Genomic DNA, 71,108 nt, shown 5'->3' with positions numbered 1-71,108 from the left:
CTACAGCACCCAAATTTTGCACATACACACTACTAACATTAGTAGTGTGGAATATGCAAAAAAAAGGGATATGAGATGGTTTACTGTATGTAAACCATGTCTCATATCATGTCGGGTTTGGGAAGGAGATTGTTATGACCTGGTGGTTAGGAGCACCTGGAATGACCTGATAGTTAAACCTCATACAGGACGAGCTCTGGGATGTGGGAACTCTGCTGACACGCATGCAAACGCTGCGTTTTTTTGACGCACGCGTTAAACGCGTGCGTCCAAAAAACGCAGCGTTTACACGCGTTTACATGCGTTTTTGCATGCGTTTGCTTTTTTTGTGCATTTTCCAAAAAAAAAAAAAATTTAAAAAAAAGGTTACCAGACACAACCAATGGGAATAGAGAGGGCGTATATGATTGGCTCTCAATATATAGACCCTAGGGGTACAGAAATTTTCAGAGCTTGCTACTGTTTCCGGTGTCATGATGGATCTTTCAATGGAGAACTTTTATTTCAAACTGGAGTTCAGCTTCAAGATTTTCCTTGCCTGTGTTTTTGCTTGGGAGCAAGACCGAAACTGCCAAAGATGGAGAAGGAGACAGCATCGGCGTTTTTGGAGGCACCCTATCATTGAAGTGCGTGAGACCCGTGGAGCATATCACACGCTCTATGCGGAGCTGAATGCCAACCTGGAGAAATTCCAGGATTACACGAGAATGTCTCAAGAATCTTTCCGGGATTTACTGTCTCGTGTAGAAGGTTCCATACGGCGACAGGACACACGGCTCCGTAGAGCAATTCCACCCGAGGAACGTCTGTTAGTGACATTACGGTACGTTCCAAAACTAAACCAATGACAGTCCAATTTTTTGGTTATGACATTTATTTTTTGTTGTTTTTTTTAAATCTTTTTCTTATTTAAACACACCATTAAGAGCCAATTTTAAATGTTTTTTTTTGTTTCTTTTTCTTCTAGATTTCTTGCCACAGAGTTTATCTTCCCTGCACTTCCAATACCGCCTTGGAATCTCAACCCTGTCCGGAATTGTTGTGGACACCTGTCGTGCGTTATGGAATGTACTCCGTGAGGAGTTTATACCCGTACCCACCGTGGACATGTGGCGGGAAATTTCAAATACATTTTTGAACGTGTGTGATTTCCCCAACTGTTTAGGTTCGGTGGATGGAAAGCACATCCGCATTGTCAAACCTGCCAGAACCGGATCTGAGTTTTATAATTATAAAAAATATTTTTCGGTAGTGCTCATGGCAATAGCGGAAGCGGAGTGTCGCTTCATCGCCGTGGATATTGGAGGTTTTAGCCGTGGCAATGATTCCCAGACCTTCAAGAGCTCGGATATGGGCCGTCGGGTGTAAGGCAACAATTTTAATTTTCCCCCTCCACAGCCTCTCCCCAACACTCAAGGCCCACCGCTGCCATTTGTTATGGTTGGGGATGAGGCCTTCCAGATGTGTGAAAATCTCCTGAAGCCCTATTCTAGTAGGGACTTGGACCACACTAGAAGAATATTCAACTACAGACTGACCAGGGCCAGAAGAACCGTAGAGTGCAGCTTTGGCATTCTGGTTGCTAAATGGCGCATTCTTGCAACAGCCATCAATCTAAAAGTTGAAACAGTGGACGAGGTGGTCAAAGCCTGTGTGGTTCTACACAATTATATAATGGCTAAGGAGCGACCCCACATTGAACTTGATGAACCAGTTTCACACCCATTGCCTGATTTTCAGCATCACCCGATGCGGTCAACTGCAGCCGTTGGTCTTATGCGGGACCAATTTGCGGCCTATTTTGTGTCCGATATTGGACGGGTGTCATGGCAGGACAATGTTGTGTAAATGTCCTGTTGTATGTTTATGTTTACCAATTATTAAATACTGATACAAATTTTTCTAATTAATAAACTTTAGTGTTGGTTGTGTTGACCATGTCTACTATATTTTTACTCTCTAAACAAAGGTTGACCAAAGATGGGCAGTAGATATGTATATCATATTTTGTAATCCAAAACCAGGAGTAGGTAATAGTTGATGAGGTAATAATTTTTATTTTTTCATCATAATTGACCTCTGTTGCACTCCCTATTTTGCTTTACAAAGAATGATATAAAACACGGGCCGCATACTTATAATAATGGAACAAAATTTTTATTTATTTATTGGTAATCTTGTTGACGTCATTGCGTCAAGACTGTCACGCTCTCTATACCCATCAAGTCAAGTGTAAGAAATAATGAATTCATGATAAACATATACATGATCATGAATTCACAATTTCTTACACCTGGCCAGGTGAGCATAGATATGTAGCGTGTGACAACCATTGTCCCATCAGTTTGACAACCATTGTCACATAATGTGCTATATAGAATATGGTGAATATACAAGGCAGTAATCAACTAAACAGGTCAGGTGTCTATTTTGACATCTGACCGGTTCAGTTGAGTACTGAACTTGATTTCCACCATTTTCTCTTTGTACAGTGACACTACACTAGGTACAAAAATAAGAGTATGGAAATAACTACTATTTTTTTGGCCAACTCATATCTGTATACTAAAGAAACACATATTGATGTTGTCTTGTATTTTATACTACTGGAGATATGTTTTGGCCAAAAGAATAAGTGTGTGGTGTGTATTGATGTGTATTGAGAGCGGTGAAAGACACAATAAACCAAGCATAATTGTTGCAAATAAACTTTTTTTTTATTAACACAAATTTATTTTTTTGTACCGCGACGGGTTGTACCGCGCCGGCTTGGAGTTGAGTGACGTAACTGGGGGGTGTTCAGAACTGAAGCCTGGCTCACCGTGGAGGAGGCAGAGGTGGCAGGAGAAGGGGCAAGAAAACTGGAAGGGTCTGGAAGTTCGGGGATGGGGCTTAAAACATGAGGGGCTTGAGACACACTGGAAGGGTGAGACACAACAGACAATTGAGACACATCGGTAGGTGATGGGGGAGGAATAATCAGAGTTTTTTGTTTTTTATGAGTTTTGCCGGTTTTTCTTTGGGTTTTCCTGGTTGGGGGATGTCTTCTTGGGCTAGGTTGTAGAGTGTGGGCGGGAGACACGTCAGGACCCGGCTCCACAATAACACAGTCCGTCTCCATTGTGGAGCGCTCGGCAACATCTGAGTCCAACACCATTGTAGTGGGGGGGGAAAGATAAAGTCCCGCCTGGGTCCTGGTGCCTCGTTGGGGGGGGGGGGGAAACTAAAACCCTCCCAGGATCCTGGTGCCTCGTTGGGGGGGGGAACATAAAACCCTCCCAGGGTCCTGGTGCATCGTTGTGGGGGGGGGGAAACAAAGCCCATACCAGTGTCCTGCTGCATTGCTGGTGGGGGGGAACATAAAGCCGTGGCAGGGTCCTGCTGCATCGGGGTGGGTCCTGCCCGGAAAGGTATGTCTTGGTCCTGCTGCATCATGGGGGGCCCGGTGCGATACGCCATGCCTGGGTCCTGCTGCATGGGGGGGTGGGCCGTCCTATACGCCTGGCCTGGGTCCTGCTGCATGGGGGGGTGTCCTGCCCGGAAAGCAACGGCTCGGTCCTGCTGCATCGGGGGGGTTAGGGGGGCCGGTCCGATATGCCAGGCCTCGGTCCTGCTGCATCGGGGGTGGGCCGGTCCGATATGCCATGGATGGGTCCTGCTGCATCGGGAGGGGGCCGGGCCGATATGCCACGCCAGGGTCCTGCGTCATCGTGGTGTCAGCGGAGGAGGTCCAAGCCGGAGCAGCGGTTGTCACGGTGGTGGCGGTGGGATGCCCAACAGCACTCGTCATCGTGTTGGCGCTGTAGTGGAGTACACCTGTTGAGGGAATAGAGGTGGCCGTGCAGTGGTATGCAGCAGAGGTAGGAATGGTGTTTAATAGTGACAGTGACGGCACAGTTGGATATGCCGCCACATTACGACTCTGACTCTGCTGCATAGCCTGCACAAAAGCAACATTGCAGCCCTGCATCACACTCAGCTGGAGATCAGGGCTAAGGTGTTCCGACATGCCCTGTTGGATTTGATTAAAAAAATGATGAGCTGGCTTCTGGAGGTCGGCTTTCACTTGATCAACGCTTTTGGCGACATCCTGGATGCGGCAATCTAAGAGGTTATGGGACACATCTATTCTGTCACCTAAAGCCTTGATAGCTTCGTGTACAACCGAGCTCAAGTGCAAAAACTCGGGCATGAGGGACCTATCCGAAGCCCGCTGTCGCTGCCGGGATGAGCCCGCAAAAATGGGTGCAGCGAAAGAGGACTGCGAAAGGGGAAGACCTGATGGGCCAGCCCCCTGGTCTCCAGTGAGTGTGGAAGACCCACCTGGTGCTGCGCTGCTGGATGGCTGGGACGGGTCCGTGGCTGCCGGCTGAAGGACCGCTCCAGAACCTGGTGCGACAGTCGTGCAGTGTGTGCTGTGAAAAAAGAATACAGAAAATTAATACCAAAATATAGCAAGACGGTAGATCCTGTGGAATTTAAAATTACAGATTATGTCAATGCAATACAACCGGAAGCATGTGAGAAATACTTACGTTCTCATGAGAAGGACCGGTCTTAAAAAGGCCAGCACACGGTGATATTTGTAGAGCCGGTGCCTTGCTCCGGAACCACTAGCTGCACTCTTCTCTGCACGCAGGTCCTTGTTGAAGCGGTCCTTCATGGAACGCCAACCTGTTCTTATTTTCTCAACTGTGAAATAACAAAAACATATAATGGTCAGAAAAAGTACTTTTGGCCGTGCTCTCTTGACTGTGTGTGATGACAGAAACTCCAAAAAGTTTCTTTCATCACACACAGTCAAGAGAGCCCGGCCAAGGTCTCTGCTGCTTCACACTGCAGTGCAATACTTACCAAATGCATTACGGACCCGTGGCGGGGCATTCTCCCAGCCATCCCACAACGCTTGGGCCACCTCACTCCACAAACGACGTAGCGTACTATTGACGGCGTGCTGTGGATCCCGGCCGTCCCACAACGGGACTCGCTCCTGGACCAGAGTGATCAGGAGGTCATTATCAATCCGGTCGTCGTCCCGTTGTGAAACCTAAAAGTAAAAGAAAATCATATAAGTTTGCTCAATCACATTGGGAAAAAAGAAAAAAAAAGAAGATGAGAAAGGGCAGGAATATGAAAGTCAACTTTAAGAAAAGGATCATACAAGAAAAATTAAAAGAAAATCAAGGGTACAGAAAGGAAGATTCAAGAATATTACAATGAGGACAGTCTGCCTTGTATACATACCCGCTGACGTCTTCCCACCGGACCTTGACTCCGCTGCTCCGTCCCTCAGTTGAAGTGCTCTATAAAAAAAAAAAAATCAAATTGTCTCATGTGTCGATGCGACAGTCAATACTTACCAAGCTGAAGGACAAAAAACTAACCTCACTGACGTGATCCACTTCTGACTGGCGTGGCTCAAACTCCTCATCAGATGAAAACTCCGCAGAAGACATTCTGATGCATGTTGAAAAAAAAAAAAAGAAGAAATTAGGACATGTAGATCCAAAAAATTAAAAATAAATGCATTGGCTAGGATATACTCACATTGCTCTGGGTCTTGTCCACCAATGTGTCCGAGCAGGGTCTTGTCTTCTTTGGAGTCTGATGAGAAGTGACCAGAAACTTCCCCCAACCTTCCTTTTATAACCCTGCTGCTATGGGGGAGGCTTATCAGTGTCTAGACAGCCTTATCTACAGTCTATTCAACCTTTGTTAAAAAAACGCATGCACAAAAAAACGCATGCGTCCCCATTGACTCCAATGCATTTTTGGTCCAAAAAAAACCGCATGAAAACGCATGCGTTTTTTTGTGTCCAAAAAACGCCCCTCAAAAATACTACAAGTTGCATTTTGGAAAATGAACGCATGCAGTAAAAAAACGCATGCGTTTCAAAACGCGACCAAACGTGTACCACTAAAAACGCATGAGTTTTCAATGTTAAATATAGGAAAAAAAAAACGCATGCGTTTTTTGGAAAAAAAACGCTGCAGACAAAAACGCAAGTGTGAAACCACCCTTAGAGAAGCGATCACAAACCACCCAAATGACCGACATCCTTTGAGAAACAGGGAGATCTGAAATAAAATCAATGGAAATATGCGTCCAGGGCCTCTTCGGAATCGGCAACGGCAAAAGCAACCCACTGGCACGAGAACAGCAGGGCTTAGCCCGAGCACAAGTCCCACAGGACTGCACAAAAGAACGCACATCCCGTGACAAAGAAGGCCACCAAAAGGATCTAGCCACCAAATCTCTGGTACCAAAGATTCCAGGATGACCAGCCAACACTGAACAATGAATCTCAGAGATAACTCTACAAGTCCATCTATCAGGGACAAACAGTTTCTCCGTAGGACAACGGTCAGGTCTATCAGCCTGAAACTTCTGCAGCACCCGCCGCAAATCAGGGGAGATGGCAGACAAAATTACCCCTTCTTTAAGAATACCCGCCGGCTCCGGAACACCCGGAGAGTCAGGCACAAAACTCCTTGACAGGGCGTCAGCCTTCACATTCTTAGATCCCGGAAGGTATGAAACCACAAAATCAAAACGGGAGAAAAAGAGCGACCATCGAGCCTGTCTAGGATTCAACCGTTTGTCAGACTCGAGATAAGTTAAATTCTTGTGATCCGTCAAGACCACCACGCGATGTTTAGCTCCTTCAAGCCAATGTCGCCACTCCTCGAATGCCCACTTCATGGCCAACAACTCCCGATTGCCCACATCATAATTGCGCTCAGCAGGCGAGAATTTTCTAGAAAAGAAGGCACATGGTTTCATCACCGAGCCATCAGAACTTCTTTGCGACAAAACAGCCCCTGCTCCAATTTCAGAAGCATCAACCTCAACCTGAAAAGGGAGCAAAACATCTGGCTGGCACAACACAGGGGCAGAAGCAAAACGTCGCTTCAACTCCTGAAAAGCCTCTACAGCCGCAGAGGACCAATTGACCACATCAGCACCCTTCTTGGTCAAATCAGTCAACGGTTTAGCAACACTGGAAAAATTAGCGATGAAGCGACGATAAAAATTAGCAAAGCCCAGGAACTTCTGCAAGCTCTTCACAGATGTCGGCTGAGTCCAATCATAAATGGCCTGAACTTTAACAGGGTCCATCTCGATAGTAGAAGGGGAAAAAATGAAACCCAAAAATGAAACCTTCTGAACTCCAAAGAGACACTTTGACCCCTTCACAAACAAGGAATTCGCACGAAGGACCTGGAACACCATTCTGACCTGCTTCACATGAGACTCCCAATCATCCGAAAAGACCAAAATGTCATCCAAATATACAATCATGAATTTATCCAGGTACTCTCGGAAGATGTCATGCATAAAGGACTGAAACACAGATGGAGCATTAGAAAGCCCGAATGGCATAACCAGGTACTCAAAATGGCCCTCGGGCGTATTAAATGCCGTTTTCCATTCATCGCCCTGTTTAATTCGCACAAGATTATACGCACCACGCAGATCTATCTTGGTGAACCAACTAGCCCCCTTAATCCGAGCAAATAAATCAGACAGCAGCGGCAAAGGATACTGAAATTTGACTGTGATCTTATTAAGGAGGCGGTAATCAATACAAGGTCTGAAAGAACCATCCTTCTTGGCCACAAAAAAGAACCCTGCTCCCAATGGTGACGACGACGGACGAATATGACCCTTCTCCAAGGATTCCTTTATATAACTCCGCATAGCGGCGTGCTCTGGCACAGATAAATTAAACAGACGGCCCTTAGGGAACTTACTACCAGGAATCAAATTAATAGCACAGTCGCAGTCCCTATGAGGAGGTAGGGCACCGGATTTAGGCTCCTCAAATACATCCCGGTAATCTGATAAAAACTCAGGGACTTCAGAAGGAGTGGAAGGCGAAATTGACAGCAATGGAACATCACCATGTACCCCCTGACAACCCCAGCCGGACACAGACATAGATTTCCAATCCAACAGTGGATTATGGACCTGTAGCCATGGCAACCCCAAAATGACCACATCATGCAGATTATGCAACACGTAAAAGCGAATATCCTCCTGATGTGCAGGAGCCATGCACATGGTCAATTGAGTCCAGTACTGAGGCTTATTCTTGGCCAAAGGCGTAGCATCAATTCCTCTCAATGGAATAGGATACTGCAAGGGCTCCAAGAAAAAACTACAACGCCTGGCAAACTCCAGGTCCATCAAATTCAGGGCAGCGCCTGAATCCACAAATGCCATAACAGAATAGGACGACAGAGAGCAAATCAGAGTAACGGACAAAAGAAATTTAGACTGTACCGTACCAATGGTGGCAGACCTAGCGAACCGCTTAGTGCGCTTAGGACAATCGGAGATAGCATGAGTGGATTCACCACAGTAAAAACACAGCCCATTCCGACGTCTGTGTTCTTGCCGTTCAGCTCTGGTCAAAGTCCTATCACACTGCATAGGCTCAGGCCTATGCTCAGAGAACACCGCCAGATGGTGCACAGCTTTGCGCTCACGCAAATTGGGCAACAAATTTTGGGGTCCAATTTCTCCTGTTACCCTCGGGAAAATACAAAACTGGGGGCTAAACAATAATTTTTGTGGGAAAAAATTTTTGTTTTATTTTTACGGTTCTGCATTATAAACTTCTGTGAAGCACTTGGTGGGTCAAAGTGCTCACCACACCTCTAGATAAGTTCCTTAGGGGGTCTACTTTCCAAAATGGTGTCACTTGTGGGGGGTTTCAATGTCTAGGCACATCAGGGGCTCTCCAAACGCAACATGGCGTTCCATCTCAATTCCTGTCAATTTTGCATTGAAAAGTCAAACGGCGCTCCTTCCCTTCCGAGCTCTCCCATGCGCCCAAACAGTGGTTTACCCCCACATATGGGGTATCAGCGTACTCAGGACAAATTGTACAACAACTTTTGGGGTCCAATTTCTTCTCTTACCCTTGGGAAAATAAAAAATTGGGGGCGAAAAGATATTTTTTGTGAAAAAAAGTTAAATGTTCATTTTTATTTAAACATTCCAAAAATTCTTGTGAAGCACCAGAAGGGTTAATAAACTTCTTGAATATGGTTTTGAGCACCTTGAGGGGTGCAGTTTTTAGAATGGTGTCACACTTGGGTATTTTCTATCATATAGACCCCTCAAAATGACTTCAAATTAGATGTGGTCCCTAAAAAAAAAAATGGTGTTGTAAAAATGAGAAATTGCTGGTCAACTTTTAACCCTTATAACTCCCTAACAAAAAAAAATTTTGGTTCCAAAATTGTGCTGATGTAAAGTAGACATGTGGGAAATGTTACTTATTAAGTATTTTGTGTGACATATCTCTGTGATTTAATTGCATAAAAATTCAAAGTTGGAAAATTGCAAAATTTTCTTAATTTTCGCCAAATTTCCGTTTTTTTTTCACAAATAAACGCAGGTACTATCAAAGAATTTTTACCACTATCGTGAAGTACAATATCGTGAAGAAAACAATGTCAGAATTACTGGGATCCGTTGAAGCGTTCCAGAGTTATAACCTCATAAAGGGACAGTGGTCAGAATTGTAAAAATTGGCCCGGTCATTAACGTGCAAACCACCCTTGGGGGTAAAGGGGTTAAGGGCCCCTTTCCACTTGCGAGGAAAACGGACGAGTGCAATCCGATAAAAAATCGGATTGCACTCGGACCAATGTTATTCAATAGGTGACATTCCATTTGCGATTTTTTTTCTCAGCTGAAATCGGACTGAGAAAAAAATCGCAGCATGCTGCGATTTGCTGCGGGTCTCGGACGAGACTCGCCAATGCAAGTTAATGGGTGCGAGAAAAAAAACGCATGGAATACGGACCATCCGTATTCCATACGTTTTTTACAGATACCTTACCATTCTGTGGCATAGAACACTGTAAAGAGTCCTGTAAATGACTGTATAAAAATAGTTGCAGAGAAAAAAAACGGATTGCATACGGATGTCATACGGATGTAAAACGGATGGTGCGATTAAAAAATCGCATTGAACTCGCATCACAAACGCATGACAATCGCATACGTTACATCCGTTTTTTCGGTCCAGATTACGGACCGTTTTTTTTTCTCACAAGTGGAAAGGGGCCCTAAGGCCATGTTCACACAATGCGTTTTTTACTGCGGAACCGCCACGATTTTGCCGCTGCGGGTCCGCAGCTGTTTTCCATGCAGGGTACAGTACAATGTACCCTATGGAAAACAGGAACCGCTGTGCCCACATTGCGGAAATGCACTAAAAAAGCCGCGCTGAATAGCTGCGGTAAAAAAGAAGGACCATGTCACTTCTTTGTGCGGAACTGCAGCGGTTCTGCACCCATTGACCTCCATTGTGAGGGTCAAACCCGCAGTAAAACCCGCAGACGAAAAAATATCTGCGGGTTTTCTGCGGTTTGTGGTGCAGAACCGCTGCAGCAGGAAGTGGGTGGGCGGAGTGTGGCTGTCCCCCCGTGCCCCAATCCCACCCCCCCATGCTCCGATGCCACCCCCCCTGTGCTCCGACGCCCCCCCCCCCCCCGTGCCCTCATCTCCCCCCCTTATACTTACCGGGCCTCCCAGTGTCCGTCCGTCAGTCTTCTCCCTGGGCGCCGCCATCTTCCAAAATGACGGGCGCATGCGCAGTGCGCCCGCCGAATCTGCCGGCCGGCAGATTCGTTCCAGGCACATTTTGATCACTGTGATAACCTCACAGTGATCAAAATAAAAAATAAAGTAAATGACCCCCCCCCCTTTATCACCCCCATAGGTAGTAACAATAATAAAATAAAGATTTTTTTTTTCCCCCCACTACAGTTAGAACTAGGGGTAGGGTTAGGGGTAGAGGTAGGGTTAGGGGTAGGGGTAGGGTTAGGGTATTTTCAGCCATTTTAACCCTAAAAAAACTTCCTAGAAAACACACAGACTCTGCAGCGAAAACTGCATAAAAAACCGCACTAAAAAACGCATCAAAAAACGCACCAAAAACGCACCAAAAAACGCACCTGCGTTTTCTGCCAAGAGCTGCGGTTTTTAGTGCAGAAAAAACAGCAGGGAAATCAGGAACGTGTGAACATGGCCTAAGGCTGTAGGCTATGTGAAACCTGAGAAGCCTCTTGTGCTGCAGAGCTGCAGGAGATCAGATATCAGTGTTTTGGCTTCTCAGGCTCATTGCCCCTGAATGTGTCACACCTTTGACGGTTAGTATTTGCTGTTTTTATTCATCCCAATTGTTTTTTTAGCTTGTTTTATGAATAGCTAGTGCTAAATTTGTGGATTTGTCATAGAAGGTTTTGTTAGAAATATTCTCTCTCTTGCTTCAGCTTTTCTTCTGAAATGGCGAGGAGAATATTTGACTTGCCCAATGCCCTTCATGTTGAGCAAGTGCAAAATATACTGCTTGATGATGAGACAGACCCCTTACAGCTAGAAGATTTAGGGGAAGAAAGTGACATTGATTCAGAAGATGATGTGGAAGAATGTCCAGATGTGTCTGATACAGATCAAGATGGAGAGAGTGAGGAGGATGCTCAAGACATAGAAAATTATTTGGGTAAAGATAAAACAACAAAATGGATAAAAAAGCCACCCCCTATAGGTTCTCGCACACGCTCGCATAACATTTTGAGGCACCTTCCTGGTCTCATAGGAACTGCAAGGAATGCTAAAAATGAAATAGAATGCTGGAACTGTTTATTAACCGATGACATCCTGGTCACAGTTGTGACATATACAAATCAGTACATGGACACCATAAGGGACAGTTTCATTAGAAAGCAAGATGTCAACCCTATTGATGTAATTGAACTGAGGGCGTTTATTGGTTTGCTATATCTTGCAGGTGCCTATAGGGCAAACCGACAGAGATTGGAGGAGCTCTGGGGTAGAGATGGGGATGGTATTGAGAAATTTTCCTTAGTAATGAATATAAATAGATTCAAAATTATAATGCGGTGTCTTCGTTTTGACGACAGAAGTACCAGAACTGAGCGAAAAAAAATGACCGGCTTGCTGCGATGCGTGAGATATTTGAATAATTTCTGCAAACCTGTCAAAAAAGCGATTGGCTAGGTCAAAATGTCACTATTGATGAAATGCTCCCGGGATTTCGTGGTAGATGTGGCTTTCGGCAATATATCCCATCTAAACCAAACAAATATGGGCTAAACATTTTTGCCCTTGCTGACAGGATTACTTATACCTACAATATGGAAGTTTATGCGGGGAAATAGCCAGCAGGTCCATATTGTGTAAGCCAGGGGTCCCCAACTCCAGTCCTCAAGGCCCACCAACAGGTCATGTTTTCAGGATTTCCTTAGTCTTGCCCAGGTAATAATTGCAGCACCTGTGCAATGCAAAGGAAATCCTGAAAACATGACCTGTTGGTGGGCCTTGAGGACTGGAGTTGGAGACCCCTGGTGTAAGCAACACACCGAGCGAGGTGGTAAAGCGAATGGCTGAGCCTTTGTATGGTTCGGGGAGAAATATAACTGCAGATAACTGGTTTACTGATGTGGGCTTGAATGATTTTTTGAAATCCAAAAAAATATCATATGTGGGTACTGTGCGAAAAAATAAAACACAATTGCCGCCACAGTTTATCAATGTGAAAGGGAGAGAACAATACCACGGTATGTTTGGATTTAGTGTTGGCAAAGTTTTAGTGTCCTATGTCCCATGCAAGAACAAAAATGTTATTCTTGTATCCTCGCTTCATGATGCTGATGCGATCGATCCTCGGTCTGAAGCACAAAATAAGCCAGAAATGATAACGTTTTACAAGGGTGGTGTAGACACTGCAGATCAGATGTGTGCTACTTTCAGCGTGTGCAGAAATGTCAGGCGCTGGCCAATGGTCATTTTTTTTCACCATGGTAAATGTGGCCGGAATAAATTCTCAAGTTATTTACATAGGAAACCGGCTGGGATCACAGCGTAGAAGACTCGATCTAAAAACATTGGCTCATGAACTGGTCATTGCAGAGCTTCGCAGGAGAAGTGTGAAAACAATTGGAATACCCTCTAGCATGCAAATGCGGCTGAGAACATTTCGCACAGAACATGAACGCGAAGAATCACCAGCTCCCCCACCACCCAAAAGACAGAGATGCCACACCTGCACTGTAGAAACAGGACGCAGGAGACTCAAATTATGCATGAAAAAATTGCAAAAATGCTATTCGCCTGTCTCATGCAGAAATCATCTGCACATCATGCTCATTGCTCTGCAAGTGGACTTTACAGGTGACCCGCCGACATCTGATAGTGACTGATTTGGAGTACAGGACTATTTCAGCAACCTTAGAATTTATTTTGCTTATCTAAATTTTATGTTTACTAATAGTTTTTGAAGAAAACTGTCGGGTTTTTTTTTTTGCAAGTAGCAAAATGTATGCACTTTGAAACATATTACTTTTCTGGTTATTAAACATTTTTTTTCCACCTGATTATGTGTATTCTCATTTCTTACATTCCTATTAAGGTAACTGATCACTTTTAGAGCATTGAAATTTTTTAAAAAGGAAAATATAGCCAATTTTGTAGCCTGTGCCGGACAGGCGCAATGCCCCTAAACTCGTTATGAAACATATTGCCCCTGACGGAGGGATATATATATATATAGACAGTATTTATGTTTTTACGATTTTTTTGAGAACATGGATCCATTGTATGTCCGTATGTCGGTTTTGCAAGCCTGCGAGAAAATCTCGCAGTACGGATGCCATACGGATTACATACGGAGGATGCCATGCGCAAAATACGCTGACACACCCTGCCTACGGAGGAGATACGGACCACTATTTTGGGGACTTTTCTGCGTATTACGGCCGTAAATTACAGACCGTATTTTTATACGCTGAGTGTGACGCCGGCCTAACAGCTCCGCTATTTGCAGTTTGCCTGATTTCCAATATGGCCGTCTGAACCTGGCTTTACAGGGAGAACATTTGCAGCATAAGCTTCCCACATGCTAGGAGATATCCCCTTCAGACAGATGGAGAGTTTCCATTTACTGACAGCAAGAAGAGATATTGAAATCTGAGGCGACTGGATATTTATATGAACTGGTGCAAGGAAGAAGAGCAGCTGTTTCCTATGGCAACCAGACTGGGCCTGGTGCTGGTAAATGCCACAGCCGGGTGCAGCCCCTTCTCGGCTGGACTGAGGCGGCTCTCGTCCAGTACTCGGGTCCTGTTCGCTCTCCCGCAGGCGGCTGGTCTTCACAAACATGGCCGCCGCCGCCTCCATAGTGGACAGATTGGTTCTATGCTATCTTCCCTATGCTCTTCCGGGAGAAAAAACATAGGTCATCTTATTGCGCCTGGAAACTGCGGAAAGTCAATAGAGGAAGCTGCAGACCCCCTAAAGAGGAGATGGACCCCGAATACTTCCTAGGGAGCAGCAGTGGCGGAGGGGTCAGCTCTGGGACCATTATTGGGGACTGGGAGGAGAGAGGAGCGGTGAGTCTGCACTTATTCCTCCTGAGGCTCATAGGAACTGATGTGTGTGTTGCTGGGACTTGTAGTACCATAATAATACTCGGGGGAACGTGCTGGGTCAGAGTACAGCCAAAATAGCAGCACTTCTAGGGTGTGATGGGGGGCGATCGGTATAATATCCCATCAAGGTCTTCAGCTCAGAATACCCTTTAATAAGAGCATACATCCTGAAATCAGAAATGGAGTGTCCCTTTAAAGGCCCCCAACACGTTAGATACATTTTGGCTGAGCCCACCCATTTCAGCAGCTCCCTCCATGTATATTTAGTGACCCCTGACTCTTCCCAGATGGGAGGTTTTGGGGGCAGAGAGGAATCGGGTGGAGGTAAGAGATGCCTGACAGCGACGTCTCCCCCAATCCGAACCAATGTACGCTCGGCTGAACTGAGCATGCATGTGTATGGGGGAAGCCCACAGGGAACCTGATGTGGCCCCCGATATCTACACTGTCATTTCAAGCAGTTCCCCTGTCACTTGATTGTGAAGAAATCTGTTCCCCGATGCGTCAGTGACTTCTGTCCTGCTCTGTTATACGGCAGGATGAAGAGTATGGAGAGGCGGAGGACGACGCCGAGGTGCAGCAGGAATGTCTGCAGAAGCTGTCCAGTCGTGACTACATCATGGAGCCGGCCATATTCAACACCTTGAAGAGGTACATCAGAGCCGACTCCATGTTAGCTCCTTCTGGTTTTTGAGAGTAGCAGATCTAAGATTTGCGTCTACGATCATCTTCTGGGCTCGTGTACACGACCGCTTATATCGGATGAGCGCTATGGTTTTCACATACCCAAGGTATTGTATGGGGCTTACAGAACGACTGAATAGAGAAGGTGGAGATTTTTTTTTTCCCAAGAAAAGCTGATGACACTCCGATCAAAGTCTGATCAGAGTAATCCGACCCTTCGTTTTCTCCAGTGTAAACGGCCACGTGACCCTACCCCAAAGGGAAGCGGTTATCAGAAAATCACCTATTGTTTACATCAGGATTTTATGGTAAATGTGGTGTTTTTTTTAAAACATTCTGTTAGCGTTACAGCTCGCCACACTGGTGTATAACACAGCCAAGTGCTATATGATGCTTTTTCAGATGCCACTATACCCCATGTTATATTATGGGGCAGTGCAGGCCTGCAATTATTTAATTGTAATCGAGGGCGGAGAAGATGGAGTCCTCCATCTTCTCCATACCTGTGCTGCAACTCTGTGTCATACAAGAAAATCGGATGACACTCGGATCAAACTGATAGGTTTTATATATCAGCAGTTTACAACGTACGTGATCAAACAGGTTAACAATCGCAATGTATCAGTAAAAATTGGGTGCAGTACAGATGATCCCTATGTGATCCGATTATTGTTTTTTGCACCATCATAGACTTAAATGATCGAGCCTCATCCAACATGCAACAAAAGTAATGTATGCTTTGATTTATTTCACTTGGTCCATGAGGAAAACCTATGCTCTCCAACCTATGATATTCTATTGGGCTGTGTACATGTCTGATTTTATTTTTTCCTTGAATCGAGTCATCTGCAAAAAAAATATCGCAGGCATGTCCCATTTTGATACGAGGGTCAAATCAAAATTGTCAATGGGTCCATGAAAAATTGGACCTCACTCAGGTAACAGTCATACGATTTTCATGGACTGTTAGAATGGAGACTTTTTTTTTAAATTCCTCAACGTAGGAGAAAATTGGATGACACTCGGACTACAGACTGTGATCAAGGTCTGATCAGACTGATTGGTTTGTTATTCTCACATGTAGAAAAATCGGACATGTGACTGAGCCCTTACTGTTATAGTGATGTGATTTTTAAATACATCTGTGGCCATTAAACACCAAAATAATGTGTATTTTATTTGGGACTTGGTTACTATAGATTGTGTCGTGCTAATATCGGGCCGATTCCCTCGCCTGATGGAGTATACGGCAGTGTGAGCGAGCTCTGATTCTGTTTTGTGCAGGTATTTCCAGGCAGGCGGGTCTCCGGAGAACGTCATTCAGCTCCTCTCTGAGAATTACGCAGCTGTAGCACAGACCGTCAACCTGTTGGCAGAATGGCTCATCCATTCAGGTACCGGTCATTGTCACTTGGTGGAGTTGGTCCCGGTGCGGAGATGAGAATATATTGGGTTAATAATATAAATGTTAAGTCTGGGTCCAGTAGAAAAGTTGTTATGTTATTGGGACCTGCAGTAGAGTAAAGGTACCGTCACACTAAGCGACACCGACAACGATCCGGATCGCTGCAGCGTCGCTGTTTGGTCGCTGGAGAGCTGTCACACAGACCGCTCTCCAGCGACCAACGATGCCGGTAACCAGGGTAAACATCGGGTTACTAAGCGCGGGGCATCGGGTTACTGAGCGCCGGGCAGCCGGAAAGCACAGCGGTGACGTCACCGCTCTGCTTTCCGGCCGCTGTGCTCACAGTCAGAGCAGAGAAGCACAGCGCCGGGGACAGACAGCGGTAGGTAAGTATGTAGTGGTTGTTTTTTTTACTTTAACGATGGTAACCAGGGTAAACATCGGGTTACTAAGCACGGCCCTGCGCTTAGTAACCCGATGTTTACCCTGGTTACCAGCGAAGACATCGCTGAATCGGCGTCACACACGCCGATTCAGCGATGTCAGCGGGAGATCCAGCGACGAAACAAAGTTCTGGACTTTCTTCCCCGACCAGCGACATCACAGCAGGGGCCTGATCGCTGCTGCCTGTCACACTGGACAATATCACTAGCCAGGACGCTGCAACGTCACGGATCGCTAGCGATATCGTCTAGTGTGACGGTACCTTAAGGCTAGGACATGATGGCAGGGTGGGCACTATTCATCCACGGGGTATGGTGGCTGAATTGTGATGGCAGAGCGGGGGACCATTCAGTTGTGGGATGTGATGTCAGACCAGGCTACTGACTAGATGTGTTTTGGTAGAGGTTCTCTCTGATGAGACAGCCCCTTTAAGTGTCCGTGTTACTATGCGGCTTGTATGAGAAGGTCATTCTCCATATATTGTGTTACAGGAGTGGAGCCAGTACAAGTCCAGGAGACGGTGGAAAACCACTTGAAGAGTCTGTTGATTAAACACTTTGAGCCGAGAAAAGCAGATTCCATATTTACAGAGGAAGGAGAGGTAATAATTAGTGATCAGCGTACGTGATCAGATAAGGCGTTATGTGAGCATGCTCTGGTGCTAAGCAAGTGACATCGGCGAGCTCGAAAAATATGGTCGAGTCCCCGCGCCTGCATGTGTTGCAGCTGTCGAACAGACATGCAGATGCAAGGACTTGAAAATATTTTTCAAGCACGCCAAAGACACTCGGTTAGCATGGGAGCATGCTCTGATAACGCCTTGCTCCCACTTTGATTTGCAGACCCCCGCGTGGCTGGAGCAGATGATTGCACACACCACATGGAGGGACCTGTTCTACAAGCTCGCCGAGGCGCATCCAGACTGTTTGATGCTGAACTTCACAGTGAAGGTGAGTGACGGAGAATTACTGCTTCGTGTGACGCAGCTTACCGCTAACGGATAAATCCTCATCCTGCACTGTCTCCTAGCTCATCTCTGATGCCGGGTACCAAGGAGAAATCACCAGCGTCTCCACTGCTTGCCAGCAGCTGGAGGTCTTCTCCAGGGTGCTTCGTACATCACTGGCCACCATTCTTGATGGAGGAGAGGAGAACCTTGAAAAAAACCTACCTGAGTTTGCTGTATGTTCCTCTCAGCACTGCAATGCCATTCATGGCGTCTGCCTTCACTTAAGCATTCTCCTTTTTGTCTCGTCTCGTAGAAAATGGTTTGTCACGGAGAGCACACCTACTTGTTTGCACAAGCCATCATGTCTATATTGGCGCAAGAGGAGCAGGGAGGATCTGCCATGCGGAGGATTGCACAAGAGGTGCAGAGATTTGCTCATGAAAAGTAAGAATGGTTACGTAATCTTTTAATAGATTTATTTCAGATATACAGTGGCATGTAAAAGTTTGGGCACCCCTGGCCAGAATTACTGTTAGTGACGCGTTTTCAGCGCGATCGTGTTAAATTCCACTGTCAGAGATTGACAGCGGCATTTAACATGTTAGGTATATAGAAATATGAATATAAAACTTTTATTGCCCTAAAAAGGCTCGCTGCTAGCTGAATCCCCATAAGGACTGTCAATACGACCCATGAGTATTACATTATTTTACGTAGACTTTTTCTTCCCCAGGGGCCATGACGCCAGTCAGATCACTCTTGCGTTGGGCACCGCTGCCTCCTACCCTCGGGCATGCCAGGCACTTGGTGCTATGTTATCCAAAGGCGCTTTGAACCCTGCGGACATTACTGTCCTGTACAAGATGTTTACAAGCATGGACTCTCCCCCCGTGGAGCTGGTGAGGATGAGGGGCTCCTCTATTGACCAGAACACTATATGTATACGTCATGTCATCAGTGGATCAGTCCTTGGGCTTCTGGCCATCACTTACAAGATGGCTCATGCAGAATGTATTTCTGTATATTTTCTGTTACTATGCCCACACTGCCCCTTCCTTAATATATGCCGTAACTTGTCCATATTTCCTAAATCTGCTCCTCTCTCAGATCCGTGTTCCTGCGTTCCTGGATCTTTTCATGCAGTCGCTCTTCAAACCCGGAGCCAAGATAAATCAAGACCACAAGCATAAATACATCCATATATTGGCTTATGCTGCCAGTGTGGTAGAGACATGGAAAAAGGTAAGCCTTTACTTGGATAGGAGAAGCCTGATCACGGCGTACTCTGCATTTACGCTTTCCTGTGCATGAGATAAAATGGGTTGTCTAAAATTTTGAAAAAGAAAAAGCAGATGATTTAAAAAAATAGATAAATACAATTTTCTCCTGGAACAGCGCCACCCTTACTCATGGTTGTGTCTAGTATTGCAGACCTATCCTTTTGAATCAAGGTGTAAAATCGTCAGATCATCCCGTTGTCTTATTTACCGCAGAATAAAAGAGTGAATATTAATAAAGATGAATTGAAGTCCACATCCAAAGCAATCGAGACTGTCCATAATCTGTGCTGCAATGAAAACAAGGGCGCTTCGGAGCTTGTAGCCGAGCTTGGCACATTGTATCAGTGTATCAGGTAGGCTGAGATGATGCACGGCTTATGGGATGGGATTGCTGCGTTAGAATGGTGGACATGGCTACTGGTCCAAAACTGGTCAATGTTTCTTGCTTCCACCACAGGTTCCCAGTTGTAGCAATGGGTGTTTTGAAGTGGGTGGACTGGACGGTATCAGAACCTCGGTATTTCCAGCTCCAGACGGATCATACACCTGTACACCTGGCCCTGCTGGATGAGGCGAGTGCACCAAAAACCATTGGTGTATTTACACCACGGTTTCAGGATTTTACCCATGAAATTGACTATAGAAAGCAATCAGACAAACTTGCCACCACGGACTGACAATTCCAACTAATTTTATGCGATAAGGAATTGTATTTCCACATTTGAATTCTTCCATGTTTTGTCACCGTCCTTGTAGATCAGCACTTGTCACCAACTTCTACACCCACAAGTCCTGCAGCTACTTATTAAACTCTTCGAAACCGAGCACTCGCAGCTAGACGTCATGGAGCAGGTAAGAGACTGCAGGGTGGGCTGCCTGCATGGCGGCCGTGTAGACTTCAGATGCATTTCTGAAACCAAATATGTCATGAGAATATAGGGTCTTATTTAAAGGGGTGTTCTACTCGTCTGTTAGCTGAGCTCAGTGATTGGCTGCAGCAGTGATGTGCAGAAAGCAGGCGCTGTGTCCCGTGAAGCTGAGATTATGCTTTGTTTGATATTTTACAAGATAAAAACTTTTGGGGACCTCTTTTTTTTTTAAAGGGAAAGCCCCTTTAGAGGGAGTCTGTCAGCAGGATTTCACCACCCAAACCATTTAGGTGTAATGTACCGTAGCTCTCTCAAAGACCAGTCCAGCAATATATTTACTGAGAAATCCGCGTTTCGATATACCATAATTCTCCCGTCACATTTCCATAATTGAAGCCTGTCACTTCAGCTCTATTCCCTGCCCAGCACGGCCTCCTCCCGCTTGATTGATGGCTTGTTTGTCTGGAGTCTCGCACCATAAAGGCTGTCAGTCAAGCAGAAGGTGTGTGCGCTGGGTGAGGAATAGAGCTGGAGTGACAGAGGCTTCAGATCTACCATAGTCCTTCAGCCTCATTTGCATATCAGTGCAAACTCTGGACTTCTCAGTAATGGAGGAACGGACTGACCATGTAAAGGTATTGCTGGACTTGTCTTTGAAAGAGTTACATGTGGATATAAATTGTTTGGGGGTGAAATCTTACTGACACATGCACTTTTACAGGGTTTGTCATTGCTCACTTCTGCTTCCGAGACCTAAAATACAGAGAATAATTAATAGATTTTTAGAAGGAAATATTAAGCTTTCAAATATTATTGGGAGAGTTCAGCTCTGAAGGCTGCAGAATTCTGTATTCAGTTGTCATTTGTCTCTGAGTAGATGGAGCTGAAGAAGACGCTGTTGGACAGGATGGTTCACCTGCTGAGCCGGGGGTATGTGCTGCCTGTTGTCACCTACATCCGCAGATGCCTGGAGAAGCTTGACACTGACATCTCTCTGATACGATACTTTGTGACAGAGGTGGGCTCTATCTGTATGATCCACAGCCCATCCCCCATCTTAATTACCATGTCTTAATTGCCATTTTCCCCTCCAGGTTCTGGATGTCATTGCGCCTCCCTATACCTCAGACTTTGTGCAGCTTTTCCTTCCCATCCTAGAAAACGAAAGTATAGCTGGCACCATTAAGACAGAAGGAGAACATGATCCGGTGACAGAGTTTATAGGTAAGAACTTGCTGATAATGTGTGCAAACTGTAAAGCGCTTCAGAATATGTTAGCGCTATATAAAAATAAAGATGATTATTATTATTGCTGCTCATCTATATTTTGCTGGCCAGCAGGTGGCACCTGTCGACTGTGTACTGTTACCTGCACTTATCACTGTGAGCACTAGGTGGCACTGTATAGCGGTTACTTAGATTCATCCACTTTTCCTATGCAAATAGTGTGAACTAACTCCTAACATTATTATTATTTATTTATATAGCACCATTAATTTCATGGTGCTGTACATGAGAAAAGGGGGTTACATACAGGGTTATAGATACCGTTTACAGTAAGCAAATTTACAATGACAGACTGGTAGAGGGGAGAGGACCCCGTCCTTGCGGACTTACAGTCTATGGGATAATGGGGAAGAGACAAAAGGTCGGGGGTGCGACAGCTCTGGCGGTGGTGACGCGGCAGCTCTGGCGGTGGTGACGCAACAGCTCGGGTGGTGGTGACGCGGCAACTCGGGTGGTTGGTGAGGCGGCAGCTCGGGTGGTTGGTGAGGCGGCAGAATGGTTACTGCAGGGTGTAGGCTTTCCAGAAGAGATGGGTTTTCAGGTTCCGTCTGAAGGAGCCGAGGGTGGTCGATAGTCGGACGTGTTGAGGCATGGAATTCCAGAGGATGGGGGATATTCGGGAGAAATCTTGGAGGCGGTTGTGTGAGGAACGAATAAGTGTGGAGGAGAGTAGGAGATCTTGGGAGGATCGGAGATTACGTGAGGGAAGATATTGGGAGATTAGTTCAGAGATATAGGGAGGGGACAGGTTGTGGATGGCTTTGTAAATCTGTGTTAGTAGTTTGAACTGGATTCGTTGAGGAAATGGGAGCTAGTGGAGGGATTTGCAGAGGGGTGAAGCAAGGGAGTAGCGAGGAGAGAGGTGAATTAGCCGGGCAGCAGAGTTAAGGACGGACTGGAGGGGTGCGAGTGTGTTAGAAGGAAGGCCACAGACGAGGGTATTGCAGTAATCGAGGCAGGAGATAATGAGGGCATGCACAAGAGTTTTAGTAGATTGTGGGCTGAGGAAGGGACGGATTCTGGCAATATTTTTGAGTTGGAGGCGACAAGAGGTGGCACGAGTTTGGACGTGCGGTTTGAAGGGCAGGGCAGAGTCGAGAGTTACCCCGAGGCAGCGGATTTCAGGTGCGGGAGAGAGCGTGATGCCGTTTACCATAATAGATACGTCAGGTAGGTGGGATACGTGAGATGGGGGAAAGATGATGAGTTCGGTTTTGTCTACATTGAGTTTTAGGAAGCGAGAATTGAAGAAGGAGGATATGGCTGATAAGACACTCCGGGATTCTCGACAGCAGAGAGGTGACATCTGGGCCAGAGAGGTAGATCTGAGTGTCGTCTGCATACAGGTGGTACTGGAAGCCATGGGACTTTATGAGTTGTCCTAGGCCAAGGGTATAGATGGGGAAAAAAGTAGGGGCCCTAAGACTGAGTCCCTCAAGGCTCTAACAGAGCGGGCGGGATGAGGAGGTAGTGTGGGAGTGGGAAACGCTAAATGTGCGGTTGGAAAGGTATGAGGCAATCCAGGACAGGGCAAGGCCTTTGATGCCGAGGGAAGAGAGGATCTGTAGCAGTAGGAGGTGGTCGACTGTGTCGAAAGCAGAGGACAGATCCAGAAGGAGGAGGATGAAGAACTGTCTGTTAGCTTTGGCTGTGAGTAAGTCATTAGTAATTTTGGTCAGAGCAGTTTCGGTGGAGTGGTGGGGGCGGAAGCCAGATTGGAGGTTGTCAAGGAGAGAGTTAGATGAGAGGTGGGAGGAAAGTTGACCATGAACATGCTGCTCAAGGAGTTTTGAAGCAAACGGGAGCAGTGATATGGGGCGATAGCTGGGCATAGCAGTTGGGTCAATGTTAGCGTTTTTGAGGATGGGTGTGATGGTGGCATGTTTGAAGGCAGAGGGGAAGGTACCAGAAGATAGCGATAGGTTGAAGAGATGGGTTAGGGCTGGAATGAGCGTGTTAGTGAGGTTGGGGAGCAGGTGGGAAGGGATGGGGTCAAGTGCACAGGTGGTGAGGTGTGATTTGGAAAGGAGGGAAGTTCTCCTTTAGTGATGTTGGAGAGGGAAGTTATTAGGGAGGGGCAGAGGTCAGGTATATGGAGTGGTTGGGGTGGTGGAACAGTTAAAGTTTGCCTTATCTGGTCGATCTTGTTTTTGAAGTAGGTGGCAAAGTTCTCAGAAGAGATGAGGGGAGTTGGAGGTAGCAGTGGTGGGCAGAGGAGAGAGTTAAATGTGCTGAACAGTTGTTTTGGGTTGTATGATAATGAATATACAGGGTTAGTGAAATAGGTCTGTTTAGCAGAAGTGAGGGCTAGTTTGAAGGCAAGTGTAGCTTGTTTGAAAGCAGTGAAGTCGCCTGGCAGGCATGTTTTTTTCCAGCGACCCTGGATGCTTGTTGGAGTTTTTTTGGTGAGGTTGTTATGCCAGGGTTGCCTATTGCTTTGTCGCACTTTGCCATGCATGAGAAAGGTGACAGAGTCTATGGCTGATGTGGGGGTGGAGTTATAGAAAGCGGTGGCGCAGTCTGTGTCGTGGAGTGAAGATATGGAGGACAGGGGTAGGAGAGAGTCTGAGAGTCTTTGAATGTCTAGTTGTACAAGGTTTCTGCAAGGATGTGGTAGTGGCTGGACATGGGGGGGGTGGTGAGGAGGACAAGGATGAGAAGGTGAGTAGATGGTGGTCAGATAGGGGGAAGGAAGAAGTTGTGAGATTAGATAAGGAACAGAGGCGGGTGAAGATGAGGTCTAGTGTATGTCCGTCTGTGTGGGTGGCTGTGGAGGACCACTGAGTAAGTCCAAAGGATGAGGTAAGGGACAGGAGCTTGGAGGCTGCTGGCTGGCAGGTGTAAATAGTGATATTAAAGTCACCCATTATGATGGTGGGCATGTCAGCAGAGAGAAAGTGAAGAAGCCAGGTGGAGAATTGGTCAATGAAGGCAGTGGCTGAGCCAGGTGGTCTGTATATGACAGCCATTGGAGATTAGTGGAAGAGTAGATACGGACAGAATGGACCTCGAAAGAAGGGAGGGTGGGGGTTGGATAGGGTTGAAGGAACAGTTTTTAGAAAGAAGGATACCCACTCCTCCGCCATGTCTGTTGCCAGAGCGAGGAGTGTGGGTAAATTGGAGGCCAGCGTAACTCGGTACAACAGGAGAGGCCGTGCCATCGGGCGTCAGCCAGGTCTCAGTGAGTGCCGGGAAGGAAAGGTTGCGGGAAGTGAAGAGATCATGGACCATGTGGAGCTTGTTGCAGACAGAGCGGGCATTCCAAAGTGCCCCAGAGAGAGGAAGCAGGGGGGTGGGGGTCAGTGGCACAGATTTTAAGTGTGAGGGATTGCGGTAGTTTCTCTTAGTGTGAGAATTATAGGGGTGAGGATTAGTGGAATATATGAGGTGGGGAGGGGGTGCCAGGATTGGGGGATATGTTGCCAGCAGTGAGAAGGAGCAGAGGGAAAGCGGGTGGGTGAAGTAGAGTGATCGGCTTATATTATATTTTAGTAGGAAAGGTCTGAGGTTAAGGAGCAGGTCTGCAGATGAAGCAAGGGGGTGGGTGGGAGAGAGGGGAGATAGTTATGTGGTTTGAGGGTGCAGGGGGTTTGGGGTTAGTGAAAGAGAGTGAGGATTAGTGGAGCAAAAACAGTGAGGGCAAATGTGAGCATGATTAACCCCTTTCTGACCTCGGACGGGAAAGTACGTCTGAGGTCAGAACCCCCGCTTTGATGCGGGCTCCGGCGGTGAGCCCGTATCAAAGCCGGGACAGGTCAGCTGTTTTGAACAGCTGACATGTGCCCGCAATAGCGGCGGGTGAAATCGCGATTCACCCGCCGCTATTAACTAGTTAAATGCCGCTGTCAAATGCAGACAGCGGCATTTAACTGGCGCTTCCGGCCATCAGGCCAGAAATGAGCGCATCGCCGACCCCGTCACATGATCGGGCGTCAGTGATGCTTCTGCAGAGTAACCATAGAGGTCCTTGAGACCTCTATGGTTACTGATGCCGGTTTGCTGTGAGCGCCACCCTGTGGTCGGCGCTCATAGCAAGCCTGCAATTCAGCTACATAGCAGTGATCTGATGATCGCTCCCATGTAGCTGTGCCAATCGAGTTGCGCCAGCTTCTAGCCTCCCATGGAGGCTATGCCAGATAGGCGCGAAACGGCCGTCGTCAAGCTTCGCCGCACCCCCGGTCGTGAAGATGTATCACATTACGTTCGAATAAAGAGACCTGCACAGCATGATCGGCGAGTGCGCTCCATTTTTTTCTTCGTATTGGGAACATTACATGGACTTTTCTCCAGCGGAGCTCTGCACCCAGGATCAGATATCTTGGCCTATTCAGCACAGGTGAGCGGTTCCCACTTTGTTCTTCCTGGCAGTGGTGCTGTCCAGCTGTTTCTATTGTTTTTGTATATATATATATATATATATAAGTTTAAATCACCCCCCTTTCGCCCCATTCAAAATAAAACAATTAAAAAAAAAATTAAACCTACACATATTTGGTATCACCGCGTTCAGAATCGCACAATCTATCAATAAAAAAAAGCATTAACCTGATCGCTAAAGAGCGTAGCGAGAAAAAAAATTAGAAACGCCAGAATTAGGTTTTTTTGGTCGCCGCGACATTGCATTAAAATGCAATAACGGGCGATCAAAAGAACGTATCTGCACAAAAGTGGTATCAATAAAAACGTCAGCTTGGGACGCAAAAAATAAGCCCTGACCCAACCCCAGATCACGAAAAATGGAGACGCTACGGGCATCGGAAAATGGCGCAATTTATTTTATTTTTTTTAGCAAAGTTTGGAATTTTTTTTCACCACTTAGATAAAAGAGAACCTAGTTATGTTAGGTGTCTATGAACTCGTAATGACCTGGAAAATCATAATTGCAGGTCAGTTTTAGCATTTGGTGAACCTAGCAAAAAAGCCAAACAAAAAACAAGTGTGGGATTGCACATTTTTTGCAATTTCATCGCACTTGGATTTTTTTTCCCGTTTTCTAGTACACGACATGGTAAAACCAATGATGTCGTTCAAAAGTACAACTTGTCCCGCAAAAAATAAGCCCTCACATGGCCATATTGATGGAAAAATAAAAAAGTTATGGCTCTAGGAAGGAGGGGAGCGAAAAACGGAAAATCCCAAGGTCATGAAAGGGTTAAAGAGCAAGGGAAGGCAAGTGAAATTAGAAGACGGATTAGCCTTACCGTCTGGCCGATTTCTGGTATATTTCTGATGATACACTTTAAATGATGTCACATCTGACTAAAGTCATATCTGACCAGCCCCATTGAACTTATACATTCACTTATTCTTTTTATTTCAGCTCACTGCAAATCCAAATTCATTATGATACACTGACCAGCCCCAAAGGACGTTCACGGGGCGTGAGAGGAATCTTCTCGTTTCTGTTTTTGTGTGTGTATGTATATACTTTCCCTGCCCTTTTTAAAATGCATTGTTATGGTATTTGCTTTTGGAATTTTTTTTTTTTTATAAATACATTTTATTGTACACGTTTGGTTTGTGCATCTTTTATGCTGAGAAAGATGTGCCTTATTAGAGAGGTATTACTGTGTGTGTTTTAACAGTGGAACTTATCCTGTGGCCTCCTCATACCTTTCTATGAGTGATAATAATAGAGAAATGATGCAGCGAGAAAATAGATCCCGCACACTCCATCAGGATAAAATAACTCTTTGCACCCGGATGTATGTCTTTATTGTACTTATTGCCCTGTGAAGAAGCGCAAGCGAAACACACGTCAGGGCGCAGAGCCTATTGGGTCGATACCTCATATTTCATGGTACTTGCACATCGCAGGGGACTCTGTAAGGCTGGTTTCACATTTGCGTTTAAAAACGCAGCGTTTTAAACGCATGTGAAAAAACGCGTTTAAACGCTGCGTTTTTTTTTTAGACGCATGCATTTTTGCATGTTTTAAAACAAACGCGGCGTTTTGACGCGTTTACATGCGTTTTTTCCTGCGTTTGCGTTTTTGAAACGCATGATGAGAAGTGTGGGACAGCTGCCAATCATCAAACTCATCTAGAAAACCCACTATAAACAGAAATAGCTAGGGTTAGGATCCCTAGTAACCCTAGGGATCCTAACCCTTAGGGTTGGGGCGTGGCTTATCAGTGTGTATTCTTGTGTTTTTCTATTAAAACGCATGTGCTTAAAAACGCATGCGTTTACATAGACAGCAATACTTTTTTTGCCGCAAAAAAAGCATGCGGTTTTTTTTTGTGGCAAAAAAACGCCGCTAGAAATTACCATATTTTTCGGACTATAAGACGCACCCCAAATTTGGGGTGAAAATTGCAGAAAAAAAGATTTTTTATAAGATGGGGGTCCGTCTTATTGTCCGAATTTACAGTATCTTACCTGAGGGCTGGCGGTGGCAGAGCAGGGTCACAGGAGGCAAGGTGGCGGCAGAGGTGGGGTGATGCTGGGATGAGGAGGTGCTGGGATGAGGAGGTGCTGGTATCAGGAGGTGTGGTGAGAGGTATGGCGTGAGAGGGGTCCCAGGCTTACCGTGGCGGCGGAGGCGCAGTAAGCGGGGTCCCTTTCCCCGGTATGGTGATGCAGCAGCCCGGTAAGCAGCAGAGCCGGGTGAATCCTGTTGTTATCGGTGGGCGCGGCCATCTTCCTGAGGCCACGCGTGTGCAGATGAAACGCTCTGCATCACCTCACCGGAGAAAGGGACCCCGCTTACTGCGCCTCCTCTGCCGCCACGGTAAGCCTGCATGGCGACTATTAGACGCACCCCCCATTTTCCCCCCTTTTTTGGGGGGGAAAAAGTGCGTCTTGTAGTCCGAAAAATACGGTACTACATGTTGCATTTCTGCAACAAAACGCATGCATAGAAACGACGCATGCGTTGTCAAAACGCGGCAAAACGCATGCAAAAAAAACGAATGCGTTTTTAATGTTAAATATAGGGGAAAAAAAACGCATGCTTTTTTTGCGCTAAAACGCAGCGGCAAAAAACGCAAATGTGAAACCAGCCTAAGTGCAAGTGACTCCCAGGGGCTTAGGAAGCAATGACCGTCCTGGTCTGACGAGCCAGGGGCAAATCTTTGCTCGGCTGTATCTGTGCGCAGCCGGTCTGCAAATAAATAGAAATTCTCCAGCTTTTTACATAATAACAGATTTTAATTATGTTCCTGAATCATTACTGCGTCACACACAGACCACGTTCTCAGCATGTGTCCTATTCGGGCACTTGTGCTCCCGCATTATTGTCCTTGTTGGCGTTTTATTACATGGCCGGCGGTCAGTTTATTGCACTCTATGAAAATACAGCGATGTACAGGTAAAAATCACAATCTATACAACAGATTTGGTAATAAAAGAAGATGTCTTGTCGGCATCGGGCTCCAGTCCCTGTGGTGCTGATGCGGTTGTGTGATGTACCGTGGTTCTCTCGGACTCTGCAGACTGTCCCATTCCTAGCAAGGCGGTAAATGCAGATTGCAGCAGATTCTGCCTTCCTTGTCCATCTTGTAGTCATCAAGGCACTATTACATCTCCATAAACACAGTCCTGCTCAATGGCCAGGTTATAGTCCGCTCCCTGGCCTCCTTTGTATGTGCTTGTCACAATTCGCAGCCAGCCTTTCTCACCCTGAGTACCGATGAATAAGTAGTTTTATCATTGATGTACAACACGTGTGACTATTATTGCTAAAGCCCCTAAGAATGTATATGTGAACCATGATTATTTTATGTAAATCGGCCTTAAGGGGTGTTGTATAATTGTATAAATTTTTTTCCCTTTTTTCACAGCGCCACTCTTGTCCACAGGCTGAGTCTGGTATTGCAGCTCAAACCCTTTCAAGTCAATATTAGAGACAGCCCATAGCCAGAAGTTGCCTTGTGTCAAGTAGTAAAAATTGTGTAATATAGGATTATAGAAAAAGTGGGTTTTTTTGTGTGTTTTTTTTTAATGTTTTCTACATAATGCCAGCCCATGTACTATGGAAATAAAGATTGCAGTGGGGCAGGAGCAGTAGATTTACTGGGACATATGGTGCTGCGCGAGGCATGGCCTTGTCAAGGATGTCACCAGTGGGGTCTCTGAATTGGGACATTGGGAGCAGTAATAATCAAAGTCCTGACTGTGGTTTCTAGTTTTAGGGGCAAACACTACAGACCTCCGAATTTTTCAAATCCCCGACATGGGCTGTATTGTAAATTACCTAGAATTTCTGGTCCAGCCATTCACAGCAGTCCTAGAGCTGCACCTCCTGCTTGCAGGTGCAATGCTAGGACCCTGGCGGTCTATTACATGCCGTACCAGATACAGTACTCACCCATGGCTCTCCCCAGGAGTTCCGAACCACCCAGTACTCCACTCCATTTTCATCTAGGCCCCATCCAGCCACGGAGACTATGTGGTTCACCATAGGGTTTGGCTGGTACTCGGCATACAGCCCCCCAGTATAGGCATCAAGATTTTCTGTAGCCATTATCCCGCAGCTGAAGAAAGCAACAAGTGTTAAATCTGCATGCTTAATAACGATATGTACAAATGACTCGTTTACCAAAAATTAAATAAATGTTCTATGTAAAATGGTTATGTCTAAGTGTAGCAGTGGAGAGTAGAGTATGACAAGGTTGTGTCTAGTGCATGCACTTATGTTTAGGGTTGAGCGGGGTGAGCATGACACTTATGTTTAGGGTTGAGCGGGGTGAGCATGACACTTATGCTCCGCCCCAACCAACCCTAAACATAAGTGTCATGCTCCGCCCCAACCAACCCTAAACATAAGTGTCATGCTCTGCCCCGACCAACCCTAAACATAAGTGTCATGCTCCGCCCAGACCAACCCTAAACATAAGTGTCATGCTCCGCCCAGACCAACCCTAAACATAAGTGTCATGCTCCGCCCAGACCAACCCTAAACATAAGTGTCATGCTCCGCCCAGACCAACCCTAAACATAAGTGTCATGCTCCGCCCCCGCCCGACCCTAGGCATAAGTGTCATGCTCCGCCCTGACCAACCCTAGGCATGTCATGCTCCACACCGACCAACCCTAAACATGACACTTATGTTTAGGGTTGGTCGGGGAGGAGCATGACACTTATGCCTAGGGATGGTCGGGGCGGAGCATGACACTTGTGTGTACTGCAGGTTGGAGGGGGCAAAGCATGATCTTTATTAGCAGCTCTGGACGTCTCCAGAAAACCTTTTTGAAAGGCACACTATTTCTCATGGTGGTTCATGCTGTGTGATAAAGCTGATGCATCTTTAGACATGACTAGTGTAAGCGCTCGTTTACATTTGACCACCTACATAGATATATGATCACCAACCAGCTGCAGGTTTGTCGATGTTATACAGCTCCATATTCTCTTATACATTGATATTATGTCATGGTGCCTAAAGGGACCTCTATTGTAACATCTCAGCATGGTGCTGCCTCAGCCTCTGGTCGGTTACAGCCATTGGCATAGTGAAAGGTGCCATTTTTTTACCTGATCGGTCCATTCTTGTAGATCTCTGCCATCATCTTTTCCCTCCCGCTGACCGCGCCGTAGTCAGCGACTTTCCACAGCGTATAATTGGAGAGGTTGAAGCATTTGCCGAACGTGATGCAGGTGCCACACTGGTTAAACTTGTTGCACTCTGAAGAGTAAGAAATAACATGGTAGAATTGATTCCTGCTCCCGCAGACGACTGTTACGGGGGGCTACATACACGTTATGTATTATTTTGCTTTCTGCACCATTTCTATTCTCTGCTGTATGTTTAGCGATAACTGAGCAGAGCGCTCATGAGAAGCTTTAGGCTATGTGCACACGTAAGAAAAGAGGTGCAGAATTTTCTGCACAAAATCCGCATGTCCTGGCAGAATCCGCACCTGCGGATTTGCTGCGGTTTTAGTGCATTTTTTGTGCGGAATTGATGCGGATTTTACCACTGTGGATTTCTATAATGGAGGGGTGCAGAAACGCTGCAGATCTGCACAAAAGAAGTGACATGCACTTCTTTGAAATCTGCACTTTCTGAGCGGATTTTTCTGCACCATGTGCCCATATTTTTTTTTTTCACATTGATTTACATTGTACTGTACATCACAGTGCAGATCTGCAGCGTTTCTGCGCAGAAAAAAACGCAGCAGATCTGCACTAAATCTGCATCGTGTGCACACAGCCTTATGCTGGATTCCATGGAAATAAGACGCAGGAATGAGAAAGGTTGGGAATTGCAGGGGTCATAACTATTACAAGGGTTCTTCTGACACCTTACAGATAATGAGGGCTGGCGGCTTTTATTGCAGATAGCGGTGGGGGGAGGCTCCAGCTGCAGCCATTTGTTACACCCACAGACAGATCTGTAAAGAAGGTCTAATGTATGGTCACATAGAATATGTTAAATCATTTAAATCTAGTGTGAAAAAAATACAAATAAATATCGTGTACTGTCTATATGTAATATATAGGAGCACTGTGGTTGGGGGGGGTCTAGGGGCGCTTACTGGCACTGCAGTTACCACCGTTCTCATTGTCTGCTATGCTGGCAATTCTAGGGAGGTCCGGTGTTGTGAATTCTGCTCTTGGGTTCCCACCAGTGGTTGTAGGTGGGAATGCAGTTGTCTCTGAGTCACAGTCCTGGCCAGTTCTGACTGGGATATTTAGGTGTGCAGGATTCATTAGTCCTTGCCAGTTGTCAATGTTTCTTCTGAAGTGTTGGATCTCTTTCTGGCTTCTCCTGCTCAGCTGTCAATTCAGCAAAGATAAGTGTCTGGTTTTTGTTTCTGTGGCACACATGCAGTGTGCTTATATTCTGTGCTATTCATTTGTTTTTCTCTTGTCCAGCTTAGTCTTTGTCAGTGTTTTCTCAGTCTTGTTGGATTCTCTGGAGATGCAGATATACACTCCACATCTTTAGTTAGATGGTGGCGTTTTTGTATTTTCTGCTGTGGATTTTTTGGAAGGATTTTTAATACTGACCGCTTAGTATCCTGTCCTATCCTTTCCTATTTAGCTAGTGTGTGCCTCATTTGCTAAATCCTGTTTTCTGCCTGGGTGTGTCTTTTCCTCTACTACTCACAGTCAATATTTGTGGGGGGCTGTCTATCCTTTGGGGTTCTGCTCTGAGGCAAGGTAGAATTCCTATTTCCATCTATAGGGGTATTTAGTCCTCCGGCTGTGTCGAGGTGTCTAGGGTTTGTTAGGTACACCCCACGGCTACTTCTAGTTGCGGTGATAAGATCAGGGTTTGCGGTCAGTATAGTTACCACCTACTCCAGTGAAAGTTTTCATGTTGCTCCAAGGTCACCTGATCATAACAGTCCGGACTATTATTGGTATTGAGGTAGCTTACTATGTTTGGCAACGTCATAGGGGAATTAAAGAGGTTCTGCAAGACTTCATCACTGATATCTGTAGGATGCGCCATTAATGTTTTATCGTTGAGGCGTCTGATTTCCAGAAGCTCACGGATCAGCGCAATGAAGGGGCCGCTTCTCCTTCCTAAATACTTGTATGGGAAAAATTAAAATGTTGTATAGAGGTCCTCTATGGACGATCAGATGTATGGGGGGGATGCGTCAGAGTGGGACCTTGATAGCTAGTCCTGGAGGGTGCACCCGCATTAATCCTAGGGCTAGGCCGTTAATGTTGACACCCTTTTTACTGTAGGGAGCAGGATCACTATTGTGTGTGCCCCATTATAATAATAACCGATGTAAAGCAAATTCATGGTATTTTAGGAGGGTATTTTAGGGCGGCCTCACGCCCTTCCTCAAACGAGAGAATAGCATGGAGCTGGAAAACAATTTGATGCAAGTCACTCTTGATAATCCGCCAGAACTAAGGCTCAGTTTAGACGTCTGTGTACTTTATAGACTGGCCTCAGGTCTAGTGACGGGCAGTCTGGCTCTTTTTGGTGATCTGGATCACTTGGCTCCGCTCACCATAAAGAGCCGACTCTTATGGATCTCTATTAAATGTGTGTTTACCGTAGGTGAGCAAACATTGAAGATGAATGAAATTAACACACACAGTGAGAGCCATTCGGAGAATTTAGTTGCACTTACGGGGGTGCCAGCTCCCATCATTCCCAGCAAGGAGCTGGTTCTTTCTCTCATATCAGTCGCGAACGACCCATCACTGCTCCCTAACCAAACCCAACAGCCTCATATATGCCTGTAGCTGTTAAGTGTGGTTCAAGAGACCCGCGGCCAAGCCTCACATCGCGGTACGTATCAGTGTTCCACGCATGTCCGAATTCAGCATACGGCTGACCTCTGAAGGACACATGTCACCCTGCTGATGAGGTCACCCTGCTGATGAGGTCCTCCTACCCTGGTCCTTTGCCTGGTAGTTGTTGCAGGTTTCGTCCGGGATGCCATGCCTACTGGCGTAGTCCCACACTCCTCCGTGATCACCACCCTCACAGGATCCTGCTTCTCCACAGTCTATCACGTTCTGCACAGACAGGTAAGCTGAAGGCCACGCTCCTTTCCTCTTAATATTAATCCGGTCTGAAAGAGAACCAATATCATCTTCAGTTCTAGGGTGTAGAAAACCCTGAAACTATTCCTTATAGTAAATAAATGTGCTCATATCCCCTAGTTTTGTGTGACGGTAACCGTGTAAGCTTGTTTTTATTGGCAATTTAATTACTTATCGAACCTTAAAGGAGTATTCCCATCTCCCAAGTAGTAGGTATAATAATATTAGCAAATACCTTCTATTAGAAATATAGTATAGTTCTTCTGATTTGCTATGTCTCTAGCTTACATATCCATCGTTATGACCACCAACAACTAACTGTCACTCTATAAGTGGTTGTAACCATGGATACTTAAGCTACTGCAATGCCCTGCACATGGGGTAAGCGACACAGCGAATCAGAAAAACTATACTACATTTCTCATTGAAGGTGTTTCCTAATATTATTATTATTACACCTACTACATATTGGGACAGGATCTTGGAGATGGGAATACCCCTTTTAATGATAACGGCACTGAGTTTCTGGATGAGTTTAGTTTGACTTTCTCTAAGCGAACAAAGGTAAAGTGTCAAGCATGGAGGACAAAGCAGCAGTTTGGAGAGAGAAACCCTTTGTAACAGCAGGAACTTAATATACGTAAGACCACTGCCACGTTAATCCTAAGGTTTACAGTGCAGCGCAGCTCCGTGTTATTACTATGTGTGCAGCAAAAGCCAAAGAGATGGAGAAAACTCAACAAATTTGTGTCATTACAAGAAACTGGACTGAGCTTTCTTTTTTTCTTCCTCTTAGGGACACATGCACACGTTCAGTATTTGGTCAGTTTTTTACCTCGGTATTTGGTCAGTTTTTTACCTCAGTATTTAGTAAGGTTTTTTTTACCTCAGTATTTAGTCAGTTTTTTTTTACCTCAGTATTTGGTCAGTTTTTACCTCAGTTTTTGGACAGTTTTTTTACCTCAGTATTTGGTCAGTATTTTACATCAGTATTTGTAATCCAAAACCAGGAGTGGGTGATAAATACAGAAGTGGCAACGTGTTTCTATTATACTTTTCCTGATTGTCCCACTCCTGGTTTTGGCTTACAAATACTGACCGTGTGCACGTGGCCTTGGGAGCACTGGTCAGTTTACTAGAACCCACCGGCCATAGCGCTTGTACTCCCATGTGCCCAGCATGAGCCACAGTACTGTGGAATGTGCTGGTTTCGGGTGGAGCTGACATAGTTGGTGCCGTTGACGTTCCGCCAGTCCCAGACTTTGGGCAGACTTTTCACTGGGATGTATTCATATGGACGTGGGTAGGTCCTGTAGAAGAGGAAGACGGATATGATAAGTCACGGACATGATTATTTACCTGGTCTCTACTATATTATATGTGGGCTCACGTTATAAGAATGTGACATTATGCAAGAGCAAAGCTACGGGAAATGCATACAGATCTCCGAGGAAATCCTTAGGATGTTCTGCAGCAGCTGCGGCAAAGAAAGGGCTAAAATTATACGTAAGTCAATGATTGGTGCAAGAAAAAGCATATGCTACAAAATGAACACATTATTCGAGCACACCGAGGACCCTCGGTTAGCACTTGAGCATGCTGAGATAACACCTTATCCGAGCACGTTTGCTCATCACTAATTGATGCCATAAGTCACAACTTTTTAGACTAACTCTTTCATGATTTTTAATAAATTATTACAAGAAATTTTCAATTTTAGCCATTTATGATGAGAGGAAATCCCCTTTAAAGGGAAGGTGTAAATGTCCTCTAGCGGGAAGTAACACAGATTTGCTGGAGGAATTTCTGGCATCCAAGTCTCTGGAGTGTGAAGTATGTATAAGAACCTTGGAGAAGAACAAGTGCCATTAAGAGCTGCACACTGATCACTGGCGGAGACGCCCGGATTATTACACAATCTGGCCGGTGACTCCATTTTTGTAGACGTCCGCACTTCTTATACAGCGGGGTCTACAGATCCCACCGGCAGCTGCTGCTGACCACTAAAGTTTCACTGATTAATGAAAACCTGTCCGATCCTTTGCTTCCCTGGGGGATAAGCAGCTACCGTACCCCCCGTGCAGCTGATCTCCATGCATGAACCAAAAAAACCTTGATTGGGAAGATGGCTGCTGGCCAGAGAACTATTTTGCCATCTGGAGTTTTAGAAAACAGAAAAGTATGATTTGTTAAAACAGCGCCACACTTGTCAGCAGGCTGTGTGTGGCATTGCAGCTTAGCTTCAGTCATTCAGGTGTAACAATATAAAATGCTTTATTTTCAGTGCTTCTTTGGATTGTGCAACATGTCGTAGAACATCGGCAATGGGACTTTACCTAGTACCATGGATCCTTCTGCCTAGGGATCAGGTGGATCTAAAGGCCAGAGATCCCTATTGATCAGATACACTAGCGATGGCTATGATGAGACCCCTTTAAAGGGACCCTGACACCAGTATAAGGTATGGACTTAAGGGGCACAAAAGGAATCACTACCAGTCGGAGAGCTGGAAAAATCTTCCCACTGTGAGCCTGACTGCCACACCGAAACGTGTCACCTGCCTCGCTGACCGCACCGATTAATAGTGCGGCCGCTTATTGTCATTGTGTTCTAGAATCACGGTTCTGGGTATTTTATACCCGAGGAAGTGTCTGAATATTTGTTAGGTGCCCTTTACATGTCCCTCATGTCATCTTTCCGTGGTGAGAGGTTAGCCGTCGCCGTTCACGTTTCCAGCACTTAGCGGATCATCACACTCATTTACTAGAAAAGTGCACTCATATTGGTAACCGCCACTATTTCACTATACGCCTCTGCGAGACTGAGGATTAAAGGGCCACACACCCTAATAGTGCAGCACCATTATCATAGGGCAGAGGATCACACACCGAGCACTGCACAGTCCGGCTGATAACAGAGAACAGGCGCCTCTACTGCAGTGTTCGGCCATATTGTCACCGTTCTGTCTTTACACTAATGTGTATCGCCCGTCTGAGGGGCACAAAAAACACAGAAAAACTGTAAAGTTTTGTGGAACATTACTATGATAAAGGGGGACTGGGGCTTGTTGTTCTACCACAGCTGTATTCGAGAAGTCCTATACAGGAGATGCTGGGGCTTAGAGCTGTGGTAGAACTACAAGTCTCAGCATATCCTGTAAAGGGCTTCTCAAATAGAGCTGTGGTAGAACTACAAGCCCCAGCATATCCTGTATAGGACTTCTCAGATACAGCTGTGGTAGAACTACAAGCCCCAGCATCTCCTGTATAGGACTTCTCAGCTACAGCTGTGGTAGAACTACATCTGATAATTCCTTTACAGAGTATGCTGGGGCTTGCAGTTCTACCACAGCTGTATCTGAGAAGTCCTATACAGGAGATGCTGGGGCTTGTAGTTCTACCACAGCTGTATCTGAGAAGTCCTATACAGGATATGCTGGGGCTTGTAGTTCTACCACAGCTGTATCTGAGAAGTCCTATACAGGATATGCTGGGGCTTGTAGTTCTACCACAGCTGCATCTGAGTAGTCCTTTAGAGGGTAAGCCGGGGCTTATAGTTCTACAACAGCTGTATGTGAAGTCTTTTCTCTCTCTCTTCATCTACTGACCTGGCTGCGGTACCTACCTCACTCCAAAGTTGCCTCTGGATACTGGTTTATAGCAGTGCTGACCCTCCTGAAAGTAGAGCCCCCCATGAACCCAGGCGATGAGGGCACAAAGCAAGACATGTCTGTACATGGTGAAGGACGGGCGATGTCTCGTGATAGGCAGGAAGAGACTGGATAGAAACCAGCAGCAGACACTTCCCCCATTGCTGAATCACCAGCGAGGTTTCCTGAATCAGGGATAGGTCATTGTAAGGGACTGGAGGGGGCGGGGACTGGGGAGGGGGCGGAGACTGCGATTGAATTTGATTGCACAAAGAGTTCTTCTGCGCCGGTCACGTCTGGCTGTAGGGGGCTGCATGGAGGGTCTGGGATGATTGCTGTGGGGGGCTGCATGGAGGGTCTGGGATGATTGCTGTGGGGGGGCTGCATGGAGGGTCTGGGATGATTGCTGCGGGGGCTGCATGGAGGGTCCGGGATGATTGCTGCGGGGGCTGCATGGAGGGTCCGGGATGATTGCTGCGGGGGCTGCATGGAGGGTCCGGGATGATTGCTGCGGGGGCTGCATGGAGGGTCCGGGATGATTGCTGCGGGGGCTGCATGGAGGGTCTGGGATGATTGCTGCGGGGGCTGCATGGAGGGTCTGGGATGATTGCTGCGGGGGCTGCATGGAGGGTCTTTGATGATTGCTGTGAGGGGCTGCATGGAGGGTCTGGGATGATTGCTGCGGGGGCTGCATGGAGGGTCCGGGATGATTGCTGCGGGGGCTGCATGGAGGGTCTTTGATGATTGCTGTGAGGGGCTGCATGGAGGGTCTGGGATGATTGCTGCGGGGGCTGCATGGAGGGTCTGGGATGATTGCTGCGGGGGCTGCATGGAGGTGGAGGGTCTGAGATGATTGCTGCGGGGGCTGCATGGAGGGTCTGGGATGATTGCTGCGGGGGCTGCATGGAGGGTCTTTGATGATTGCTGTGAGGGGCTGCATGGAGGGTCTGGGATGATTGCTGCGGGGGCTGCATGGAGGGTCTGGGATGATTGCTGCGGGGGCTGCATGGAGGGTCCGGGATGATTGCTGCGGGGGCTGCATGGAGGGTCCGGGATGATTGCTGCGGGGGCTGCATGGAGGGTCCGGGATGATTGCTGCGGGGGCTGCATGGAGGGTCCGGGATGATTGCTGCGGGGGCTGCATGGAGGGTCCGGGATGATTGCTGCGGGGGCTGCATGGAGGGTCCGGGATGATTGCTGCGGGGGCTGCATGGAGGGTCTGGGATGATTGCTGCGGGGGCTGCATGGAGGGTCTGGGATGATTGCTGCGGGGGCTGCATGGAGGGTCTTTGATGATTGCTGTGAGGGGCTGCATGGAGGGTCTGGGATGATTGCTGCGGGGGCTGCATGGAGGGTCCGGGATGATTGCTGCGGGGGCTGCATGGAGGGTCTTTGATGATTGCTGTGAGGGGCTGCATGGAGGGTCTGGGATGATTGCTGCGGGGGCTGCATGGAGGGTCTGGGATGATTGCTGCGGGGGCTGCATGGAGGTGGAGGGTCTGAGATGATTGCTGCGGGGGCTGCATGGAGGGTCTGGGATGATTGCTGCGGGGGCTGCATGGAGGGTCTTTGATGATTGCTGTGAGGGGCTGCATGGAGGGTCTGGGATGATTGCTGCGGGGGCTGCATGGAGGGTCTGGGATGATTGCTGCGGGGGCTGCATGGAGGGTCCGGGATGATTGCTGCGGGGGCTGCATGGAGGGTCCGGGATGATTGCTGCGGGGGCTGCATGGAGGGTCCGGGATGATTGCTGCGGGGGCTGCATGGAGGGTCCGGGATGATTGCTGCGGGGGCTGCATGGAGGGTCCGGGATGATTGCTGCGGGGGCTGCATGGAGGGTCTGGGATGATTGCTGCGGGGGCTGCATGGAGGGTCTTTGATGATTGCTGTGAGGGGCTGCATGGAGGGTCTGGGATGATTGCTGTGGGGGCTGCATGGAGGGTCTGGGAAGATAATAATAATCTTTATTTATATAGCGCCAACATATTCCGCAGCGCTTTACAGTTTCAAACACAACAGTCATAAGTAACAACGTTAACAATACAATAATTAAAGCAAAATAAGACGACCCTGCTCGTGAGAGCTTACAATCTACAATGAGGTAGGGGAGATACAAAGTACAAGTGTGTATTTACAATGATGTATTTACAATGATGGTCCAGCCATCTTCAGGGGGTGGGGGATAGATGGAGGTAGTGAATGGGCTACACACACAAACATAACATAACTTTGATTACTGAATGTGATAGCCCGCTCTGAACAAATGTGTTTTGAGCGAGCGCCTAAAACTATGCAAATTGTGGATGGTCCTAATATCTTGGGGTAGAGCATTCCAGAGGATTGGTGCAGCACGGGAGAAGTCTTGGAGTCGGGAGTGAGCGTTACGGATCAGTGCAGAGTATAGTCGAAAGTCATTTGCACAGCGCAGCGGTCGGCTAGGCCAATAGAAATGAGGGAGGAGATGTATGGGGGTGCCGCATTGTGGAGAGCTTTGTGGGTGAGAACAAGTACTTTGAATTGTATCCTGTAATGAATGGGCAGCCAGTGTAATGACTGGCGAAGAGCGGACACGTCCGAGTAACGATTAGCCAGATGGACGACCCTGGCTGCTGCATTAAGGATGGACTGGAGAGGGGAAAGTCGAGCGAGGGGGAGGCCAATTAATAGAGCGTTACTTACAGTAGTCCAGGCGGGAGTGGATCAGGACGACAGTGAGAGTTTTTGTTGCTTCCATGGTGAGAAAAGGGCAGATTCTAGAGATGTTCTTTAGGTGTAAGCTGCACGAGCGGGCAAGAGATTGTATATGGGAGGTGAAGGAGAGATTGGAGTCAAACATAACACCCAGACAGCGCGCCTGCTGCCGGTGTGTTATTATGGTGCCACCCACGGAGAGGGAAATGGCAGATTTAGGGAGGTTAGTAGAAGGCGGGAGCAGAAGTTGTTCAGTATTGGAGAGGTTGAGTTTCAGATAGAGAGCAGACATGATGTTGGAGACTGGAGGCAGACAGTCAGTGGCGTTCTGTAGTACAGCGGGGGTAAGGTCAGGGGAAGATGTGTATAGTTGTGTGTCATCAGCATAAAGATGGTACTGAAAGACAAATCTGCTGATGGTCTGTCCAATTGGGGCCATGTAGAGAGAGAAGAGAAGGGGGCCAAGGACTGAGCCCTGGGGTACCCCAACAGTGAGAGGAAGAGGAGATGAAGTGGAGCCAGAGAACAGAACACTGAAGGAGCGGTCAGAAAGATAGGAGGAGAACCAGGAGAGAGCAGTGTCCTTAATGCCTAGTGACTGGAGCATAGACAGTAGGAGAGGGTGGTCAACAGTGTCGAAAGCTGCAGAAAAGTCGAGGAGAATGAGCAGAGAGTGGTCACCGTTACGTTTTGCTGTCAGAAGGTCATTGGTCACTTTGATGAGTGCAGTTTCTGTCGAATGTAGGGGGCGGAAACCGGACTGTGAAGGTCTAGGAGGGAGGGAGTGGAGAGGTAATGGGTAAGGCGGGAGTATATCAAGCACTCCAAGAGTTTAGAGATGAAGGGGAGATTGGAGACTGGTCTGTAGTTGTTTGTGCAAGATGGGTCGAGGGTGGGTTTCTTTAGTAATGGAATAATGATAGAGTGTTTGAGGGAGGAGGGGAAAATGCCAGAGGAGAGGGAGAGATTAAAGATTGTAGTTAGGTGAGTTGTGACGACTGGAGAGAGAGACTGGAGGAGGTGTGAGGGAATGGGGTTGGTAGTGCATGTAGTCGGACGAAAAGAAGAGAGGAGCTTGGACACTTCTTCTGTGATGGGATCGAATGTGGAGAATGTGCTAGGGGAACTGCAGGGAGGAATGGGAGTCACTGAACTTGGTGATTGGGAGCGGATTTCCTGACGGATATTGTTTATTTTCTCTATAAAGTTGGAGGCCAGGTCATCAGCACAGATGTCTGTGATAGGGGCTTGTGCTTTTGGCCTGAGGAGGGAGTGAAAGGTGTCAAAAAGTTTCTTGGGGTTAATGGATAGTGAGGCGATCAGGGTGGTGAAGTAGGTCTGTTTGGCGAGGTGAAGGGCAGAGTTATAGGTCCTTAACATAAATTTGAAGTGTATGAAGTCTTATGGTGTGTGAGTTTTCCTCCATAAGCGTTCAGCACACCTAGAGCATCGCTGGAGAAATCGGGTTTGCGATGTGAGCCAGGGCTGTTTTACTCTGTGTTTGGAGGTTCTGAGGGTGAGGGGAGCTACTTGGTCCAGGGTGCTTCTAAGAGTGTCATTGAAGTGATGTACAGCCAGATCAGGACAGGAAAAAGAGGAGCTTGGGGACAATGATGAGCATAGGGAGTCTGAAAGTGTATGAGGGTTAATGGCTTGTAGATTTCTGACTGAATGGTATGTAGGAGGGTGCTGAGGTGAGCAAGGAGTTGTGGGTGTGAAGGAGAGAATGTTGTGGTCAGAGAGGGGAAGCGGTGAGTTATCTAAGTAGGAGATTGAGCTGAGCTTGGCGAAAACCAGGTCCAGGGTGTTACCGTCTTTGTGTGTTTCAGAGGTTGACAGCTGTGAGAGCCCTAGAGAAGTGGTTAGTGATAGAAGCTGGGATGCAGATGTGGAAGTGGGGCTGTTTATGGGGATGTTGAAGTCTCCCAGGATAAGGGTTGGTAGTTCTGAGGACATGAAGTGCGGCAGCCAGGCAGAGAAATGGTCCAGGAAGTGGGTGCGTGAGCCTGGGGGCCGGTATATGACCGCTACTCTGAGGGAGAGGGGACGGAAGAGCCTGATGGTGTGGACTTCAAAAGAAGGGAATGAGAGTGACGGAACTGGGGGGATGACCTGGAAAGTGCATTGTGGGGACAGGAGTATGCCGACTCCACCACCATGTCTGTTTGTGGGTCTCAGGGAATGAGAGAAATGTAAGCCACCACGGGAAATGGCAGCAGGAGTGACAGTGCCAGAATCCAGGTTTCCGTGAGGGCCAACAGATTAAGAGAGTTTTTCAGAAAGTAATTGTGTAGGAAAGGAAGCTTGTTGTATACAGACCATAGATTTCAAAGGGCACAATTAAAAGAAGGAGGAGATGAAAGAGTGCAATTAATATTAGTAAGATTGCTGAGGTTTCGATGTAAGGTAGGGGTTGAGGTTGGTGGATGGTGGACCGGGGTTGGGGGAGATGTCTCCTGAAATCAGTAGGAGTAGGAAAATAAAGAGCAAGTAGTTTTTGGAATTGTATAAAGGTTTTTTGTGCAGTGTGTTTGGGCAAGATGGACTGAGCTTTTTCAGGAAGGTGAGAAGTGAATGGGAGCTGTACATGGGAGAGGGAAGGAGTGAGGAGCTGATGTATATGAGTCTTGATGGAGAGGGGATTGGGAGGTGCAAGTGGATTGCAAGGGAACATAGGAATAAAGCACATGGATAGATGGGAGAGCAGAATGTGGTTTACCTGACTCCTGCCCTGACTAAGTGCCATGGAATAACTGCTGTATCACGACGCTTATCTTCGTGACGCTTTGCTTCTGGGACGCTTGCGTGCACCCCTAAGGATGTTTCTAAATTTATAGTCCAGACTGCTGGGTCAGAAGAGATGGATTGTGGGAACTGGTTGAGGCTAATTTGGCAGATGGGGCCAGCACACCAGGGCTTTTTTTTTTTTTTTAAAGATGATCAAAGACATTCAGCCTGGTAACATCTATTTTAACAGCTTCCACCAGTTAAGATCTACACTGATCCCAGTCATGGATATGCAACAGTGAGTTTCAGGGTATTTGCACACGCTGCGGATTTTGCAGTATAATGTAAACCTATGGGAAACGAAAGCCGCAGTGCACATGCTGCGGAGAAAACCGCGCAGAAACGCAGTGGTTTACATTCCGCAGCATGTAAATTCTTTGTGCGGATTCCGCTGCGGTCTTACACCTGCTCCAATAGAAAACTGCAGGTGTAAAGCTATTAGACACCGTGGGATCTCACAATTAAATATTAAACTCTACACATACTATACCACAAAAACCCCAATTGTGAACTTAATCAATGAGGCAAAGAGTTTTTTTATGAAAATATAAATACTTTATTACAAAATTCAAAATTTCACATATGAGAGGATAGAGTACCACACACCAAACAGGTGTAATAGGGGAACAAAAAACAGGTCCATAATAAATGACAATTTCCATAACATAAACACATTCAATATATGTTGTTAGAAGGCCCAGACCATAGCGACGGTTTTTGTATATATATGGAAGTGTTTTGTACAAAAGGCAGTTTTAGCAATAAACCATAAGAACCCAAATGCTATGTCTGACCCTTTAAGGAAAAGCACTTAAAAGGGCAGTGTTATTTATAAACCTCTACGCTAAACCATAGTGCTAATTATAGCACCTGGGAAACTTAGTGAGCAGGCTGCAAGTGCAGCATAATGACTCCACTGATAGTGCTGGTAATAACATAACTAATATGCCCAATATAACTTACTTTTCTAATAAGGACCTGGACCCCCACCTGGCGCCTCGACGCGCGTTTCGCCGATCTTCTTCAGGAGGCGTGGCTTACTATTGATCTCACATCCGTATATATGGTACTAGGGGACCAATGAGGGAGTCCTATTGCAAAATGATATCAGCCGATGTGCGGCGCATGCGCGAATATTCCCGGCCCCACACGGACACTTCCTCCTTCGCTCCTGAAGCGCAAGCGATCCACCGCTGCCTAGCAGCGGGGGACGCCGGCGCGTCACTTGAGCGAATCGGGAACATCCGGGCTCGGGAATCTCCAGGCATGCGCACTAGCTGAAAAGGAGGACTTAGACGGCAATCCATACCATAACAATGGCTACAGGAAATGATTGCCCAGATTTTAAAGCTATACCCGAGACAGTATAAATACTGATAGGTATGTGGGCAAGAATATATAAAAACACTGGGAGCTGGTCTAGTACTGTCAGAGATGAAGAACCCGCATAATTATAACATATCAATTATATATATACAAAAACTACACAATATATATAAACAATATCCATATTGAATCACAATTGTAAAACAACATTAGATGGTGTATATTACATCAAATGTACTATAATCTAATGTACTATAATTTAATCACATATTACATCTAATGTGCTAACATTTAATCATGTAAAACCATACAGGATACCCCAAATATATGGCCAATAAATAAATCTAAATATATATAGAAACAATTATACAAACAATAATATAAATATATAATAAGCCATATTTAATTATGAAAAAATAGTGATAGGCCAAACAATAAGACCATACAAAATCAATAAGGTGAGAATTATACAGTGGGGCAAAAAAGTATTTAGTCAGTCAGCAATAGTGCAAGTTCCACCACTTAAAAAGATGAGAGGCGTCTGTAATTTATATCATAGGTAGACCTCAACTATGGGAGACAAACTGAGAAAAAAAAATCCAGAAAATCACATTGTCTGTTTTTTTAACATTTTATTTGCATATTATGGTGGAAAATAAGTATTTGGTCAGAAACAAACAATCAAGATTTCTGGCTCTCACAGACCTGTAACTTCTTCTTTAAGAGTCTCCTCTTTCCTCCACTCATTACCTGTAGTAATGGCACCTGTTTAAACTTGTTATCAGTATAAAAAGACACCTGTGCACACCCTCAAACAGTCTGACTCCAAACTCCACTATGGTGAAGACCAAAGAGCTGTCAAAGGACACCAGAAACAAAATTGTAGCCCTGCACCAGGCTGGGAAGACTGAATCTGCAATAGCCAACCAGCTTGGAGTGAAGAAATCAACAGTGGGAGCAATAATTAGAAAATGGAAGACATACAAGACCACTGATAATCTCCCTCGATCAGGTGCTCCACGCAAAATCCCATCCCGTGGGGTCAGAATGATCACAAGAATGGTGAGCAAAAATCCCAGAACCACGCGGGGGGACCTAGTGAATGAACTGCAGAGAGCTGGGACCAATGTAACAAGGCCTACCATAAGTAACACACTACGCCACCATGGACTCAGATCCTGCAGTGCCAGACGTGTCCCACTGCTTAAGCCAGTACATGTCCGGGCCCGTCTGAAGTTTGCTAGAGAGCATTTGGATGATCCAGAGGAGTTTTGGGAGAATGTCCTATGGTCTGATGAAACCAAACTGGAACTGTTTGGTAGAAACACAACTTGTCGTGTTTGGAGGAAAAAGAATACTGAGTTGCATCCATCAAACACCATACCTACTGTAAAGCATGGTGGTGGAAACATCATGCTTTGGGGCTGTTTCTCTGCAAAGGGGCCAGGACGACTGATCCGGGTACAGGAAAGAATGAATGGGGCCATGTATCGTGAGATTTTGAGTGCAAACCTCCTTCCATCAGCAAGGGCATTGAAGATGAAACGTGGCTGGGTCTTTCAACATGACAATGATCCAAAGCACACCGCCAGGGCAACGAAGGAGTGGCTTCATAAGAAGCATTTCAAGGTCCTGGAGTGGCCTAGCCAGTCTCCAGATCTCAACCCTATAGAAAACCTTTGGAGGGAGTTGAAAGTCTGTGTTGCCAAGCGAAAAGCCAAAAACATCACTGCTCTAAAGGAGATCTGCATGGAGGAATGGGCCAACATACCAACAACAGTGTGTGGCAACCTTGTGAAGACTTACAGAAAACGTTTGACCTCTGTCATTGCCAATTAAAGATATATTACAAAGTATTGAGATGAAATTTTGTTTCTGACCAAATACTTATTTTCCACCATAATGTGCAAATAAAATGTTAAAAAAACAGACAATGTGATTTTCTGGATTTTTTTTCTCAGTTTGTCTCCCATAGTTGAGGTCTACCTATGATGTAAATTACAGACGCCTCTCATCTTTTTAAGTGGTGGAACTTGCACTATTGCTTACTGACTAAATACTTTTTTGCCCCACTGTATATACCATACAACTGTTAATAATTAAATAATAGAGTGCAACCATATTGATTACAATATAATCAGTTATAAACTCCTAGAGTAAACACTATATAATATTAAAAATTATGCTTGATAGTCCTTCAATCCAACGAGTTTTTTCACAGAAGGCCCGCTCACATCGTCCACAACCACAAATTGATCACTCAAATGTATAAGTAAATATATCTAAGAAAACAAAACAAAATGTAAATATAAAACCTAAAAGCAGAAATATAAAACCATAAACGGACATGATATAAAATAAAATAATTATACATATATATACCCATAGTAAGTAACATTTCAAAGGAAGGAATCGAATCCATGGCTCTCATTCAATCCATAAGGGACCAAAGTGTTCAGCCTGAAAATCCAACGACTTTCCACTTGAGATAGTACTCTGAACAAATTCCCTCCCCTAATGCCTAAAGATACTTGGTCAATTGCCATAAACCGAAGATTGCTAGCATCAGAATTGTGAACAGCCTTAAAATGTCTAGCTAAGGTTTTTAGTTGTTCATTCTCCTTTGCATCTTTGGATTTTTCTATATCGCGAATATGTTCGCGTACTCTAATACGGAATTCCCGAGTAGTCATGCCAATATAAGATTTATTGCAAGAGCAATAAGCCAGATAGATTACTCCCTGCGATGTGCAAGTAAGATATTTACGAATTAAGAAGGTGCGTGATTTGTCAGAGTTATGAAATTCTTTACTCTTGACAGTATTCGCACAAGCCTTGCATTTTTTACAGGGGAAGAAACCTTGTATCTCACCAAAAGGATTCATCTGAATAGATTTTTTTGGACCATAATGACTCCTCACAAGTAGATCAGACAGATTTTACAGCCGATGTGGAAGCGTTGTACACGTCAATTAGACATTCCCAAGGATTGGCAGCGGTATCGTGGTTCTTGCATAATAGTAATTTGGACACTGAAGTAGTAAAATTTCTTTTGGTACTTTTGGAATTTGTGCTTACACACAATTGTTTTACATTTAAAGAACAGGTGTTTCTACAATTACAAGGAACTGCGATGGGGGCGGCCTGTGCCCCCTCATACGCGAATTTATTTTTAGGTCTTTGGGAACGTGACATTTTTCAGTGCTCTTCAACTCCAGGGGTGGATAAAATCCACAACTGGATAAGATATATCGACGATATTATGTTCGTCTGGGAGGGCACTGAGGATGAACTCAAGGACTTAATGGCACATCTTAACAACAATGATCTAAATATACATCTAACCTATTCCTTTGGTCGTAGGGTCACGTTCTTAGACATTGATATATCAGTTAACCATGATGGCTCAATTTTTACAACTATTTTTAGGAAGCCTACCTCCACCAATTCACTATTACATGCCGAATCATCCCATTTGCCCTCTACTATTAGGTCCATTCCGGTGGGTCAATACTTGAGGGCAAAAAGAATTTGTTCTACCGAGGATGCTTTTCAAACTCAAGCATCAGATCTTTACTCTAGGTTTCGTGAGAGGGGGTATGGCCATCGACCCATTCGCCATGCCTATAAAAGAGCCTGTAATGTGACAAGAAACCAGCTTCTCTATGCGAATAGGGATAAGAAACCTCAATTTGACAAAGTAAGATTGATTACTACGTTTAATGGCCAATGGGAAGAACTAACAAAAATCATACAAAACCGTTGGGCCATTTTGTTAACTGACCCCATTTTAAAGAAAACGTTGACACCTAAACCACTCATAACAGCTAAAAGATCAAAAAATCTGTCTGATCTACTTGTGAGGAGTCATTATGGTCCAAAAAAATCTATTCAGATGAATCCTTTTGGTGAGATACAAGGTTTCTTCCCCTGTAAAAAATGCAAGGCTTGTGCGAATACTGTCAAGAGTAAAGAATTTCATAACTCTGACAAATCACGCACCTTCTTAATTCGTAAATATCTTACTTGCACATTGCAGGGAGTAATCTATCTGGCTTATTGCTCTTGCAATAAATCTTATATTGGCATGACTACTCGGGAATTCCGTATTAGAGTACGCGAACATATTCGCGATATAGAAAAATCCAAAGATGCAAAGGAGAATGAACAACTAAAAACCTTAGCTAGACATTTTAAGGCTGTTCACAATTCTGATGCTAGCAATCTTCGGTTTATGGCAATTGACCAAGTATCTTTAGGCATTAGGGGAGGGAATTTGTTCAGAGTACTATCTCAAGTGGAAAGTCGTTGGATTTTCAGGCTGAACACTTTGGTCCCTTATGGATTGAATGAGAGCCATGGATTCGATTCCTTCCTTTGAAATGTTACTTACTATGGGTATATATATGTATAATTATTTTATTTTATATCATGTCCGTTTATGGTTTTATATTTCTGCTTTTAGGTTTTATATTTACATTTTGTTTTGTTTTCTTAGATATATTTACTTATACATTTGAGTGATCAATTTGTGGTTGTGGACGATGTGAGCGGGCCTTCTGTGAAAAAACACGTTGGATTGAAGGACTATCAAGCATAATTTTTAATATTATATAGTGTTTACTCTAGGTGTTTATAACTGATTATATTGTAATCAATATGGTTGCACTCTATTATTTAATTATTAACAGTTGTATGGTATATATAATTCTCACCTTATTGATTTTGTATGGTCTTATTGTTTGGCCTATCACTATTTTTTCATAATTAAATATGGCTTATTATATATTTATATTATTGTTTGTATAATTGTTTCTATATATATTTAGATTTATTTATTGGCCATATATTTGGGGTATCCTGTATGGTTTTATATGATTAAATGTTAGCACATTAGATGTAATATGTGATTAAATTATAGTACATTAGATTATAGTACATTTGATGTAATATACACCATCTAATGTTGTTTTACAATTGTGATTCAATATGGATATTGTTTATATATATTGTGTAGTTTTTGTATATATATAATTGATATGTTATAATTATGCGGGTTCTTCATCTCTGACAGTACTAGACCAGCTCCCAGTGTTTTTATATATTCTTGCCCACATACCTATCAGTATTTATACTGTCTCGGGTATAGCGTTAAAATCTGGGCAATCATTTCCTGTAGCCATTGTTATGGTATGGATTGCCGTCTAAGTCCTGCTTTTCAGCTAGTGCGCATGCCCAGAGATTCCCGAGCCCGGATGTTCCCGATTCGCTCATGTGACGCGCCGGCGTCCCCCGCTGCTAGGCAGCGGTGGATCGCTTGCGCTTCAGGAGCGAAGGAGGAAGTGTCCGTGTGGGGCCGAGAATATTCGCGCATGCGCCGCACATCGGCTGATATCATTTTGCAATAGGACTCCCTCATTGGTCCCCTAGTACCATATATACGGATGTGAGATCAATAGTAAGCCACGCCTCCTGAAAAAGATCGGCGAAACGCGCGTCGAGGCGCCAGGTGGGGGTCCAGGTCCTTATTAGAAAAGTAAGTTATATTGGGCATATTAGTTATGTTATTACCAGCACTATCAGTGGAGTCATTATGCTGCACTTGCAGCCTGCTCACTAAGTTTCCCAGGTGCTATAATTAGCACTATGGTTTAGCGTAGAGGTTTATAAATAACACTGCCCTTTTAAGTGCTTTTCCTTAAAGGGCCAGACATAGCATTCGGGTTCTTATGGTTTATTGCTAAAACTGCCTTTTGTACAAAACACTTCCATATAAATACAAAAACCGTCGCTATGGTCTGGGCCTTCTAACAACATATATTGAATGTGTTTATGTTATGGAAATTGTCATTTATTATGGACCTGTTTTTTGTTCCCCTATTACACCTGTTTGGTGTGTGGTACTCTATCCTCTCATATGTGAAATTTTGAATTTTGTAATAAAGTATTTATATTTTCATAAAAAAACTCTTTGCCTCATTGATTAAGTTCACAATTGGGGTTTTTGTGGTATAAGGTGTAAAGCTGCAGCGGAATCCACAGTAGAAACCGCGATAAATCTGCAGGAAAAAACGCAGCGGTTTTGAACTGCGGATTTATCAAATCCGCTCTGGAAAAATCCGCAGCCCTCACAGATATGTGTGCACATACCCTCAAGTACAATGCACCAAATGAATTATACCAATGAATTAGCAAACGCATTACATTATGTTTCTAGATGGTAAAGCAGCAGATGAGACAGCAAACAGAGGTGGGAAGTTATACCATAAGAGTCTATTGCAGCAGATGAGACAGCAAGCAGAGGTGGCTGCAAGGAAGGTCTGGGATGATTGCTGTGGGGGCAGCGTGGAGGGTCTGGGATGATAGTTTTTCTGCACAAGCGTCAATCTGTGTTTTTATTCCCGTCAGTCACATCAGGACTGGAGCTCCCCACAGTCCGGCACACAGGGCAGTCTGCGCTGGGAATGCAGAGGTGTCGGCTGCGCGTTAAGTAAGCGACTGATGGGGCAGATTGGAATAACGCAGGGGTGACTGGGGCACATTTCCCACCTAGCTGCTGGTACTGGAGCACTTTTTACCCCCCCATTTACTCCCCACACTGATTATTATGGGGTCTGTTTTTATAGATTGGAAAACAAAACACGTCCATACAAGCAGAACTTTTTCTTCGGTTACAAACTATCCAGTACCCAGACTGTCACCATAAGGGCTCGCACCATATAGTCAGCCCAAGTGCGGCGTAACAAGACATCGGATCGCACCCAGACTAATGTTATTCTATGGGGCTGCGCATACGTCCAATATTTATCCTAAGAAAAACTCTCAGCAAGCCCGATTTGCTTCCAATGCTCAGGTCTCACTCGGACATACACGTCTATGAGTCCGTACAAAACATCGGACTGCACTCGGATGACATCTGACTGCAGTCTGATTTCCACAGACTGACAGAATGGAGAACTTTTTTTTTCCATGTTCTCATCTGAGAGATCATCCTTAGATCTGATCAGACTAATCACACTCTGATCAATTTCCCGCTTCCATTTTCATCACTGATGTAGCGAAGAACTGATTCTGTTTGTCCGCTCCTAAAACAAACAGACAAACTGAATGTCCGAACAGACGGACATGTGACCAAAGTCCTACATGTGCGTCTCTGTAGGTCTGGAGAGTGTTTTTGAAATGTTGGAAAATTCGAGTTCTCCGGGTGCGCTGTTAATAAGTTATGCTTCTACTTTATTATTTTCCCAAACTGAAATAAAGAGAAATGTTCTTTCCAGTTCCAGGGCTGCATGTGGCTGCAGCAGGGGCGTAGCTAGGGTTTTGGTTCAGGGGGCGAACCGCTGACGATCTTTCTGATGGAATCGTTCATTTTTCCCCTCTTTTCCATCTGGCCCAGACCGACACGACAACTTCTTCCAGCCAGGACTCGTCTGCAGAGAAAACAACAAAGACACATTTCACTTTTCACATTCCAGCCCCATCAGCATCTATTCCCAACCTGCGCAAACTCCTCATCCTACTGATACCCCAATACTGAGCTGCTGCTGCCGTATGTGTCCCTATTACTGCCCCTGATACCCCAATACTGAGCCGCTGCTGCCGTATGTGTGCCTATTACTGCCCTTGATACCCCAATACTGAGCCGCTGCTGCTGTATGTGTGCCTATTACTGCCCCTGATACCCCAATACTGAGCCGCCGCTGCTGCTGTATATGTCCCTATTACTGCCCCTGATACCTCAATACTGAGCCGCTGCTGCCGTATGTGTCCCTATTACTGCACCTGATACCGCAATACTGAGCCGCTGCTGCCATATGTGTCCCTATTACTGCCCCTGATAACCCAATACTGAGCCGCTGTTGCCGTATGTGTCCCTATTACTGCACCTGATACCCCAATACTGAGCCGCTGCTGCCATATGTGTCCCTATTACTGCACCTGATACCCCAATACTGAGCCGCTGTTGCCGTATGTGTCCTTATTACTGCACTTACTGTGTGGTTCTCTGTGCCTTCTAAATTCTAAAGCAACTCTCTATAATATAGTAAGGCCGGGTGCAAGTGCCCTAGAAAACAGTGCCCATGTTTTGCCCCCTAGAAAGTAATATTGCACTGTGTGCCCTTTTGATAGTCATAGTAACCTGAGTTTCCCTATAACAATAAGTGCCCACTTAACATTGAATAATGTCCTGAGTCTGTCCCCCTGTACAGCTATTTTATACACAGTATAATGCCCCCTCACTGTATAATACCACCCACACCGTATGCTGGCCCCCTAATAGCCCCCAAACTGTTTGATGGCTCCTACACTGTAAGATGACCGCCTCACTGTAATCTCCACACTGTATGATGGCCCACTAGATAGCCTCCATATAGTATAATGCACCAGATAGTCCTCAATATAGTATAATGCACTCCCCATAAGCCTCCATATAGTATAATGCACTCCCTATAGGACTCCATATAGTAATGCACTCCCTACACTATATTGTATAATGCTCCCACGTAGGCAGACTATAGCATAAGGCAGCTCCCATAGGCAGACCCTGTAGTATAAGACAGTACCCCATAAGCAGATTCTGTAGTATAAGACAGCACCCCATAGGCAGCCTCTGTAGTGTAAGGCAGCACCCCATAGGCAAACTCTGTAGTATAATGCAGCACCCCCATAGGCAGACTCTGCAGTATAAGGCAGCACACACCCCCACAGGCAGACTTTGTTGTATAAGGCAGCACACACACCCACAGGCAGACTCTGTAGTATAAGGCAGCACACACACCCACAGGCAGACTCTGTAGTATAAGGCAGCCCCCATAAAGAAAAACAATACTCACCTCTCTTCTTCCTGGTTCCTGCGCTGCTCCCTATCATCTCTGGACCGCGGGTGCCGAGCAGTGCCGGTGACGTCAGACGCTGACAGGGGGATGATGGGAGATGGAGCGTAGCGCTCCTTCCCTCATCAATGCAGTCAGCTGTATTGGCTAAATGCCGGTACAGCTGACCCTGCGATGACAGGCGGGTGGCCCACTGCTGGCACCTTACCCCTGCCTGCCTAAGGGCCCCACAGCAGCAGAGCAGAGAGATCGATTCTCCCTGCTCTGCCGTAGAATGTAACTGTATCGGCACGCTGTGCATGCCAATACAGTTACAGTAGCGTAGCTCCGGGTGGGCCTCCTCTGAGCACCGGGTGCAAGGCGATGGCCCCCTCTGCCCGCCCGGTAGCTAAGCTACTGGGCTGCAGAGTACAAGTGTCCTATCTCCATCTACTAATGCGAGCGGTCACAGTAGGGAGAGGGGTTATTACAATACAGAGAGAATGGTGAATGTGAACACAATGCAGGTGGGTGACCAGGAGACAGCACCGGGACCCTTTATATCACTGCCCGATACTGTAGGAACAGCAGAAACATCTTCCCTATTGTGCAGATGGAAGAGAATTATGTAATTTCACCTTCAGAGGGTTTTGGTATGCTGTTACCTTACTTGTCCAAGATTAGAAAAACATTGCACCTTCTAAAAATAGTGCCACCCCTATTCACAGGCTGGTGGTATTGCAGATCAGCCCAGCTAACATCAATAGAGCTAAACTGCCATTCCACACACAACCTGCAGACAGGTGTGGCGCTGTTATAAAAAGAACTGTGTGCAGCGCAGGAGCCACCTAGTGGCTAGAACGTAATGAAGCGATGAAACAAGGTTCTTACTTTCTCTATATTTTATATTTCATGTTCTGTCCTCCTTTACTGTCAGCACAAACCATTTACTGCAGCGTTACATGGCCCCTGAGGCCGTATGTTCATAACTGATCATCGGGTACTCTGATCCCTGCCCAAAACCATCAGTGCTGACATGGATGGCTGATAACATTGAGCAGTACCTTCTCCCCAATTACAAGCACAGAACTTCTCTTGTGCTGCCTCTATCTTCTGGAATTCTTTACCTTCTCCATTACTTAGCCCAAACTTGAATCTGTCTGATCCTTCGAACCCGCCATATTTATGTTTACCGATGGCCGCTGCTGGAAGATTAATCGTTGATCACTGGCCGTAGTATGCCTGCTGAGACAGGGCTATAGTACAAAAGTCATCTTAGTTTCTGCGGACAGATAATGATGGACAGGCTGTGATGGGACCTCATAAGACAGTCCTTAAAGGTGTTATCCCACGCCTTCGCTCACTTCCACATGGGAGGTGAATGGTGCCAATGGCGTTCCAATCCCGAGATGTGTAGGCGATCATCAGATATTGGGCAAGTGTCCAGTTCATTACACATCTGCTGATCATCTCGATAGGAGTGTGGGGTCATCGGCACCGCTCACCACATAGGTGCATGATATCCCCTTTAAATGTTTAAGACAAACATGGCAGCTTTCCATTGACCCTGCTGCGGAGCTTCAGCTCTTTTGAAGAGATGGCAGAGTTGCAATACCACATATGACCTGAATAAAGGCGTGGCACTGTTTAAGGTACAAAGAAGCGATAATGACATAAAACTACATTTATTAATGAAACCTTTCTTGCTCTAGTTCAGGCACTGACCCTGCTGCTGCTGAACACCCAAGTCCAGATGTTTAAACTTGTAGTTCTTTCCTATACAGTAAGCCAATAATCCACTGATTTGGACATTTTACCATTAGACACCCTTCCTTGTGTGGCCTCTGCATTCAGGGACAGTAGACGGCGGCGGGTGGTGTTATATTCTCAATAACTGGTGTGTGGAGGGAGATAACGCTGAGCTGATGACGTGGTTTGGCTTGTGGACATCTCCTCTCCTGTGGTGACTCCATTCCGAAAACTCCGCAAAGTTACCCTCTGCTGCTTGGTAAGACCCTTCTTACATATTCTATTCTTCCAGTTCTTGGTAAGACCTGCTTATGAGAAAAATGACTGCCATTATAGCTTCTATGGTGCTTGCCACCCATCTTTCTAAGACTCCTGAAAATAAGATCTGCCCTACTGTAGTGATGAGAGATTGGAGGATGGCTCTCTGCATGTCTGGATAGATTTACCTTTCAGGACTCTGGGAAAGTAGACCAGAGCCCCAGTGTGAGTTCTAATGGTGGCCATATTGGCTGCAACTCAACTTTTCCTATAAAAAAAAAAATAAAAAAATTAAAAAAAATTTTCTAGGAAATATATATCATATATACATAATATTATATAATTTATTTTATAATTATTATTATTTATTTTTTTAACTGTTCCAATCCTCTCCACCCTTCTGTATTCGGTAGGTGATGCCCACTGACACTGTGGATGACATTCCTCGTTCTGGACTCCCCCCGCTTGTGCAGAGATAATAAGGCGTCCGGTGACGTCAGCACCAGTATATAATCTCCTGTGAAGTTTTGCGGCGTCACAGTCTTTGAACCACAGAACCAACCTGAACGTTCCTCCCCGGAGTCCAGGATGCGTGAAATCGTCCATCTGCAGATCGGTCAGTGCGGGAATCAAATAGGAGCAAAGGTGAGTGATGTCCTATGCCCAGCACCAGTGATGGGGACAGAGGCGGTCTCATCTGTACATTATACCATTAATACAGGGATGGAGGCTTTCCTGGTGACTGCTTTCTCAATATTTGTAGTGGACACGGATCTAGCAGAACTAAGCTTGTTATGGGACTGTGTTTGTCACCGAGTAAACTCTTGCAGTTAAGATAAGCCTGTCGGTTTAGGAACACGATATCAAACTCCACTCTGCTACATTTGGCATCTGGATCTCCATTATGCTGGCTCTTGGCTTCGCATATTCTGTAACTGCTCAGGAAAGTGTGTATGGGGTCTGTGGGTCAGGAAATGCTCCTTTGAATCACCATATCTTTTTTTTAACCCCCGAAATGATCATTGGTGGGCTACCCAAAGAGGAGCAGTACCCCCTACATTCACATCAATGCCTCTCACCTAGATACCCACTATCTGTACTGATACAGGAGCCTTAGTTTTTGCTCTCATACACATAAGAGAGTTATCATCTACTATATACTTGTCTAAGGGTCACTTCCGTCTTTCTGTCTGTAACGGAAATCCCAAGTCGCTGATTGGTCGCGGCAAAATGGCTGCTACTTACTCCCCGCAGTCAGTGACTGCTCCATACTCCCCTCCAGTCAGCGCTCACACAGGGTTAATGGCAGCGCTAACGGACCACGTTATGCCGCGGTGAAACGCACTCCGTTAACGCTGCTATTAGAATTAGGTTTGGGCTTCAGATTCTGTTCTTCTTCTGGGAGACCATCCAAGATGTCTGGTTGCAGCTTACTCCGTTCTCCCCCCCAATGAAAAATCATCCGACAGCTAACCAAGATGATAAATGCCTGGGCATCATCTGTGGAGGGAGTTGGGTGACCACTTTGGATCACTGTCAAGTCCTGCTAAAAAAAGGGGTCTTAAAGAGTAACCGTTGCTTTAATTTTGATTTCATAAATCAATAGTGCACATGAAACTGAGCTACTCTGTAATATAACTTATCAGAGAAATTTGCTTCTTTCTCTGCATGGTTTGATGGTAAAATCCATATTCAGTGAAGACAGATTTGTCCATTACTGAGATAGGAGATGGCAGTTGGTGCTTATGATATTCTATGAAGGAAAGAAGAGGAGCTGGAGGCAAACACAGACATTCTGCTGCAAGTTCTCCTAAACAAGTCACAATTCTCCATAGAACTTTATGAGCACCAACGGTCATCTCCTATCTCAGCAATAGGAATGTCTATCCTCACTGAAGACACATCTTACTCATGAATTGAGAACTTTGAGACTGAATGATTAGTCCAGGAGAAGAAGCCAAATTCTCTGCTAAGATATATTCCAAATTCTTACTTTCATGTTTGCTATTGATTTATGAAACAAGGAGTAACTGTCTTAACTTTAAGGTATATTAGTCTTTACTGTGAAGAGAGATGGATTTATACACAGCTGTATAGGAACGTTTGCTCCCCTAACAGTATAAAGGAAAAACAACACCTTTAGTCATGTCACAACACCTGTTTAAAGGGTTCAGACGCCTGTATCAGACCATTCATGTCCGCAGAATGCACAAGTGATTGGAGACTTTCAGTCCCCATTACCTTTTGTATGTATCTATTACATCTCACAAGTTTACAGGAAGTTTTAGGTTTCATTCAGCTTGGAGTGTTGTATATCGGTACGACGGCCGACAGCAAAAGGATGAAAACATGCGGTAAATCCTCATTGTTCAGTGAACACAGGTGGATTTACCTGCAAGATTAGCACACAGTGAAAATACCCTGCGTCCAAAGCGCTGCCACATCTGGATCGTGGGAACGTAGCCTAAATTGTAACTACAGACATGAGATGTTTCTTCACACATCCTAACTATTCAATTGAGACCTGCAGAAAATCTGTGTGCATCCAGACTCTGGTCCCTCTGCCTTGTGGAGAAACTAGAATATGTATATTATTATACATGTACAGCGGGTACGGAAAGTATTCAGACCCCTTTAAATTCTTCACTCTTTGTTTCATTGCAGCCATTTAGTAAATTAAAAAAAGTTCCTTTTTTTCACATTAATGTACACTCTGCACCCCATCTTGACTGAAAAAAAAACAGAAATGTAGATTTTTTTTGCAAATGGAAAAGAAAAACTGAAATATCACATGGTCATAAGTATTCAGACCCTTTGCTCAGACTCTCATATTTAAGTCACATGTCCATTTCCTCGTAATCCTCCTTGAGATGGTTCTACTCCTTCATTGGAGTCCAGCTGTTTAATTAAACTGATAGGACTTGATTTGGAAGGGCGCACACCTGTCTATATAAGACCTCACAACTCACAGTGTATGTCAGACCAAATGAGAATCATGAGGTCAAAGGAACTGGCCAAGGAGCTCAGAGACAGAATTGTGGAAAGGAACAGATCTGGCCAAGGTTACAAAAGAATTTCTGCAGTACTTAAGAGCACAGTGGCCTCCATAATACTTAAATGGAAGAAGTTTGGGACCACCAGAAGTCTTCCTAGACCTGGCCATCCAGCCAAACTGAGCTATCGTAGGTGAAGAGCCTTGGTGAGAGAGGTAAAGAAGAACCCCAAGGTCACTGTGGCTGAGCTTCAGAGATGCAGCAGGGAGATGGGGAAAGTTCTACAAAGTCAGCTATCACTGCAGCCCTCCACCATTTGGGTCTTTATGGCAGAGTGGCCCGATGGAAGCCTCTCCTCAGTGCAAGACATATGAAAGTCCGCATAAAGTTTTCTAAAAAAAACACATGAAGGACTCCCAGACTATGAGAAATAAGATTCTCTGATCTGATGAGATAAATATAGACCTTTTTGGTGATATTTCTAAGCGGTATGTGTGGAGAAAACCAGGCACTGCTCATCACCTGCCCAATACAATCCCAACAGTGAAACATGGTGGTGGCAGCATCATGCTATGGGGGTGTTTTTCAGCTGCAGGGACAGGATGACTGGTTGCTATTGCCATTGGAGGAAACATGAATGCAGCCAAGTGCAGAGATATCCTGGATGAAAACCTCTTCCAGAGTGCTCTGGACCTCAGACTTGGCCGAAGGTTCATCTTCCAACAAGACAATGACCCTAAGCACACAGCTAAAATAACAAAGCAGTGGCTTCAGAACACCTCCGTGACCATTCTTGACTGGTCCAGCCAGAGCCCCAACCTAAACCTAATTGAGCATCTCTGGAGAGACCTGAAAATGGCTGTCCACCAACGTTCACCATCCAACCTGATGGAACTGGAGAGGATTTGCAAGGAAGAATGGTAGACGATCCCCAAATCCAGGTGTGAAAAACTTGTTGCATCATTCCCAAGAAGACTCATGGCTCTGCTTCTACTCAATACTGAGTATTGAGTCGGGGGGGGGGGGGGGGGGGGAGGGTCAGTCAAGATGGGGTGCATAGTGTACATTAATGAGAAGAAAATGAACTTTTTTGAATTTACCGAATGGCTACAATGCGCAAGAGTGAAAAATTTAAAGGGGTATGAACACTTTCCGTACTCACTATATATCATGTTTTAACCTTGATTACAGTTTACGATACGATACGATACACTTTATTGATCCCGTGGGAAATTATGGTATCACAGCAGCACGACTTAAATCATAAAAATCATAAAGGAATTACATAGTTGACATGACAGTTTGTTGACAGAAGAACATTATACATTAGAATAGGACATACACAACAAGTGAACTGAAATGTAGAGAAATAAGTAGACATTCACCTTGGTGGTTTAACCCTAATGTTATTGTTGTACATTCCCATGGCAGTTGGCACAAACGATTTCCTATATTTTTCCTTCTTACACCTCAGGAGTATAAGCCGGTTACTGAAGGTGCTCTTCTGTAAGTTTTGTGGCAGCCACTTTTCCTCAATGAAGTAAAGTGCTAATTCAACAAAGTTGTTAATGCTTTTTTTTGGATAGGAAAGTGTTGCCACCATCCATAGTAAGCGGTCATCCTCAGAATACTATGAGGCAGTAGTGTGGCTGTAGGTGGTAGGTCCACATGTGGAGACAGTGTACGATGTATGGAATCCTGCACTGTTGGGAGCTTGAAGCTATTCTATATGTCAGGAAAGTGCAAACGAGGGAATGAAGGGGCCTGGCAGGGCTGGTAGCTGAGGGAGTGCCCCACACTATGGGAGAGACTGATAAGAGGACATGGGCAGGTCTGCCGAATGGAGATGAAGATAGCAGTCTTCCACTACTGCAATGTTCTTCTTTCCTGAGCTGTCAGAAAACCGCAGCCTCTTCCTTCTGGATGGGAAGAAGTTAGAATGAGGTCTCTAAAAATACTGAGCTGCAAATGCTCCACGCACCCCTCTTAAAAGGGCTACCCGGTAGACAGAGAAAGACAAGGTTCGAGCCATCAACCTAAAACAGTGTCACTCCCACCCTATAGACATCAGAGAAGAGGACTACAGATGAACCCTGCGCTGTCCCCTTGCTTATTTGCATGGCCTTGGCTCATATCAGTCATTACTTTATTAGGAGTCTTAAGGTACCTTCACACTCAGCAACTTTACAACGAGAACGACAACGATCCGTGACGTTGCAGCGATCTGGATAGCGATCTCGTTGTGTCTGACACACAGCAGCGATCCGGATCCCGCTGTGCCATCGCTGGTCGGAGCTAGAAGTCCAGAACTTTATTTGGTCGTCAGGTCGGCGTGTATCGTCATGTTTGACAGCAAAGCAACGATGCCTGCAATGTTTTACATGGAGCTAACAACCAGCGAGAACGATAAGTGAGTCGCCGTTACATCACTGGATCGCTCCTGCATCGTTCAGCTGTTGCCGGTGTTTGACGTCTCTACAGCGACCTAAACAGTGACGCTGCAGTGATCGGCTCGTAGTCTATATCGCTGCAGTGTCGCTGAGTGTGACGGTATCTTTAGGCTATGTGCACATGTTCAGGTTTTTTCGCGGTAAAAACGCTATAAAAACTCATTAAAAACGCATACATTATGCATCCTATCATTTAGAATGCATTCTGCATGTTTTGTGCACATGATGCGTTTTTTTTTCCGCAAAAAAACGCAGCATGATCATTAATTTTGCGGATTTTCTGCGTTTTTCCCGCTATTCTATGCATTTGGGGAAAAACGCACCAAAAAACGCGAAAAAATGCATGCGGATTTCTGGCAGAAATGTTCGTTTTTTGTCAGGAAAATTTCTGCAAGAAATCCTGACGTGTGCACATACCCTTACAGTAGGACATAACTTTATCTACATTGTGATAATGACGCTGTACAGGAGGGTTTCTGGGTGTTGATGAAGTGTGTGCTCGCTCTTACACCGAGCGGAGATCCTTGGTGACCTCTATGTTTCTCTGTAGTTCTGGGAAGTGATTAGTGATGAACATGGCATCGATAATGGAGGCAGCTACAAAGGCGACTCCGACCTGCAGCTGGAGAGGATCAACGTCTACTTCAACGAGGCGCATTGTAAGTATCCCCTCTTGAAGTACTCAGCCTCTCATTGCCAGGGATTGTTTCCAATATTGTGCTCTGCCTTTCCTCCATAGCCCAGAAGTACGTTCCTAGAGCCGTGCTTGTGGATCTGGAGCCTGGCACCATGGACAGTCTACGCTCCAGCATTATTGGACCTCTGTTCCGTCCTGACAGTTTCATCCACGGTAATGAAGATATATACATACACGACACCTTATTGTAGGTTTCATACTTTTAAGGTTGAAAGAAGACACAAACCAAGATTAACCTACACCCTAACATGTCAATCCAGGAGAAGGCAAAGACCCCATGAGGCAGATGCCAATTGCTCTATATTATCAACATTAGGGGAAAAATTCCTTCCCGACTCCACATATGGCAATCAGGCTAGTTCTCTGGATCAACCTCCCATCACAGAATCTAGTACCCATAACATATCATATTATATTTATCAAGAAGGGTATCCCGGCCCTACCTGAATACGTGAATGATGGAAATAGAAAACAATACATGACTGTAGACCGGATACATTTACTTAGGGTCCACATGTGGAGGTCTGAGGTGAATGTGGTAACATCTTATTGATGTCTTGCAAACTTTGTCCCATATAGTCCTTTGGACTATATAGACCAGGAGTGTACACCTTACAGCTAGAGAAGAGCGAACGTGCTCGGATAGGGTGTTACCTGGCCATGCTTGTGTGCCAATTGAGTGACTTCGACATGCTCAAATAATATGTTCGAGTCCCCGCACCTGCATGTCTCGCGGCTGTTCGACAATTGCAACACATGTAGAGATTCCCTGTTTGTTAGGCAATCCCTGAATGTGTTGCGGCTGTCGAATAGCCACAGGGACTCGAGCTTATTATTCGAACACATCGAAATTACTGTGTCATACATCGCCCATGGTATAACTCAATGCATATTTCCAAAGTTCTCCATTAAATGGGTATCCCTGCCTCTTACATCTATCTGGTAACTGCAGGATCTCCATAGCGATGCACTTTAGAGAGATGATGTAAAAATATTACAATGTCTCCGTCTCTCTCCATTGTCATTATTGGGAGTGTGTCCATAAGGCAGGACACACAGATCTGGCTTTCACTGTCTGATGAAGTCCACACTAGTCGCATGTCTCCTAACCTGAACTCAGCAGCCTCATAAGTATATAGGAGGCTGAGACATTTGGGCTCGGACATAGCTATGGTCTAGCCGTCTAGACCAGTGTTTCCCATATTCCAGTCCTGAAGGCCCTGAACAGAGCATGTTTTCCAGACCTCCTTAGCATTGCACGAGTGAGAGAAACCTGTGGCAATTTCTGATGCATGGATAATACTTCAATCACCTGTGCAATATTAAGGAAAACCCTGAAAATATGATCTGTTGGGACTGAGGACTGGAGTTTGGGAATCATTGGTATAGACCAATGTTGTCCAGCCCAAACTTGAGTCCTCCAACAGATCATATTTTCAGGATTTCCTTAGTATTGCACAGTTTCTGATGCCTTGATAATACTTCCATCACCTGTACAATACTGAGGAAATCCTGAAAATATGATCTGTTGGAGGACTGGAGTTTGGGAAACACTGGTCTAGATTATGATGACAGTGGTCCTTGAACTTTTAGTATATAGAGTTGATAAACATTGATAAACATCCATGTTTTTATGTAACAGGTAACTCTGGAGCTGGCAACAACTGGGCAAAAGGCCACTACACCGAGGGAGCCGAGCTGATTGAATCTGTGATGGATATAGCGAGAAAAGAGAGCGAAAGCTGCGATTGTCTTCAAGGATTTCAGCTGGTGCACTCTCTTGGAGGAGGAACCGGATCTGGAATGGGCACGCTCCTTATTAACAAGGTTCGTGAAGAGTACCCAGACAGGATTATGAACACCTTCAGCATTATGCCCTCCCCCAAGGTATCCGATACAGTGGTGGAGCCTTACAATGCCATCTTGTCTATCCACCAACTGATTGAGAACACAGATGAAACCTTCTGCATTGACAACGAAGCCTTGTACGATATCTGCTTCCGCACACTGAAGATGTCCAACCCAACATATGGTGACCTTAACCATCTGGTGTCCATGACAATGAGTGGAGTGACTACTTCTCTGCGATTCCCTGGTCAGCTTAATGCTGATCTCAGAAAGTTAGCAGTCAACATGGTGCCTTTCCCTCGTCTGCATTTCTTCATGACTGGTTTTGCTCCTCTAACATCCCGCAGAAGCCAACAATATAAAGCTCTGACCGTGCCTGAGCTAACCCAACAGATGTTTGACTCTAGGACCATGATGACTGCCTGTGACCCACACCATGGTCGCTATCTAACAGTGGCCGGAATCTTCCGTGGTCTAATGTCCACCAAAGAAGTGGATGAACAGATGTTGGCCGTGCAATCCAAGAACAGTGCCTACTTCGTGGAGTGGATTCCCAACAACGTCAAGGTTGCAGTGTGCGACATCCCACCCCGTGGTCTCAAGTTGGCTTCTACCTTCATTGGCAACAACACAGCCATCCAGGAAATCTTCAGACGGATTGCTGAACAGTTTTCAGCCATGTACCGAAGGAAAGCGTTCCTCCATTGGTACACGGGAGAAGGCATGGATGAGATGGAGTTTACCGAGGCAGAGTGTAACACTCATGACTTGATAGCAGAATACCAACAGTACCAGGAGGCCACAGCCGAGATGGAGGACTATTTTGAAGACGAGGTTGAAGAAACAGAAGTAGTGCAAATGACAAAGACAGTACAAAAGGTTTACATGTAGAAGACCTTTAAGATTTGGTGATAAGCTCTCAGTACCACTTGAACTGCAATAACTTGGGTCTCATTTAGATGGCCATAATGCAGTTGCAAGTCCTGGCATAATCATAGGACTATTGAATGATTAACAGTATTACAGATCCCAATGATGTTCTTAGTACAGGACATATAGCTTGCAACCGTATGACTGAGACCTACGTCAAAGGCCACATTCAGACAGCCTTTTTTTCCCCTTGTATGTATTCCAAAAAAAAGAAGAAAAAAAAAGATTTTTCTTCTGTGTGCAGGAACAAATTTATATCAGGGTTTTCTTTTTTTTCGTTTTCTTTACCCCCAGACGCATGAACAGTCCCGTAGATTAGAATAAGTACATGCTTTGTGAAAATCATGAATGTTTGAATGAGGCCTATAGGTTTTGTGGAAACTGGACTTTACAAGGTCTAAAACATAACTTATTACTCACCCTGTATATTATTTTCTGCATATAGATAAGATCTGGGACAGGTATTTTGTAGGCAAAAAGTGATCACTATTGATGAGCGAATATACTCGTTACTTGAAATTTCTCGAGCACGCTCAGGGGTCCTCTGAGTATTTTTTAGTGCTCGGAGATTTAGTTTTTCTTGCTGCAGCCGAATGATTTACATCTGTTAGCCAGCATAAGTACATGTGGGGATTCCCTAGCAACCAGGCAACCTTGACCTTCGTAAGCCATGTTCACACGTTCAGTAGTTTACATTAGTATTTTAACCCCTTAATGACCGGAGCTTTTTTCAGGTTTGCGTTTTTGCTTATCGCTGCCCTCATTCCCTGAGCCGCACTCTCTCGGGTTATAGCTTGCAAAGTGGTGTATTTATTCACATGTGTTTGACATTCAAATATATGTACACATACAGCAGGATAAGAAAAAAAAAGTGACGTTTCGACCCAATTCCGGGTCTTTCTCAAACTCATGAGCAGATTTCCACAGATTGTCCGCCAGCCTTGTGATCCAAGAAGAGCTGCAAGAGAAATGCTTGTTGTAATATGGAAGGGCACTTATTTAACTTGTCTGGCTCCAGCAATGACTTTGCAAAAAAAAAAGAATTGTGCAATTTTCTGAGAACCATAGCGTCTCCATTTTTCGTGATCTCTGGTCAGGTGAGGGCTTATTTTTTGCATGCCGAGATGACGTTTTTAATTACAATTTTGGTGCAGATACGTTCTTTTGATCGCCCGTTATTGCATTTTAATGCAATGTCGTGGCGACCAAAAAAAAGTAATTCTGGTGTTTTGAAATTTTTTTCTTGCTACGCCGTTTAGCGATCAGGTTAATCCTTTTTTTTCATTGATAGATTGGTCGATTCTGAACGCGGCGATACCAAATATGTATGTTTGATTTTATTTTGAATGGGGCGAAAGGGGAGGGGGTGATTTGAACTTTTATAAACTTTTTTTTTTTTTACTTTTGCCATGCTTCAATAGCCTCCATGGAAGGCTAGAAGCTGGCATAGCCTGAACAGCTCTGCTATATAGGAGTGATGCTCAGATCGCTCCTATATAGCTGAATTACAGCATAGCTATGAGCGCCGACCACAGGGTGGCGCTCACAGCAAGCCGGAATCAGCAACCATAGAGGTCTTCAGGAGACCTCTGGTTGTAATACCGATGCATTGCTGATGCCCAATCACGTGACTGTGGTCAGAGGTGAGCGCATTTCTGGCCCAATGGTTGGAAGCGCTTGTTAAATGCCGCTGTCAGTTTGACAGTGGCATTTATCTAGTTAATAGGCACAGGCAAATCGCGATCCTGCCAGCACCTATTGCGGGCACATGTCAGCTGTTCAAAACAGCTGACATGTCCCAGCTTTGATGCGGGCTCACGGCCGATGGTAGAAAGGGGTTAAAACCCAAAATCAGGAGTGGAATAGTCAGAGTAAAAGTATAGTAGAAACAAGTCACCACTTCTGTATTTATCACCGACTCCTGGTTTTAGGTAAAATATTGAGCAAGTACTGATATGTGAACGTGGCCTGAGGGTATGTGCATACGTAGAATGGTCCTCTGCGGATTTTTCCGCTGCGGATTTGATAAATCCGCAGTTCAAAACCGCTGCGGTTTTTCCTGCGGATTTATCGCGTTTTCTATTGCGGATTCCGCTGCGGTTTTACATCTGCAGTTTTCTATTGGAGCATTTGTAAAAACGCTGCAGATTCCGCACAAAGAATTGACATGCTGCAGAAAATAAAACGCTGCGTTTCCGCGCGTTTTTTTTCCGCAGCATGGGCACAGCGTTTTTTGTTTCCCATAGGTTTACATTGTACTGTAAACTCATGGGAAACTGCCACGGATCCGCAGCAAAATCCGCAACGTGTGCACATAACCTAAAAGTGACTTTCAGAGATGCTTTTTGAAATGTCTTGCTGTTGTCAAATATTGCATGTGTAACAAGCCCAGGCTTTGTTAGGCTACGCTAATCTCTTTATAGGAAATCAGACACTAGGTTTTTTGCTATGTAATCTGAGAACAGCATGATGAAGGAACAAAGACGTTGATTTTAGTGATGTATCACTTACTCAGCTTCTTTTTGTAGTTTTGATAAAATCCCTGTTTTCCCTGCTGCAGATCTAGAAGTGTTAAGAATGCTGAGCTCTGTATAACCCTGTCCACACCACTGATTGGAAGCTTTCTGTGCAGACTCTGCATAGGCAGAAAAATGTCAATTAGTAGCGATTGTGGAGTTACACAGAACAGGAGGACTAAATGACACAAGACCACTGATGATAAAACACTGATCTTTTTATATTGATATATATATTTGATATTGAAACCACAACAAGCAGTCCAGTAAGTGACACAGTGCTGGAAACAGGGTCTCTGCTCCTACATTATGCTGCTGCCAGATTCCCTTTATATAATGGAAGCGCTGGGTCAGTCATACAGCAGATCAGTCTGGTTTTGATAAAGTGGGTGGGGGGGCTGCACATGGTGCTATACCTTCTATCAAAGCTGCAAAAAGTACAACTGTTCTACATAATCACCTTGTAGTGATATTTCTATTGTGCATATGTTAGGAGGCCAACAATTCTTTTCCATTTCCAATCTGAGAGCAAAGTTTACACTGACGCTCATGTGCCGAGGCCTCCACAACATACTGCTATTTACTGCTGACTTTCAGATTTATGCTCTTAAAGCTACTTGACTGTAAGAGGTCAGTTTCCTTTATGGCTTTGCTTGTATTTGTCTTCTTGGTGCCCAATAAAGGAACAAAATCATGTCTGGAGTAAAGTTTCAGAAGTTTCCTTAAATTGCTATACAAAAGGTCACATGGTGTAGACGAAAATTGTAAAGATGGGAGCAGCTCTTGTTCTGTGCGCGCCTTCGGCAGATAAGGAGCTTACAGCCTGTGTCTCACACAATAGGGCCTAGAGGCCAGCTGCAGGTTGGCCAGCCATCTGATGCCTCGGAATTGACATGTAACCAGATTACTTACATATTGATAATGTCACTATGCTCCATTTTCCATACATCACATGATACACAGCTTACCTCTTCTGTGCAAGACGTATAGACACGTGGGTTTATCATAAGACAGAATCGCCCACATCTATCATCTGCTATACTTCCCTTTTTCGGATTACAAATGAGACAACTGTACATAACGCTGTAAAAAAAAAAAAAAAAAAGGCTCATTCGCTTCATATCCAGAGTCTTCAGCTAAAAGCCAAAACAGATCCATCGATAGCCGTAATGAAAGTCTACTGTATGGATGTCTATGTGACGAGCTGGGGAGAGTGACAGATATAAAGCAGGGAAGGAAGCACGGTTCCCAGCGATAACAAAAGTGAAGAAAGAAAAAACAGCTTCACACTGATATCAATGCAAGTGGCACATCCTCTTCGGTTACACTCCACGTGTGCAGTGTGATAGTCATACCAGCAGGGGGAGCCAGGAGATCTCACACCACCCCATAAGTGACGAAAACACCTTTTTAACAAAATATTTATTCTAAATAAAAAGGCTGTACATTAGAAAAAAAAAAAAAAAGATGAAGCCATGTCTTCTAGGTACAGCACCACACCTGACCATGGGGTTTTACAGGAGAGCTGCACTGAATAAAGCAGACCACCAGGGAGGGGGCACTGTTCCTGAAAGGACCCTCGTTTTCAAATCCCCCAATAACATTAGGCAATCTTGCTTTTGTTATCTTGTCCCAATAGTCATCCTGTACAATGCCAGACACTTGTCATACTGCTCACCATTACCAGACTCGCATATACAGATCGGTCTATCAGTAGGATGGGCCATTTTTTGATTCGTGTACAGTCACTGTCAGTTTTTATCAGCAGGGTGGCAGCTGTGTGTCCCCCACATATGCAAAAACACATGGAAGGAGGCCAAGAAGCGGGTTCTCTTAGCAACGAGAAAATTGGATGGCGTCTGTATACTGTTCATCATTCAGCCCGGAAAGCCCACCACAGCGGTACAAGTGTACAATATTTTCATACATGCCATCAGTACATGTAATCCATAGCCAGACTAGAATAAGTGTGTGCAGGCCATGCAAAACAGACAGCAAGGACATCTGATTAAGGCCTAACAGATTTCCCTTTTGTCAAGGAGGGTTTTTTTGTTTTTTAAACTGAGATCCGAACATAACACATATATAAACAAAACACACGTGCTCAGGTGAACCAGTGCTCGAGATAAAAAAAATTGGATCAGTCTTACCAATTTAGACGGACACATGGAAATCCCTCAAATTCCATGAGGGTGGTGGTTCCAAAATGCTATGGGCCAAGGGTAGGGAAAGATACACCGCCACTGTCTTCCCTGTAAACCCTTTAAAGAGCTCCTGTCCCAACAAGGACAGGCCCCAAGTGAGCCCTGCTATGGGAACCCACCAACCAAAAATATAACCCTAAATGTCTCTCTTCCCCCTACGCGTTTCAACTCCAATGGGGGAGCATCATCAGGGAAGTTTATGCAATTAAGGAGATGCCAGTAGGTCCCTTCTGTAGTCCAAGGCAGGACAGTCCGTAAAAGTCCATACAAGTCCGTATGAGTCCGTGTCAGGTGGGTCCAGCAGTGGCTGGAAAATCCCAAAGAAATCAAGAATGCTTGCTGTGTCTGCAGCTTAGGTAAGTCCTTACCTAAGACAGTGGCAGTGTATCTTTCCCTACCCTTGGCCCATAGCATTTTGGAACCACCACCCTCATGGAATTTGAGGGATTTCCATGTGTCCGTCTAAATTGGTAAGACTGATCCAATTTTTTTATCTCGAGCACTGGTTCACCTGAGCACGTGTGTTTTGTTTATATATGTGTTATGTTAGGATCTGAGTTTTTATTTTATATTTATTAAAGGTTATGTTTTAATTAGTGGGTATCCTCCATAGCTATTCCCATATTTATCCTGAGGATATAGACAAGGCAAGTTCTTTTCCACGCCTTAGCTATTTTTGTTTTTTAAACTCCCTAAGCTTTGCAGCGTGGCCATTGTGCAAGTCATGTTGATCCCCACCCAGTATCACAGGGCAGCAGCTTTATAGTGCAAGAGTCCCAGTAACCTACATCTCAGCAATATGGAAGGATTGATGGGGGTACTTTACGTTTCAGAGGTCAAACTTTACAATAAAACTCCATTCATTGAAAAACTGGAAAGACAGGAGACATTTACAAATAATAAATCCTAATTTATTCACTCATTTAGTCAGTGTACTTCAGGACAGGAACAGCAACACGTTCAGACGGGAGGCGGCTCCGAGGGAATCTTTTTGTTCCAAGATTGATGGGGAGAATCTGAAAAGACAAGTAGCAGCAGTTATGGCACAGTAAAGAAGGGAATTGTGTAAGGGCACCACAAAGATGGTCAGAGCAGGGACAGGGGTCTCCCCACTTATGATGCCTCTTCACAAACCAGAACAGAGGTTTCTGTGTAGGTCTGGTGGACTCAAAAGATCCTTGTATTACATGGATGACTAGTCATATGAATGGCTGCTGCAAAGGAAACGCCTGACTGATCGTGCCTTACTTTGGGAGAAATCAAAAATGGGACGCAAGGTAATTAAATGTCCGCGATGGAACAAAACCGTGGTCATTCATTCATTGTGGCCGCCACATAATACCACATTTCCTCTACAGTGTCTTCCTGCAAGATCAGGAGCATTATGAGAGGAGTCGACACTATATCACAAACCCTTTTTCCGGCGAAACAAACATCTCCTAGGCCACTCAAGTGTAGCGACATAGTAGTCAAGGATGTATGAGAAGTCCAGAAAAGCTACTAATGGCCATAAGTCAGCTTGGATCGCAGCTACAGCAATCAGTTTGAGTTTGTTTTAATGGAGACCAAGTCTAAAAAGGTATTGAAGAAAGTACATTTTAATCATTATATATTGCAATAAAAAAAAAAAGTTCCATAATTGGTGTTAAAAAAAATAATGTTTCTGTGTTCAGATAATCTTATAAATGTGCGCCCTACTGTGCTGGGTCATGTCTGACCGTACAGGAATATGGTCTGATCATTCCACAGCTCCTCGGCAGGGAGGACACAAAAGAGTATACAGACAGGACAGTATGGGGGTCTACTATGTCTGGGTATCCGCCTCCAGTGGGCATACACGCTCAAAAATGATGCACAGCAGAGAACACGTTCGCTCTGCTGGCACCAGTATAGCCCATGGCCCCGTCTGAATCCAGTTTGCGGGGGTGGGTTTGGACATGAGGGGCAATCATGTGCAACAAGCCTGCAGGCCGATTGTGTATATGTGGAGAGGACAGGTGGATCACAGGTTTGTTTTGTTTTTTTCGCCGTTTCACTGGTAGTCGCCGTGGATCTGTGGACATGCGGCTCCCAGCCATGTTGCACACCACTACCACCACTATCATACATCTGCCCTATATTTACTGGGGACACATTTCCCGGCATTAAGGACATGTACAAGCACTCACCTCATTTACTCTTTCTTCGGTTTGATGAGCTTCACGTTGGCGACCGATAACTTGTCAGCCTCCAGTTTGAGTTGTGGTTTCAGAGCCGCTCTCACCGCCCTGGCGCAGATCTGAGAGTAGCGGATGTAGCTGTGAAGAGATGGAGAAGCTGTTAGTCCAGACCCAAGTCAGGTGAA

General features: G+C 45.3%; 4 protein-coding genes across 5 annotated transcripts; 2 read left to right on the top strand and 2 right to left on the bottom strand.

Annotated features, from left to right (window-relative positions):
• Positions 1-14,262: 14,262 nt before the first annotated feature.
• Positions 14,263-29,702, top strand: NELFCD (negative elongation factor complex member C/D). Of its 2 annotated transcripts, XR_011318351.1 has the most exons (16): positions 14,263-14,433; positions 15,011-15,123; positions 16,441-16,550; positions 17,497-17,606; positions 17,848-17,955; positions 18,035-18,187; positions 18,268-18,398; positions 18,688-18,853; positions 19,062-19,196; positions 19,448-19,587; positions 19,692-19,806; positions 19,991-20,086; positions 20,981-21,121; positions 21,198-21,327; positions 26,711-26,806; positions 29,175-29,702. XR_011318351.1 is itself a non-coding variant. In XM_069751229.1 (15 exons), the coding sequence occupies exons 1-15, from the start codon at positions 14,347-14,349 to the stop codon at positions 26,743-26,745; spliced, it is 1,770 nt and encodes a 589-aa protein (XP_069607330.1). In that variant the 5' UTR covers positions 14,263-14,346; the 3' UTR covers positions 26,746-26,898. The 2 variants fall into 2 exon arrangements, 1 of the variants encoding a protein (XP_069607330.1); XM_069751229.1 differs by lacking the exon at positions 29,175-29,702 and having other exon boundaries at positions 26,711-26,898.
• CTSZ (cathepsin Z) lies at positions 28,522-37,672 on the bottom strand. The gene is made up of 6 exons (XM_069751230.1): positions 37,478-37,672; positions 35,000-35,163; positions 33,703-33,882; positions 30,869-31,019; positions 29,702-29,867; positions 28,522-29,013 (listed from the first exon to the last, which is right to left on the bottom strand). Exons 1-6 carry the CDS (start codon positions 37,588-37,590, stop codon positions 28,900-28,902), a joined length of 888 nt encoding a protein of 295 aa, XP_069607331.1. The 5' UTR covers positions 37,591-37,672; the 3' UTR covers positions 28,522-28,899.
• Positions 37,673-37,703: 31 nt separating this feature from the next.
• Positions 37,704-39,404, bottom strand: LOC138666692 (uncharacterized). The gene has a single exon (XM_069754875.1). The coding sequence runs from the start codon at positions 39,402-39,404 to the stop codon at positions 37,704-37,706; it is 1,701 nt and encodes a 566-aa protein (XP_069610976.1).
• Positions 39,405-55,072: 15,668 nt separating this feature from the next.
• TUBB1 (tubulin beta 1 class VI) lies at positions 55,073-65,087 on the top strand. Its single transcript, XM_069751227.1, has 5 exons — positions 55,073-55,127; positions 55,540-55,771; positions 61,120-61,228; positions 61,309-61,419; positions 62,909-65,087. The coding sequence occupies exons 2-5, from the start codon at positions 55,715-55,717 to the stop codon at positions 64,003-64,005; spliced, it is 1,374 nt and encodes a 457-aa protein (XP_069607328.1). The 5' UTR covers positions 55,073-55,127; positions 55,540-55,714; the 3' UTR covers positions 64,006-65,087.
• Positions 65,088-71,108: the final 6,021 nt, after the last annotated feature.

This window comes from Ranitomeya imitator, chromosome 2 (genome assembly GCF_032444005.1).
Source record: "Ranitomeya imitator isolate aRanImi1 chromosome 2, aRanImi1.pri, whole genome shotgun sequence".
NCBI lineage: Eukaryota > Metazoa > Chordata > Amphibia > Anura > Dendrobatidae > Ranitomeya > Ranitomeya imitator.
This window is presented reverse-complemented; position numbering and strand designations above follow the sequence as displayed.

Bases quoted from the DNA above. Each gene is read 5' to 3' on its own strand.
- NELFCD (XM_069751229.1), top strand. From the start codon at position 14,347: ATGGACCCCGAATACTTCCTAGGGAGCAGCAGTGGCGGAGGGGTCAGC. The intron at 14,434-15,010 runs GTGAGTCTGCAC...GTTATACGGCAG, and splicing joins ACTGGGAGGAGAGAGGAGCG to GATGAAGAGTATGGAGAGGC. The intron at 21,122-21,197 runs GTGGGCTCTATC...TTTCCCCTCCAG, and splicing joins TACGATACTTTGTGACAGAG to GTTCTGGATGTCATTGCGCC.
- TUBB1 (XM_069751227.1), top strand. From the start codon at position 55,715: ATGCGTGAAATCGTCCATCTGCAGATCGGTCAGTGCGGGAATCAAATA. The intron at 55,772-61,119 runs GTGAGTGATGTC...GTTTCTCTGTAG, and splicing joins GGAATCAAATAGGAGCAAAG to TTCTGGGAAGTGATTAGTGA. The intron at 61,420-62,908 runs GTAATGAAGATA...TTTATGTAACAG, and splicing joins TCCTGACAGTTTCATCCACG to GTAACTCTGGAGCTGGCAAC.
- LOC138666692 (XM_069754875.1), bottom strand. From the start codon at position 39,404: ATGCAGCCCCTCACAGCAATCATCAAAGACCCTCCATGCAGCCCCCGC.
- CTSZ (XM_069751230.1), bottom strand. From the start codon at position 37,590: ATGTACAGACATGTCTTGCTTTGTGCCCTCATCGCCTGGGTTCATGGG. The intron at 31,020-33,702 runs GTAGGAGGACCT...CTTACTCTTCAG, and splicing joins CTACCAGGCAAAGGACCAGG to AGTGCAACAAGTTTAACCAG. The intron at 29,868-30,868 runs GTAAAAAAATGG...TGCTTTCTTCAG, and splicing joins TACAAGAATGGACCGATCAG to CTGCGGGATAATGGCTACAG.